At 51.4% G+C, this 70,326-nt stretch overlaps 1 protein-coding gene, 1 long non-coding RNA gene and 1 other non-coding gene across 4 annotated transcripts; 1 reads left to right on the top strand and 2 right to left on the bottom strand.

Moving 5' to 3' along the window:
• Nucleotides 1-7,791: 7,791 nt before the first annotated feature.
• LOC119052207 (uncharacterized) lies at nucleotides 7,792-10,490 on the bottom strand. The gene is made up of 3 exons (XR_005083084.2): nucleotides 10,216-10,490; nucleotides 8,459-8,670; nucleotides 7,792-7,966 (listed from the first exon to the last, which is right to left on the bottom strand). It is a non-coding gene; the product is annotated as an uncharacterized LOC119052207 (long non-coding RNA).
• Nucleotides 10,491-28,872: 18,382 nt separating this feature from the next.
• On the bottom strand, nucleotides 28,873-68,171 carry NKAIN1 (sodium/potassium transporting ATPase interacting 1). Of its 2 annotated transcripts, none has more exons than XM_053660499.1 (7): nucleotides 67,796-68,171; nucleotides 34,468-34,605; nucleotides 32,558-32,638; nucleotides 30,868-31,065; nucleotides 29,933-29,993; nucleotides 29,225-29,333; nucleotides 28,873-29,107 (listed from the first exon to the last, which is right to left on the bottom strand). In XM_053660499.1, exons 1-7 carry the CDS (start codon nucleotides 67,847-67,849, stop codon nucleotides 29,098-29,100), a joined length of 651 nt encoding a protein of 216 aa, XP_053516474.1. In that variant the 5' UTR covers nucleotides 67,850-68,171; the 3' UTR covers nucleotides 28,873-29,097. The 2 variants fall into 2 exon arrangements, with proteins under 2 accessions (XP_053516474.1, XP_037005517.2); XM_037149622.2 differs by having other exon boundaries at nucleotides 28,878-29,107; nucleotides 29,252-29,333.
• On the top strand, nucleotides 37,765-37,897 carry LOC119052560 (small nucleolar RNA SNORA42/SNORA80 family). The gene has a single exon (XR_005083155.2). It is a non-coding gene; the product is annotated as a small nucleolar RNA SNORA42/SNORA80 family (small nucleolar RNA).
• Nucleotides 68,172-70,326: the final 2,155 nt, after the last annotated feature.

Here is a 70,326-nt window from a genome sequence, read left to right as displayed (position 1 = left end):
ATATAGCTCAGTGGACTGAGCGCAGATCTGCAAACCAAAGGGTTGCCAGTTTGAATCCCAGTCAGGGCACATGCCTGGGTTGTGGAACAGGTTCTCAGTTGGGGGCATGTAAGAGGCAACCACACATTGATGTTTCTCTCCTTCTCTTCCTCTTTCCCTTCCCCTCTCTCTAAAAATAAAAAAAATAAAATCTTCCCAAAAAAGAGAAATAGAAATATTGATACATTGAGCGTGTATGGAAAAAAATACTCGACATGAATTACAGTCATAATTAGTAAACAGGAAGAGCAATAAAAAGATTTTACATGGTTCACAGGTTAAAGAGGTCTTGGAAAGTGATTTCATTTGCCGCAGAAGTTGCTTTGCTCCTGGGGAAAGCAGTGGGTGCCGGCTGGCTTTCAGGGCCCACCCACTGGGGGGCTCTTGCGTGTCATCTGAGCAGCCACTGTGTCATCCTTAGGGCACTGGATTCTGAAGTGAGGCACAGGTGTCAGTGTGTGCGCCAGGCACCCGCGGGGTGGCCTGAGGGTCAGCGTGCTGGAGGCGGAGGGCCCCCTTGGATGTGTGTGAAATGGCCCATTTTATCCTTCCTTCCCTTTGGGCCAAATCCGATGAACACTCACCAGCCGAATGTTATTACCTGCCGTTGAAAAATTGTTTCACCTCATAATATTTTACTGGAGGCACTTAAAACATGAATGCTAGCAAATGGTTCTCATAATTTCTTGGTGAAGAACATTTTCCCCCAGTACTTTTAAAAGTTTAATTTACCATCAGTCTTTCAAAATGGATGAAATGTTTAAAAGGATTACAACTACATTTCACTTATAACACTTGTTTCTTTATAAAACCTTCTTTATTACATAATATCATGTACTTTCTAAAATTGTTGTGAAGTATTAGACTATGTGAACTGTCAGTCAGCTTGAAAGCATTCTTCATTGCTCTGCTATGACACAAACGCATTTCACGGGAAAAATAAAACTAATACCGAGAAGTTGACCCAGGAGGGAAAGAGAGGAAGGAGAAGAGAGGCAAATTAAGCGCAGTGGAGGCCAGACTGCAAGCCTCTAACAAGCATTCCAGGAGTTGAGGCAGTACTCGAAGAAATGAGGCCTGGGGATTTTTCCAAAACAGAAGACAGACATGAGCCTTCAGACTGATGGCTGCCATGAGCCAAAGTCTGAGCAGCTTCAGCCAAAATAAGTCACCAACTGATAGGCAGCAGTGGTAACCTCCAAGAGGGCTGGGATCAGCACGAGGTTAGCCTTAGCTACAATGTGCACATTTTTTTCCTAAGGAGACTGGATCTGTGCATTTCATATGCAGCCAGGAACTATTTTTGAAAGAACCTAACCAGACTTCAATGATTAGGTTCTAGGTGGGAAGCCAGTCGGTTGGGAGACAGGGAGAGAAGTCCTGAGTGAGCAGCCGCTTGGATCATCACGTAGGGTATCTGCTCACCAGATGCCAATGCCCGGGGGTAGGCGGGGAGGGAGACAGCTACAGAAAGTACACCGTGGAAACTCTCAAAATAGATGGAGACATCAACTGCTGGCGGCAGCAGCTCCTGTTTGTAGTGTGCTAATGATAATGCCAGGTGTTTGACAAGTGGTAGCTGATCGGAATCTCATGACAACTCTGTGAGGCTGGGCTGTTGTCATTTCTACCTTTCTAAAGAATCTAAGGTTTGCCCTGGCTGGTGTGGCTCAGTGGATTGGGCACTGGCCTGTGACCCAGAAGGTCACCAGTTCGATTCCCAGTCAGGGCATATGCCTGGGTTGCAGGCCAGGTTCCAGATTTGGGGTGTGTGAGATGCAGCTAATGGATGTTTCTCTCCCTCTCTTTCTCCTTCCCTTCCCTCCCCTCTAAAAAAAATAAACAAATAAAATCCTTTTTAAAAGATTTTATTTATTTATTTTTAGAGGGGAGGGAAGGGAAGGAGAGAGGGAGAGAAATACCAATGCATGGTTGCCTCTCATGTGTCCCCCACTGGGAACTGGCCTGCAGGGAACTCGCTTGCAACCCAGGCATGCGCCCTGACTGGGAATCGAACCACGATCCTTTGGTTCTCAGGCCCGCACTCAATCCACTGAGCTACACCAGCCGGGGCTAAAATCTTTTAAAAAAATAAATAAAATATTGTATTTGCCCTGGCTGGTGTAGCTCAGTGGATTGAGCACAGGCCTGCGAACCAGAGGATCGCGGTTCAATTCCCAGTCAGGGCACATGCCTGGGTTGCAAGCGAGTTCCCTGCAGGCCAGTTCCCAGCAGGGGACGCACTAGAGGCAACCATGCATTGATGTTTCTCTCCCTCTCTCCTTCCCCTCTAAAGATAAATAAATAAATAAAAAATTTTTAAATTTTTTATTTATTTATCTTCAGAGGGGAAGGGAAGGAGAGAGGGATAGGAACATCAATGTGTGGTTGCCTCCTGTGTGTCCCCTGCTGGGAACTGGCTTGCAACCCAGGCATGTGCCCTGACTGAGAATCGAACCATGGTTGCTTGGTTCCCAGGCCTGCGCTCAATCCACTGAGCCACACCAGCCAGGGCGAAAGATAAATAAATAAATAAATATTTTAAAATATATATTATATTTATTTTAAAAAGAATATAAGGCTTACAGCGTTACTTGCTTACTGACAAGATCAATGTTAATAATCACAATTGTTAACACTTATTTGATCACTATAAAGCAGATAGTGTTTTCAGAACTTGTCACTTGTACATATTAAATAATATAATCCTCACAAAAATCTTATAAGGCAGTACTAGTTCAACACATCTTACAGGGAAGGAAACTGAAGCCCAGATGTGTTAAGACACTTGTCCAAGCAAGAAAGTGGTAGAGATAACATTTGAACTTCACCAGAACAGAGTCCATGCCCTTAATTTCATAACATTTTGCTTATGCAGTGAGAGCACAGAAGAGGCTAGGAAAGAATCCACCTTTGAGGCTAAAGCGTTCACGATGGGACACGGCAGGGTACATGTGAGTGGATCTCAAAGGGTGAGTAGGATTTTGTCCAGCGGAGCTGGAGAAGGAGCACTTGACAGAAGACAGGGCATGAGCAAGGCGGCCTGGAGGGAGTAGGAAGAGGGGAAGTGTGGGCAGGACTGGAATGTCCCACTGAAGGGAGTGTCTCTGGTGGTCTCTTAGGTGCTTGAATATTAATCCCAGAGTATAAAAAAGTAACTCACGTGCTCTGTCCTCAGCTTCCTCAGTCAAGGGGCTGTTGCAAACATTGAACAAGATACCACACTAAAAGTATCCGCACACTGCTTGGCACACTGGAAGTCTCCGAACGTGTCAGTTATAATGATTAATTATTATACAAGTAAGTACAGCTGCTCTCTTACATTTCTGTATTCAGCACACGTCTTTGTTTCAAATGGCAAATGTTTCCACTTTTGTGTTGGAGACTCATGTCACCATGCAACGTGCAGGGGTCTAGCTTGCACTGGTTTCTGCGAAGCTGGACCCAAGGACTCAGACAGGGCGAAGTCTCTCATCTCTGCCTCCCTGTCTGAACCGCACTGTCTCCGATATATACTGCAGTCATGGTGGCCAGCAGCTGTAGAAGCTCCCATTCTTACCACCTAGCAGGAAGGCAGTCATTCTCTCTGGCTCTGAGTTTAATAAACATCAGGGAAGCTCCGATAGATGTAACATGGACGGAGAGGTGGGGGCCAGTAAGCCTGGGGAGCACGCATTTGAAACACAGGATAGATGAGGTCTGTCTGGAAAAAGTTCAGCCATTGTTAATATAACAAGAATGGTTTGCACAACATCGATGTAACCTGGCAGCCAAGGAGAGTGGACTGGAATGCACGTGTGTGAACAATGACAACTTCACTGTACTAGTCAGTGGGGGCAGTAGATGCCGTTGAGCGAGCATGTGTGCTGTGTGGCTGTCCCATTCAAAATGACTGAGTGAGTAGAGCAATGGATCTGCATCAGATTTTGCATTAAGCCTGAACATCTCTCCACGGAAACTATTCAGATGATTCAGAAGGCCGCAGCCATGGGCAACTGGTGACTGGCAGCTTCATCACAACAACATGCCTACTCATGCATCTCATCTCATGCAGAGTTTTTGGGCAAAACATTAAATCCCCCAGGTGACTCAGTCCCCCTATAGCCCAGATTTGGCGTCCTGCAACTTCTGACTTTTCCCAAAACTAAAATCACCTTTGAAAGGGAAGGGATTTCAGACCATTGATGAGATTCAGGAAAATACAACAGGGCAGCTGATGGCGACTGGGAGAACTGTGTAAGGTCCCAAGGCGCCTGCTTTGAAAGGGACCGAGGCGTCATTGTCCTGTGCACACTGCTTCTTGTATCTTGAATCTTCTTCAATAAATGTCTCTATTTTTCATATGACATGGCTGAATTCCTTCTGGACAGACCTCGTATGAGGGGAAGAGAGGAACAGGACCATTTCCCAGGAGAATGAGGCATAGACCTGAGCAGATAGAACAACAGACAGCACCCAAAAAAGTACATTCTTACACATAGTGCTTTTTGCATAGGGACAGAGGCAGTGTCCTTTGTTTCTTAAGATCTAACGTCACAATTGGACGCCGTGTGTGTGCACGCGCATGCTCATGCCTGCCTGTGGGAAACTTGTTTTTCTCTTTGGAGTTTTGTAAGATCTTCTTTTTGTGCCCATTGTTCTAAAATTTCCTGCCCGTGTACCTTGGCATGGACCAAGTTTCATCTCATTTTCTGGGAACTCAGTGAAGCTTACTATGGTAATGAATGTTCTTCAGAGTTCTTGAATTTTTTTGTTTTGTTTTGTTTTTAGGATTTCCTTCCTTATTTCCTCTGTTCTCTCCGGAACTCCCGAAATGCAGGTCCTAGACTGGCCCTCCAGTTTTCTGGTAACTTCTCTTTTCTTTTCCATCCCTTTGTCGCTCTGCTCCGCCTTCTGTGACAGTCCCATAACTTTATAGCCAACTCTTCTGTTCTAATTTCCATTGCTATGATCATAACCTTAATTCTGAGAGCTGTTTTATATATAAAACATCATTTGACACAGAAAAAAGGTCTGAACTTCTTAGAGCATCCTCATGTGTAAAATAAAGAACAGAGTTCTTTTTATGAGATCGATTTTTACAGTATCAGGTCCGGCTCAAGAAGCTGGTTTTCAACTTCACACAATTAATAGCTAAAACCAAGACGCCTTTGTGCAGTCGCCCAAGCTCTGATTTTACTGGCTTACATGGAGCCAGTCAACGCTGCACCTTGGACCAAAAGAAACGCCACATGTGGAAGCGGTGGAAATGGAACAGGTGCTGCCTTAGACCCACACTGTGCCATTAGTGGGCAGGTGAGTGTGTCAGATGGTTTGGCTTCAGTCTAGAAAACTGTTAGTTCCAATAAAGCTTTTCTTGTTGATTGATGCCCCTACAAGCCTTAGCGATTGTTAGAATTCCCAAAGAGAAATGTCTGAAAGAACATCCGAAGCTCCAAGACAACCTGCTGGGGGCACAATATTCAAAGTGGCAACAGATGCTTTGAAACACAGGAGGTATTTTGGAAACACTGCAAGTCTTAGTACGAGGGTGCAGACAGGAAGGTGTGCAGCTGTACCTCAAGAATTCCTTTTAGGAAACCAAAGAGGCAGGAAATACTTGTCTCATTTGTACCAGAGCTTCCCTATGTAAGCCTGTAGATGTTTGCCTGTGGATCCGAATTCCACATGAAATGAGGTTATCAAAAACAATGGCTCTGAGTAATACGAGCTGCTACGATCTCTTCTGTTTAAGATCAGAATAACACTTCCGATACAGTATCTTACGTTAAAGTACATGTGCTTCCAAGGGACAAGTTTATGGTTTAAATAAATACAGTTTATCAATAATTCTTACTTTTCCAAAGTGTTGAAGATTTTTTCTAAAAGGTTTTATTCATTTGACATATTTTTGAGAACCTAGTTGAACTTAGTCCACAATTTCAAAGGCAGCACGAAAATAATTCGCTGGTATTGGAAATGTCCACAAATCCAAGGCAAAATTCAACTTTGGGACACTGAGGTAGCAAATGGTGTGTTGGCGGTATGTGGAGCAGGAGAGGGATCGGAGGGTCTCCCTCTTCCACAACAGTGTCAACGAGTCCCCAGTTTCTGGGCCCATCCTCATGCATAGACCGGGGCCGCCTGGTTCTCCCGCCTCCTGAACTCTGGGCATTTGCAGCCGTGACATCAGGTGGGTTCTCACTGCGCCCTGGCCAGCTTTAGAGTCCGCCTCAGTCACTTCCTTCTCATTTTAGTGAGAAGTGTATGTGTAGTCTACCATATTTAACTGGAAATAAACTGATTTTTTTCAAACTTTTTTTAAAACCAGAGGACCTTCATTATTTTTTAGTGGGAAATCCCTTGGAAGTCCAGTACATTAAAGAGAAAAAGTGGGGCTGCTTTGGTTGGGGTGGGAGTGAGGTGCTCTCCACGTAGGGTGTTTTCTGAGTCCGTTACTCTCAGCGCCAGGGTGTCCAACCTGGGGCCCACGGGCCACAGGCGGCCCAGGACAGCTATGAATGCAGCCCAACGCAAAATCGTAAGTTTACTTGAAACCTTTTTTTTGCTCATCAGTTTTTGTTGGTGCTAGTGTTTGTGTATTTAATATGTGGCAAGGCAACTCTCTTCTTCCAATGGGGCCCAGAGATGCCACAAGGTCAGACACCCCTGGACCGGCATTTCACTTGACTTGATTTGTCTCAATTGGCAGCAATAACGTACTTTTTCTCCGCCAGGCCCGGTGCTAGTTCCTGAGAAGGCAGATATGGACGACAAAGTCCCTGGCGTTAGGGAGTTCACAGTCCGGTGGTAGAGACAGACATGTATGTAAGGAATTATGAGGTTTCAGACCACCCAAATGAGAAATGGCGGGGAAATGAGCAGGAGGGTGTCTTTCAGTTGCTCCCAATAGACACCCACTCAAACTGGCCTAAGCGGGAAGTGAGAGGGCTTGTGAGAGCACCCCTGCCCAGTTCCCGGAGCAAGCCCTGCAGGCAGGCAGGAGGCTGGACCCAGAAAGCAGCGAAGCCACTCCTCTGTTTGCAGCTGTCCCCTGGCAGGCACATGGCCTGTCTCCTCTGCTGGTCACTGTTGGAGTCATTCTTTTCTCTGGTTTTCTACGCCTCTTTGCAATCTATCAGTAAGTTCCGCTGGCTTTACTTTCAAAATATAGCCAGAATCTGACCCTTTTCACCAAGTGCTGTTTCTCATCGCAGCCACCCTCACCAGGAGCCCGGTGCCTTGCGGCGGGCCTTTCTAACAGGTCTCCCTGCCCCTGCGGCCACCTGACTGATCACGCTTCAGCGGGCAAGTCAGGTCATGTAACTCCTCTGCTCGAAACTTCCCTATAGCTTTCTCACTCTGCAGATCCAGCCCCGGGGGTGGCTTCTCTGACTCTGTCTCACACTCCCCTCCTTCCACTCCGTCCCTGCCACAGTGGTCACCAGACACATCCCCACCTCAGGGCCTCTGCTGTTACTGTTTGTTCCCTATGGCTGGATTGTTCTTCCCTCAGGGGCCACATGACTGGCTTCCTCTCTTTCCTCAGATCTTTTCCCAAATAGGGACTTCTTCCCCCACCCCCACCCCAAATGAGACCGTCTTGGTGGAGACTTCCTGAACCCCGCAGCTAGCATTTCCACCCTTCCCCTCTCCTGTCCCACTTCTCAGCTTTATTTTTTTCTCCTTAGCTCCTATCACCAACTTTATTTCTCTTATTTCTCTTGTTTACTGTCTCTCTCCTACTAAAACGTCCCCTCTAAGAGGGTTTGCTTTTGCGCCTTCCCAGCACCGACAGTCACCCGACATGTTGCTCAACAGACATTTATTGAAGGAATGAATGAAAGTCTGCGTCCCTCTTTCTCTCTGCAGCCTGTGCTCTTGTTCCTTCTTCTCCTTCTTGTTTTCTTCAGCATCTGGTGGTAAATTGCTGGTCAATTCTGGAGCTCTGTGGCAAATTCGAAATTCTCAGCACGAGGACTCTGATTGGCCCAGTTTGAGTCAGGTGTCTCCCCTGGACCACATCAGCTATGATCCCTGGGGTGAGATCATACACACCCTTCTCCGTGATCAGGGTCAGCTCCCAGAGCATGGGGGCTGGACAGGCAGCCCCAAGTGGCTCTGTGAGTGTGAAGAAGCAACTAACAGTTTATCTAGGAAGCAGCAGCTGCCATCTCAGTTTTTTAAACAAGAGGGGGAAACTGTATTTTTAGTTCCTTTTACATTTGTGACAAAATGCCAGTCAAGATTTCCTGCCACTTTCCACTTCTCCCTGACCTGACCTTTCCCAGTTCCCGCCGTCCTTCTTGCTGCTGTGCTGGCCAGAGGCCAGGGAGGAAGGACTAGGATGGGTCCCTGGTGGAGGGTCAGACTGTGCAGAGGCTCAAACTGCCCACAGGCGGAGGTGATGGGGGGCAGTGGGGGGGGGGCAGCTACTAACCGTGAGTGGCTGATGTTGGTCTGGAGACAGGCAAACCCAGGAGGCCCGAGAGCAAAGCAGAGAGGGCAATAGAAGCTGCCTGACCGTGTCTTTCCAGGTCTCCTTGTCCCTTAGGCACCCACCATTTGCTGAGCCTCTCGTCCATGCTTGGAACCGTGCTGGTCCCTAGGGATGTGGAGGAACAAGGCAGACGAGGGCCTCTTCTGGTGGAGCTTGCATTCCAGTTGGAGAGAAAAACATGAAATGATAGTCATATGGATGCTTCATCCATTAATTAGGAGCGTACTTACCAATGGGAATTAATGACAAGACTAATTAGTTATTTATGGGTGCCCCAGAGGTAAAGCACTGCACACTATAAAGAGGTATGACAAGGGATGTTGCTCGGCCTGGGGCCTCAGGGAAGCCTTTTCTGTTGGGACTTCAGACATAAGTAGGAGTTCACTAGGCAAAGTGGGAGGGAGAAGAATATTCTAGAAAAAAGAAGCGGGTTATGTAAAGGTCCTGAGGCAATTAAGAGTTTGGCAAAGTCGAGTGACTAAGGGGCGTCCGGTATAGCTGGAGCGTGCTGTACCTGCGAGAGCAGTGAGCGTGAGACCAGGCAAGTGGTGGGCGGGGCCAACGCCCGCTGCACTGGTAGCGGTGGTAAGCGGTTTGATTTTATTCCAAGTGCAGCGGGAAGCTTTTCTGCAAGGGCCCTAAGCAGGGGAGCAGCATAATGTCTCAGGCAGCTTAGGAAGGTCACCCAGAGGCAGGTCTAGATGTGCTGACAGGGAAAAACGTTCCGGACAGATGCTTAAAGAAAAAAAGGCGGATTGCCAAGTGAAACGCACGGAACTATCTCAGTTATGAAAAAACAAGCAACCAAAACACACATAATCGGAGGATTGTAAGGACACCCATGTAATTAATAGCTCGGTTTGCCTTCTCAGGGAGCAGTGGGCATGCGGTCGGTGAAATAAAACCGCTTTGTGCTCGGTTTTTTGATACACTTGATCTTAGCCAAAAGACTGGGAAGCCATGTGTGCTCAGTATTTTTTTTTTAAATTACAGTCACAATAAAGTGACTGTATTGCTTCTCTAATTAAACAAATGACCAAATAAATAAGTGAAGATGTCCTGTTTTAATAAAAGCAAATAAACAAACAAGTTGGTTTTTCCAGAAGCAGAGGCCAAGATGAAGATTCCTGTCCAGGTGATTTATTAAGGAAGCACTCCCAGGAGACTCTGGTAAGGGAGTGTGGGAAGCAGGACCGGAAAGGGCAAACAAGGATGTGATTTCAGATAAAACCCTGAGGGGGCTGTAACAACTGCCTGATCCTGCCGGCAATTCCGGAGTGGAAATACTGAGTTGTCTGGACTCTAAGGCAAGGGAGCTGGGCTTCCATTCCATTCTGATCAGTCACTGGCTAAAGCATGCCCAGTGGGTGGGGGCGGGGTGGAGGCCAATCTGCAACTTAAACTCCAGGTACTTCCAGCTTTCTGTAGGGCACTGCAGCACCAGCAGCCCAGTCTCCTGAAGGAGACTCTTGGGGGGGGGGGGGGGCCTTTAGAAACTTAATCACCAGCACCAAAACAAGGTGAAGGTCACACAGAAAAGATAAAAGAGGTCCAAGAAAACCTGGATTGAGCAACAACAATGTCCATTACAACATTAAACAATTTAATAGGCACCCCTGGCTGGTGTGGATCAGTGGACTGAGTGCCAGCCTGTGAACCAAAGGGTTGCCTGTTTAATTCTCAGTCAGGGCACATACCTGGGTTGTGGGCCAGGTCTCCAGGAGGTGGCGCTCGAGAAGCAATAGCTTCTCAGAGTAAAATCCAACTTCCTCTCTATGGCCCACCAGGCCCCTCAAAACTGGCCTTTGCTTGACCTGCTGAACTCATCTCTTCTTGCCTCTCCCACTCTATTGCACTTCTTCCCACTTTGGGAGATGAGGAGTTCTTTCGGCAAAGAACTCACCCCTGTGGCTTGCTCCCTAACTTCATGAATAACTCAATTCCCTGTGATCTCATCTCTCTGAGGCTTCCATCCCCACAATTCCAAGTCCAGTAGAAAAAAGAGAGCTCTCTTGCCCAACAGTTTGGACACAAGTCTAGGGCTATCACTGCTCTAAATTGCATTGGGGTGCATCCCTGAACCAATCACTGTTGTCAGGGGCTGAGATGATCTGATTGGTTAGGCTGGAGTCACATGGCCACCTGGAGCTAATGCAAATGAGAGCTCAGTGGAGGAAGTCAGATTTCCCAGAGAAAAATCGAGGTCCTCTTACCAGAAGGTGAAGTAATGCTGGGCAGAAAGATAACAGATGTCTATTTTCTGGGTTTGCCCAGTGCCTGACATAAGAAGTGTTTGGGGGAAAAAAAAGAAAAAAGCCAGCTTGCATTGCCTGCAAGAGTGCCCCTGGGGAATCTCCTTTATCAATATTCATTCATGCAAGAAATTTTTATTAATATCACTCAATTACAGGCTCCATCCATAGGGAACCCCCGCTACTCTTTTGAATCAAAGCGAGATAATGTAATAGGTTATAGGATATATCTAGAACAGTGCCTAGCATTCATTCAACAGTATTTATTGGGCTTTCATTAGCATCAGAGAGGAGCTCAGATCACAGATCTGAATACAGTAGGTGGTTCCTCTCCTTCTGGGGCCTGTGTTCTAGGAGAAAAATGACATAAAAAAAAGAAATTACATGGAGTCACAAGCCACTCATAAAGGCTGACACCTTCTAGCAAGAAAAATTGAGTGGCCTGGACCATTTCTTTTAAAAATATACATTTTATTGATAATGCTATTACAGTTGTCCCATTTTTCCCCCTATCCCCCCTCCTCCCAGTACTCCCCTTCCCTCCAGCAATCCCATCCCTCTGAGTTCATGTTCATGGGTCATGCATATAAGTTCTTTAGCTTCTCCATTTCCTATACTATTCTCAACATCTCCCTGTCTATTTTGTAGCTGCCAATTATGCTTCTTGATCCCTGCACCTTTTCCTCCATTCTCCCCCTTCCCCCTCCGCACTTATAATGCTCCAGATGATCTCCATGTCTGTGATGCTGTTCCTATTCTAGTTGTTTGCTTAGTTTGTTTTTGTTTTTTTAGATTCAGTTGTTGATAGCTGTGAGTTTGATGTCATTTTAATGTTCATAGTTTTCATATTCTTCTTCTTAAATAAGTCCCTTTAACATTACATATAATAATGGCTTAGTGATGATGAATTCCTTTAACTTTAACTTGTCTGGGAAGCACTTCCATTCTAAATGATAGCTTTGCTGGATAGAGAAATCTTGGTTGTAGGTCCTTGCTTTTCATTACTTCATTACTTGGAATACTTCTCGCCCATCCCTCCTTGCCTGCAAAGTTTCTTTTGAGAAATCAGCTGACAGTCTTATGGGAACTCCTTTGTAGGTAACTGTACCCTTTCCTCTTGCTGCTTTTAATATTCTCTCTTTATCTCTGAACTTTGGCATTTTAATTATGATGTGTCTTGGTGTGGTACTCTTTGGGTCCAATTTGTTTGGGACTCTCTGTGCTTCATGGACTTGTATGTCTATTTCCTTTGCCAAATTAGGAAAGTTTTCTTTCATTACTTTTTCAAATAAGTTTTCAAACTTATTTTTTAAGTAAGTTTTCTTGCTCTTCCTTGTCTCCTTCTGGCACCCCTATGATTTGGATGTTGACACTTTTGGAAATGTCCCAGAGCCTTCTTATGCTCGCCTCATTTTCTGAATTCTTGTTTCTGCATTCTGTTCTGGCTGAATGTTTATTTCTTCCTTATGTTCCAAATTGTTGATTTGAATCCCAGCTTCCTTCCCTTCACTGTTGGTTCCCTGTAGATTTTTCTTTATTTCACTTAGTGTAGCCTTTATTTCTTCCCTTACGTTTCTGCCGTACTCAGTGATTTCTCTGAGTATCCTCATCACCATTTTGAGCTCTGCATTTGATTTGGGGTGTTTGTTCTGTTCTTTCATTTGAGCCATATTTCTTTTGTCTCCCCAACTTGGCAGCCTCCCTTTGCTTATTTCTGTGCATTAGATAGAGCTGCTTTGACTCCCTGTCTTAGTCCACCAGTCAAAGCAGAAGGAGCAGAACCTTAGGTATTTGCCAGGGAGAGGCAACACACCTCACTGCTTTGTGGTGCTGTGTGGTGGGGAGGGTCGAAAAGGGGACAGTGCCACTGCCTGGCCCTGGAGGCGTGCCCGGAAGTCACCCTGTTTCCGGTCACTTCACCCACTTCCCGTATGCAACTGGTGCCCTTCTAGTCGCCGCCCTGATGATGATTCCCAGAGTAGGTGGGTTTGCATATATTCTAGGATTGTGCAGGCCCTTTAAACAGATTATCCTAAGAACGTGGCACTTTTTTCTGCTGCCCCAAACCGTAGTGGTTTTTTTTTAAGATTTAAAAATTTTTAAATTTATTTTTAGAGAGAAGTTGGGAAAGGAAAGAGAGGGAGAGAAACATCAGTGTTTGGTTGCCTCTTGCATGCCCCCTACTGAAGACCCAGACAGCAACCCAGGCGTGTACCCTGACTGGGAATCGAATCAGTGACCCTTTGTTTTTCAGGGTGATACTCAATCCACTGAGCTACACTAGCCAGGGCCAAACCCTTCCAGTTTTTATAGCCAGCTGTTTTGAGGCTTTATCTTCCTGGCACTGGAACCCCAGGCTGTGTGGTCTGGCCCAGGGCTAGGATTGCTTGCTCCCAAGGCATCCCTTCTGATTTTCATCCACACGCCTGGATGTGGGACTGCCCATTCCACCACTGCCACCGCCTCCCCATGCAGCACAATCCCTTCTCCACCCCAGCTCCCTGGCTCCGCCCCTCCTGCCCGCCCGGATGAATGTGTCTTCTTTAAATCCTTGATTGTCAGGCTTCCACGCAGTTCGATTTTCTAGCAGTTCTGGGTGTTTTTTGTTTTGAGTTTAATTGCGATTCTTCTTGTGGTTGTGGGACGAGGTAACGTGTATCTCCCTACACCTCCATCTTGACTAGAAGTTGGGCCACTTCTTTACTGAACAGCCTTTTGTATCTTTAGAATTGTGTACTAGTATTAATCATTTTTTAAAATACTGATTCATTATTTTAAAAGTTATGCCATAAGGAGATGCACCACACCCATTAGAATAGCTACAGTAAAAAGATTGCCCAGCCACACGCTCAGGAGGATGCGGAACTACTGAAATCCTCATACATTACTGATGAGAATGTAAAATGGTGCAACCACTTTAGAGACTCTTCAGCAGACTTTTAGAAAATTAAACATACCACTACCCCATGACCTGGCAATTCCACTCCTTTACCCAGGAGAAATAAAAAGTCATGGACGCAGAAAGATTTGTGTGAGAATGTTCATAGCTTAATACTGGCCCCAAAATGAAAATACAACTACCTAACCTCCATCAACAGAAAGCAAATTATGGTAGTGTTATGTAATGAAATGCTACCCATTTTTTTAATTTGCTAATATACACAGTAATATGGATGAATAACAAGGACATTATGCTGAATTAAAGAAGCCAGATTTAAAAATACCATATTGTGTGATTTGCATTATATTAAGTTACAGAACAAACAAAACTTCTCGGGGTGGCAGCAGCAAGAACAGGGGTTGCCTTGCGAGGGGGTGCAGTGCACTGAGAAGGAGCGCAGCGAACTGCATGTGTCGCTGGATATGATCTAAGTCTTCACGGAAGTGTTAGTTGCAGGAGTGTTTTCATTCGTCAAGATTCATAGAGCTGCATGTATAAGTTCTGTGCATTTCGTTGAACGAAATTTATACCTTAACTGTTTTGTTTTTTTAAAAGTATTTGAATAGAGGAAATTACTGCATACTATGGAAATGTGCAACAGGATACCTCCACCAGGGGGTGATGTACCGGAGAGATCAGGAGACCGTGGGGCTTCAGTCTTTGGGAAGAGACAAGTTATCCCTGCAAAGTAGGACGATGGAGGAGAGTGAACAAACGTTCACTTTATACCCACAGCTTCCCTAGTCGTTTTTGCGTTTACTGTCACAGTGACCCTTCGGTATCAGCATTTTGGCTCCCATTTTGCAAGTGAAGAAACTGAGACTCAGGGAGGTCAGAGGACTTGCTCAAGGCCAACTACTAGGACGTGGCAGGAGCCAGGCTTTAGGGCTGCATATTTGGTGTCGGTTTCCCGAAACAGAACCTGAAACCCTAACCGCAGTCTGTCCAGGTTGTGGGGGGCTGGAGCAAAGGAATGCTCCACAGAACAAAAGAAGGGCTGGGCTGCTGAGCTCGCCCCTCCCCCCTCCCCAGGCGCCAGCCTCCGGGTCTCCAGAGGGAGTGGGGTGGGGTGAGGGGCGCCAAAGTCTGGTTCCACTCCGCTGAGTCAGCGGCTCCCCGGCCAGCCGCTCGTCTGCTCTAGAACAAAGAGTCCCTAGGGTTGGGGGTGCGGGGCCCCATTCGAGGGGGTGGAGGCGGGGCTCAAGCCTGGGACCGGGGAGCCGCGGGGTCCCACGCCGGCAGGTGAGAGAGGAAACCGGAGGGGCGCGGGCGAGAGGTGGTGATGGGCGGGGCCCGATCCCGGGGGGCTGGGTGGGGCCGGGAGGGGGCGCCCCGGCGCCTGGGAGTCCGCGGGGAGACGAGAAGGGGTGGAGACGGGGGCGGGGCCCGAGCTCTGGACTAGACGGAAGGAGAGCAGCGGGTCCGGGAGAGTGACGGGGGAAACGGGGCGGCTGGGCGGGCCGAGTCCGGAGCCGGGGTGGGGTGTACGGGGAGGGCGCGGGACCTGGCGCCGCGGGAGGGGCGGGATGCCGAGTGCGAGCGTAGGGTGGCTCCTGGCGGCTGCTGTTCGTTGCTCGCTCCTCGCTCCGTAGCCCCACCTGCAGGCCCTGCCAGCCCGGGAGCGGGTCGTTCTCCTGCCCTGGTCCTGCTTCCTGTTCTGTGATACGGACGATGAGCGGTCTTGTTTCGCACGGTCTTTGGACAGTGGGTTGAGAGAATGGAAATGAAGAGGAAGGCTTGTTGTTATTCCCGTAACTAATGTGTTTTGTACTTGCTAGGGAGAACTGTCTTCATAGCAGTACTAATACTTCATACTCCACACATTTCCTTTCCTTTCCTTTATTCCACAAATGAACCCGCAAAAATAGGTAATAGTATCATCCCTGTTTTACAGCGGAGAGAACTGAGGCTCGGAAGGGCTTTTGTAGCGTGCCCATGTTAACAAGCTAGTAAGTGGCAGAAGCACTTAAACCTGAAGTCTTGAGACCGTTTGGGAAGACGCTGAGATTACATGGAGAGGGTCCAGTTGAGCTCCGTCTTGTCACAGATGTCACCGAGGCACCAGGCATGTGAGTGAAGCCTCATGGATGTCTTGGCCTCTATGACCAGACTAGCCATCGTAGCCATCCCCTGGAAGGGCACTGGCTGGGTAGCCAGTGACCCCCGTTGACAGCATACAGAACAGAATGACCCAGCTAAGCCCTGCCTGAATTCCCAATCCACAGACTTGTGAGATGTATTAAAATGTTTTAAGCTACTGTGTTTGTGGTTGGTTAACCACCACTAGATAACCAGAACGGATGGAACAAATCCCTTGGGGGACCAGACTCAGGATGCCCGCTGGGCAACCACCAAGACTCAGGAGGGCAGGTGAGGGATGCTCTGGTAGGAAAAGGAAAGCAGGGAGAGCCTACTTGCACCTGGCAGAGTTGTGGCTGGAGGGACAGGCAGTGCCCACCTCTCTCTGGCTGGCCGTTGGTGGTCCATGCATGGCCTAGGCCTCACAGCAAAGGTGCTGATTAACCTCACACTGATGACGTGGCGCAGAAAGGGCACAACAAGTTGAACTCAGTAGTGCCTGGCTCTTTACAAACCCTGTGCAACGCACACACACTGGGGTACTGGGTCTGCATTTTACATGGGTGAAATTGAGGCTCAGAGAGACAGTGATTTGTCCCTGGGACAAACAGCTCCAGCTATGAGACTGTGGCTTGGCTGAGTCAGGGAGGTTAGAGGCCCCCGAAGATGTCATGGTGGTGGTCACCATGAGACTGGGTGGGTGGTCCACCAGCACCTGTGCACTAACCCTGGGGGGAGGGGCTTAGGTGCTCCCTGCCCAGAGGTACCAGGGAGGAGAAGGTGGGGGTATGGCGAGCCCAGGCCCCCTAAAACCCAGGGAATTAGGCCAATTCTTGCTATGCCTGTGGAGAGCGTGACATGCTGCAGGGCTCAGACGAAGAGGCAGAATCTCCACAGGTGGGAGAACGAGAACTTTAGAGTCCAGTCTCTGCTGCGTGACCTGGTGAGGGAACAGGCACTTTGCTTTAAGATGCCTCAATTTCCTCAATTGTAAACAGGATCCCAGGATCCCAGGTACCTACCTGCTATTCTTTCCTGCCTTCATTAATTCATTCCCTCATTCACTTACTCAACAAACACCTATTGAGCACCAACAGGACCAAGTTAAATACCTAAGGTGCACCCGGGCAGTAGTGTGCCCGCCCACAAGGTCCAGACCCCTGGTCAGTTTCTGCAGGCCAGAGGGGAGGGAGAGACGATGGACCCCAGACCTGGAACAATTCCTTTTGCTTCCTGGGGCTCTGTTTTCACCTTTAAGCAATGGGAGTGCTTATCTAGCAGAGGCTTGGAGAGATTTTCTGGGGCCTCTGGGCAAAGGCTGCAGGGAGGATGAGCAGATCATAGGGTGAAAGAAGGCAGGAGAGGGTGGCTGGTTCTCAGGGCCAAGTTCTGTGACAGTGAGCAGGGCCCACTCCCCATTGCCAGCCCAGGAGGGCAGGCTGGGGCTGCAGAAGCTAGTGGAAGGGGTGGGGTCTGGCAGGAAGATCTAAGCAGCCTCCAGAGCTGTCCCAGGCCAGGGAAGCCTTCTCAATAAGCCATTTCTGGAGATAGATCTGAGACTCCGGTCCTTCCAGATGGCTCCAGAATGCGGTCTGGGAAGGAGGCCTCAGGCCACCCAAATTATATCATGAGTCCTTCCCCTGCGTACAGCTGTTACAATTTCCAAAGCCCTTATTCTTAACCTCTATGGCCCAAAGATACACATTATTGGGGTCATTTCACAGGTGAGAATATTGAGGCTCAGAGCAGGAGGATAACCTGCCTAAAGCAACTCATTACACTGAAACAAGAACCCACCTTCTGGTCACTCCTGTGTTCCATCTCAACCCCAAGTCCCCACCTACCCTCTTCTTAGGACCCTGAAACTCCCCATCTCCATCCATGGTGATCTCTGAGCTGTCATCTTTCAGGAGGGGTGAGCAGCTGGGGAAGAGCAGGGAGTCCAGGGCTCAGAGACTGGAGTCGAATCCTATGGTACTACACTCTGGCTCTAGTCAAACGGGGAGGACACAGTTCTACGCCCAAACATGCCTCTCTCCTCCTCCAGCTCCCTCCACTCCCCTGGAAGCTAGGGGAAGGGAACTCACACTTCATATTTTACCTTTACTACCACCCATGATTCTCACAGGAGCATGCCTGGTAAGACATTTTACAAATGAAGCTACTGAGAAATGAAGCTTCTGAAAAATTGTAGCACTTGGCCGAGTGGTAGAGCCAGGACACAGGCCCTAGTCTGTCGAACTCCAGAGCCCAGGACCTCCCTGAGACTGAGACCGAGAAAGGAGAGGGAGAGGACAGGCACTGGCTGGGTAGCAGGTTGGCCAGGCATTCAGGAGGACACCCTGGGTGGGAAGTCTGCTGGTCCCTGAGTCTAGATGTCTGGAGCCTGCAGATGCAACACCAGCCAGCAGGTGTCGCTGTGACAACCCCGTTCCCCCGTGTTCTGATGGGAGGCGTTCCAGTGAGATGCTCAAGAATGAGATGAAGATTGTGACAACAAAGGCAGACAGTAATGGGGAAGCAGGGACTGTGCCTCTGCTGGGTACGGTGGGGAGGACAAACTGTGTCACTGCCAGCCAGGTGCTCAGCAGTCAGGCATCCTCTTCCCACTTCACCGCCTACGGAATCCTCATTTCTCTATGCCTCAGTTTCCTCATCTATAAAACGGGAACACAGCAGTTGCTTTACAGGTCGCTGTGAGGATTGAGAGAGTCACATCATTCTGGCACATTGTAAGGACTCACGAGTGTTCAATGTCGATTGTTTTCCTCCTGTCGGGAGCAACCCGCCCTGCTGGGCCCCCAGGCTTCACTTCCCATCACCCTCACAGACCCGAGTCACACTCAGGACCGTCCCTGGACACAAGGCTGGGATACCAAGAGGGTGGACACAGACACACACAAGGTGTGTTCACCTAGAGGGTGTCCTCAGGAACTCAGTGTCCTCAGTAGGTGACATCATTTTGAACCTCAGTTTCCTTGTCTGTGAAACTGTGACAATATCTGTGACTGAGCCAGTGGCCTGTGTGAAACCCCTAGCCCAGCGCCTGGTACCGCGGCCGTGGGACTTTCGGTGCTGGCCTTGTGGGCTCTGGCGTCCCTACTCTCTCAGAAGTAACCCACAGATCTGTGGTTCTTTTTTTTTTTTAAGGGTAGTTTTTTTTTTAAGGGTAGTTTCTTTTAAGGGTAATTTTTTAAATTTATTTTTAGAGAGGGGGGAAGGGAAGGAGAAAGCATGGGAGAGAAACATCACTGTGTGGTTGCCTCTTGTGTGCCCCCGACTCGGGACCTGGCCTGCAACCCCGGCATGAGTCCTGACTGGGAATTGAACCAGTGACCCTTTGCTTCACAGGCCCATGCTTAATCCACTGAGCTACACCAGCCAGGGCAGATCTGTGATTCTTCATCCGGTGTTTGGGAGTCTCCGATGGCAGCAGATGGACCCCTTGTGCCGCCGCGCTGTTTCTGAAGGCCAGAGGACCATCCCGTGTGTCAGTGAGAAGCAGTTGCTCAAGCCGACAGAAGAGTCTCTATTCCGGGCTGCGATCGCCACCTTTCCAGAAGGTCACATGGCCAGTCCTGCCCCACGGAGCTGGGGCAGCTGCTTCAGCAAGTGGGAAACAAATTAATAATTAATCAGTGTTCTGTTTTCTAAAATGGGACTTGGATGGGAATGGTGAATTTAAAAGTTGGGAGCCACGGATCTAGTTTCCTTCCTCTCTCTACCCAATGCCATTTTATGGGCAGGGGACACAGAGGCCCAAGTTTGGAGTCTCAAGATCACAGTCTTGGGAGTGGCTCGTGGTTTGGTGAGACTGGGGTGGGGGGTGGAGGCTGTCATTCTTGTACTACGTGGTAAAGGAACTAACATTTATTGGGGTCTCCTATGGGCCAGGTGCTTTACAGGAGTTCTCACTGATTACCACAGTAAGACTTTGAAGTGTTGTGTCATTTTACAGATGCGAAGGAGGAGGCCTGAGACTTTCCCTGAAGTGCCACTTGCCCCCCTCAATGGCTTGACTTGCTTTATTTCCTCTGCATAGAACAGTGGTTCTTACCAGGGGCTGATGTTGCTCTTCAGGGACATCTGGCAATATCCAGGGACATTTTTGACTGTCACAATGGGGGACAGCGTGCAACTCGTGGGTAGAGCCTAGGGTTGCTGCTAAACATGGTGCAGAGCAAAGGACAGCCACCGTCCCCACCCTCTGCCCCCCTCCCCCGCCAGGAATGATCCAACCCAAAATGGGAATAATGCTGTTTGAGAAACTCGGATTGAGAGTTCCATGTCCTGCCCTCTGGGTCACTCCAGGAGGCCCACCCTGAGTGCCCCCCGGGAAAGTTGCTACCCCTGGGAGCCCCTACAGCCACCATCTGCCCTGACAGGGCTTCGATCATGCTGCCTCCAACCAGAGCCCTTCGGGCAAGCGGTGTTGGGTTGATGGTTGCTAAATGCTCGTTGGCTTGAAACACAAGGTAGTGCCTATATTTCTATCGATCGCTCACTTTAACTAGACTGGTGGCCCTTGCAGGACTGGAGTATGTGTGAAAGACACCACAGCCCCCATGTGAGCACTTTTTGCACAGCCAGGGAGGTGGTGTGCTTCTTGTCACTCCAAGTGTGCAAGTGAAGGTTGCAGGACCACTTACCAGTGCAGATGTAGAACAATGTGGAGATTAAAAACACAGGCTTGTATGTCAGAAAGAGCCTGATTCAAGTCCCGCCCTGCAACTCACTCAGTGTGCAAACCTGGGCGTGGTACTAGGCTGAGTCTTGGTTTCCTCGCTTATGAGATAATAATAGGAATTACCTGAAAGAATCACTCTGAGGATAAGATCTGATGTCCATCTCTACTGTTTAGCGTCGTGCATGGCAGATGGCAGGCATCCTGAGAGTGTTGGCTGTTACTATTATTAGAGATGCGAGCAGCAATATGGTTTCCCTGACAGAATATCAAGGTTCCTTCTAAATATGAAATTCCCCAAACATGTTAGGCTCTCTTACACTTCTATGGCTTTGAACAAGCTGGGGGTTTTGTTGTTTGTTTGTTTGTTTGTTTGTTTGTTTGTTTTGGCCTGGAATGCTGTTCTCTCTGCACTTGGCTTCCAAATACATGTCTCCTTTTTATTTCTCAAGTCTCAGTTCAAGTGCCACCTCTTCTGTGAAGCCTCCTTTGATTGTCCTCTTCTCCTCTGCTTCTGCCACGATTCTTCACCTCCACCTCAGATCATATTGCCATTACTGCATCTGTTCTGCCATGACACTTTTGTGGTATTAAATATTTTGTATTAAATGCCCCCCCTAGCCAGCCTGAGGGCTCCCCCCAGGAACAGGGACTGCTCAGATCAATCTTGGCACCCCAGCACCAGAACACGGACATGTGGGAGCAGCAGTAAACATCCGTGGCACGAACCCATTGGGTCTGGGTATACGAGGTCCTCCAGCGGGGGCTTCCATAAATATTTAGCCGTGTCCGCCGTGTCCCAGGCACCGCACTCCCCACCAGCAGGCCGATCAGACCTGCTTTTCCCCGGTGTGCCAGGTTTTGAGCTTTTGAATGCAGACGCTCACAAGGAAAAGTGGAAGGAAGGAAACTGACCATCTGTTTCTTCTAAGCACCTGTTTAGTTTCTTAAAAAGAACATGAGTCTATAACAATAATCAGAGCCCCTGTAGGGGTTTTACAGTATGTCTGTAAATTCTGGACAGTCCTCCCCTCAATAGGTGGGGGTGAAATGCTAACCCCTTCAGTGTGGACTGGACAGTGACTCACTCCTGACGAACAGAATGTGGCGGAAGTGACGGTGTGTGACTTTTGAGACTCGGTCTTCCCAGTCTTCCTCTCTCTCGTTCCCTCTCATCACTTGAGCTGGGGCAGGCTGGTTCAGCACAGCCGAGCACCCCAATGGAGAGGAGAGGTCCATGTAAAAGGGATCCCAGGCTCCCTGTCACCAGCCATGTGATTTCACAATCTTGGAGGTGGAATCTCCAGTCCAGCCAAGCCCTCGTACATCTGCAGCCTTGGCCTAGTCTTCCGCACAAGCTCACGAGAGACCCCAGCCAGCACCACCCAGCTAGGCTGCTTCCAAATTTCTGACCTATGGGCACTGAGACCATGTTTATTTAAGCCACTAGGTTTTCTGGCCAAGTCCTAGGGCAGTGGTTCTCAGCCCTGGCTGGGCGTCAGAATTCCCATGAGGCGGTGTGTTCCGGGGGGAGAGAACGAGCCCGGGGTCAGAGGGGCTGGGTTTAAGCACCTGCTGCTGCTTGCTGGCTGTGTGACTTGGGACACGTGACTTAGCCTCTCCCAGCTTGATTGGCTCCATCTGTATAAGATGGTGGTAACAGAATTTACTTTTTTTGGATTGTTAGGAAGACTAAAAAAGAAAATACATAAAAAGAAAATACATGAAATACCACCCTGGCTGGTATAGCTCAGTGGAGTGAGTGTTGACCTGCGAACCAAAGGGTGGCCTGTTCAATTCCCAGTCGGGACACATGCCTGGGGACCTTGTAAGGTCCCCAGTGGGGGGCTTACAAGAGGCAACCATACACTGATGTTTCTTTCCCTCTTTTTCTCCTTCCTTTCCATTCTCTCCAAAAATAAAATCTTAAAAACAATAAAAGAAAATACACGCCAATTCTGCCTAGAAGATAAGCTGTAAGAGAGAAAGCCAGGGTCTTGTCTGTCTCGCTCGTTGCTGTATTTTCAGTGTCTAGAACAGTGTCTGGAACATAGTAGGTGCTCAGCGAGTATTTCGTGACATAGAATGAAATCAGTAAACTGACAACAACTCAGGAATGCTAGTTCTTATCAGCAGCTCGGTTCTCCTGCCTCAGCCTTCTCTGCTGGTTCCCCCTGATGTTCTCCAGCTCTAAATGTGGAAATACCTGGCGCTGTCTTCCGCCCTCCTGCCTGTCTGCATTCCCTGTTGGATGACTTCATCCACTGCGAAGACCTGAAAGCCCCTCCCAACGCCAGTGATTTCATACTCATTATCTTCAGCCCACACCTCTCAGCTGTCTCTTGATATCTCCACTTGAATGTCTAGCAGGCATCTCCAAAGTGACATGTCCAAAACCCAAATGTCGAGATCGGCCCCCGACCTTCTCCTGCTGCTGTCATCCACGTCCTACTTGATCAGGACAGAAAGCGTGGGGTCCTCTTTGGTTCTTCTCTTTCACTCACATCTCACATCCAGCCCACAGCAGATCCTGTGCATCTCACCCACAGACTGATTGGAATCCAGCCACTTCTCACATCCCCCACTGCTGCCACCTGATGGAACCTCTAGCCCGTCACCTGGATGATCTTGGTGGCACTGGACCTGGTGTCCCTCTGTCAGCCCCGACTTCCTCCGGCCTATGCTCCATGCAGTGTCCAAAGGGACTTCCCCAGCACTGTGTTCTCTTCTTCCCGGGGTGTCCCATCTCACTCAGATTAAAAGCTGACCCTTAAGAGGCCCTTTAAGGCCAACGGTGTCTGACATGCCTCCCCCTCCCCACCTCTCCTACTTTATCTTCTACCAGCCCCCCTCTTCCATGGTTTAAACCACACTGGCTCCCTTGCTTCTCTATAATATCCAGGTGTGCTCCCACCTCAGGGCCTTTGCACTTGCTGTTCCCTTTGCTTTCTACCTAACCTTCTTCAGGTCTTTTATCAAAAATCCTTCTTAGTGAGACCTTCCCTAAGTGACCTGAAGTTCAATTTATAACTAGAATCACTTTCTACCCGGCACTCCCTTCCCTGCCTTGTTTTGCTGACACTCACAATACCGTGTTTCCTCCCAATAGATACCCTCTTGTTCCCTGTTGTATCCCTACTTCTGGGCACATAGTAGATGCTTAATAAAGTCAAAGAATTAATTCAGGTGCTTGGGTCGCAATGAATTAGAACCTGGTATGCAAGTGGAGCCCAGAAATCTATATTTTAAAAAGGCATCCCAAGTACATTAGGGTTGAGAAGCCCTTTCTCAGAATGTCAGCGGGAAAGGCGTCATCACGCCAAGCTCGGCCCTCTCCTCTCACCAAGGCCAGAGGCGGGAGGAGTTACCCAGGTCCCCAGCGGGTGGGGCAGAGGAAGAGATAGAATTCAGGTACCTGACGGCCTGCGGGGGCGCTCTCTCTGCAGCTCGGGTCTGTCTGGACCTGCCCAATCTGATTCCAGAGCCTTCTGAGCAGGGAAATGCTGAGTCACTGGAACCCAGGCTTAGGGCAGGCCCACAGCGCGGGCCCACAGCGCGCGGGGGGGGTGTTTGCCTGTGGGGGCAAATTGGAGGTGCATGCACCTCCCCCTGGTGCCAGAGGCTGGGAAGGAAAGGCAAAGCGTGGTCCTGCCTTTGCCCAAACTAACTTCTAACTTAGTGGTGAAATTATATCAATGTTTAAGAGTTGATCACAGCCTTTCAAATGCACAACCCATTAAAAACATCTGTTTACAGCCCTGGATGGTGTGGCTCAGTGGACTGAGTGCCAGCCTGCAATCCAAAGGGTGGCTGGTTCCATTCCCAGTCAGGGCACATGCCTGGGTTGCGGACCAGGTTCTCCGTGGGGGCCACACAAGATGATTTTCTCAAACACTGATGATTCTCTTTTCTCCCTCCTTTCCCCTCTCTCTAAAAATAAAAATCTTCAACTTGGGAAAGTTTAAAAAGACAACCACAACATCTGTTAACAAAATAGAACTTTGAGGAGAGTACTAAGATCTAGCTCTGATATGAAAGAGCTGACAGGCTTAGTTTGGTGTGGCCGCCATGACCCTGGGGCGAAGCAAGATTCAAGATGTTGGCAGCCTCTTTTCCTGGGCCTAGGACTTCCCCACATTGGATCGCCTGGGGGCATGTGTGAAAAAAACAAAACGCAGATTCCAGTCATTGCCCAGGTGTTAAGAAATTGGTATGTGAAGGGATTCTCACGCCTGCAAGTCTGAGAAACACTGTCTAGCCCAGTAGCCTGTGGATTAATGACTCATACAAGGCAAGGAGGCCTTGGCATCAGGCCCTCCCCCACTGCTAATCTGTTTAGACACCGCAAGACCTGATTCCAACGAGTTAAAGAAAACTCTTAAGTATGTCTATAAATCCCAGTAGACGGTTGTGCTCGTCAAATGCACCTTGGAGAATTAATAATACTCTGTTGCTTCAAAGACTGCCTTGGGCACCTTTAGGACTGAGCAGTTGCTGAAGCAGGCCCGCCCTATCTGGACGTTTCTAATGTGCAGAGGTTGCTGGGAGATGGCCCCCGGGGTGGCAGGAGCCTGGGGGAGCTTCACTGGGCCTGGAGGAAAGACCAGCTCAACCGATTCAGGAGTGATAAATTTGGACCCGGGGATGCCGGACTTCTGCATTTCACATCCTTCATTACTGTACCAGCCCTCCTGAGTTCAGACTGAGTTCATGGTCACACGTGTCCCGAATAACACACATTTACACAACAAAGTGAGAAACCCTAGGCCTCTTCCAAAAAAAACACGGCGTCCTGCTTTCCTCCTCCCTACCTCTCCACTACCTCTGTAGCCCTCCCAGTTCTCTCTGAAGGAAAGCTGTACCTGCGCGGCTTCTATTCAAAATCTTCCGAGTCACCACATCAAGCTGATGCACCCTGGTTTGACATTCAGGGCTGCTATAACCCGGGCGCAACTTCCCTGTGGAAAGCAGATTAATATGGTAGCTCCCAAAGTTGTCCAGAGTCTAGTATTTGGAGCGTGTGAATGTGTTATGTGGCAAAAGGGACATTGCAGATGTGACTAAGGATTTGGAGACTTTCCTGGACTGTGCGGGTGGGGCCTGATCCAATGCTCTAAGACCTCAAAAATGGGAAACCTCTCCCGGCTGTGCTGAGAGAGACACGATGATGGCAGGAGGGTCAGACACTTGCAACATTGCTGGCTTTGAAGATGGAGGAAGGTTGGCCAGTCGAGAAATGAGGGCGGCCTCCGGACGCTGGAAAGGGCGAGGAAAGGCATTCTCTCTGGAGCCGCGAGAAAGAACTGCGGCCCTCCAGGTGTCTTGATTTTAGCCCGGTGACACCATTTGAACTTCTGTAAGGTAATGCGTTCGTATTTTTTTTTTTTGAAAGACACTAAAACTGTGGTCCTCTATGACAGCAATAGAAAACAAAAACATTCCTCATGGAAGCTTCCTCCCCCCACTCAGTCTCTGGCTGGTCTTGCCCCAGATCCCGTGTGTCCTCGGTCCGCAGCTGCCCTGTCCCGGACGCTGGGGCCATCTCTCCCCCAGGCTCCTGTGCACAACTGCCTTCCCTCTGCACTGTCCTCGGTACCGGCCACCTGCTGGCAGCACTCAGTCCTCCGCCCGCCCATCCCGCGGGCTCCCCTCTAGACCGCAAGCTCCTTACACGCGGTGTCTGTGATTTATTTTCCTCTGGGCTCCACAGAAGTCTGCACAATGGGCCCGGGGCTGCCTTCTGGAGAAGCCCTGGTTCTCAGTCTCTGGCTGCATAAGGGTCACCTGCAGATCTCTACAAACCCCGAATCTACCAAATCACTGTGGAAGAAGGGGAGACAGGTGTGTATGTATTACTGGGGGAAGATTTCCAAGGTTCAGAAAGTCAAAAAAGCAGGGAGTTGAAAAATGAGTAGAATATGTTGTCATTTGTGTGAAAAAAGGGGGAAAAACAAGTATTTATTATAATTAAAAAAATTGACTATCACCCTGGCTGATAGCTCAGTTGGTTAGAGCATCGTCCCAATTTGCCAAGGTTGCAGGTTCAATCCCTGGTCAGGGTACATACAAGAAGCAACCAATGATGTATAAATAAGTGGAACAACAAATTGATGTTTCTCTTTCTAAGATCAATAAATAAAAATTTTAAAAAATTGACTATCTTTGGAAAGCTATAAAAATAAGAGAATATAACCCCTTGCAACTTTCTGAATTCTGTACCATATATACATATTACCTGTTCACAAAAGTAAAATTAAAAAAATTCAAAATACTGACTCTAGTGTGTCTCCAGAAAGGATCCAGGAAGCTCCAGGTCTGGCACAGGAGCTCCTTCTAAAGCACTGTCTGCCAGCTCGTTTCCAGTCAGGAGCTGACTGTCAGGAAGAGGGCGGGGCCAAGAAGCAAAGGATATTTGGAAACATAAACTGAAAATGTACTTAACCAGAAAAAAAAAAAAGAACACTCCAAGAGATTGGAAAGCCCTGGGAATCCACTGATTCAGTCCTGCCTCTGCATTTGATGGACCAGGAAAGAGGAAAGTAACTTGCCCAAAGCTGCACAGCCAATCAGAGGAACAGGTCGGGGCCCCAGGAATGTTTGATGGTGACGATGACATTGACTGTCAATGACATTGACATTGACCCTGCTCACTCACAGGGCAGGAGGACAGGAAGACAGAGAAGAAAACACCATCTTTAATCAACCCACCTGCACAGAAACCAGGGGAATGTTCCCTGCCGTGCAAGGCCCCAGTGAGAACTTGGCCGCCTTGCAAAAACTGTCCTATAAAAACAAAAGGCTTTCAAAGCACCAGTGGCTAAACCCCTTGAGTAGAAGGGGGTTTGGGGAGTGGGTGTGAGATGACAGCTGGCTGTGGGTAGGGGAAGGGAGGGCTGGAGGCAGGAGTTGTCTGGGTGGTAGGGCAGCAGCCAGGCCCGAAGGGAATTTTCCGCGCCTTGAGCTGCAGCCTTTGGTTAACTAGGCTGACCGCCTGGGACCACGGTGCCTTGGTGACCGGAGGAGTTCATGGGGGTGGCTCCCCGGCACAGAACTGCGTTGGGATGGTGGGGTGCGGTCTGAGCTCAGGATGTCTTGGCCTTAAACAGCAGGGAATACTAGACTGGAGGGCAGAGAGCACGAACAAAGTAGTCACCACAGTCGGGCTCAGCTGTGCACTATGTCTGCACTTCCCCCAGTTCCCTGATGCCTCCCACCCTCCCTTACCCAGGGTCCTCCTATTTCACAGACTGGGAAGCTGAGGCCTGATCCTCCTGCCCTTGGTCTCACCAGCCAGGGCACAGGATGCAGAGTGCTAAGGGATGTCTGTGGAAACAGGTGGGGAGAATGAGCTCTCATTTCTACTTGCTCTCAAGGAAGGGTGCTGACCCTCCTGACCCCTCACCATGCCCCACACCTCCTTTCTGCATCTTCAGAACTCCTGGACATTGGAGTGGTCATAAATACTAGCAGTCTATGAGTACTGGTTCTGACCAGCCCTTTTCCACTCTTAAACCATAGGTCTTCCAAATGACCAGGTAGATGGAGCTGTCAGGGGTTGGTGGAGTTGCTGAGGGGGTACGAGATCGTGGGGGTAGCAGCTTCAGGGACCTGGAAGCGGGTGTGGAGACTGAGTTGCAGACCCCCTTTCCTGGACCTAGAAATGTCTGCCAAGGGTGGACAGAAGCCTAGTCCAGGAAGGCTTCCCTGTGGGTAAGGCTGGGTTCAGGGCTTTGGGCTCTGTATGTCTGGTTCCCAACAAGAGAACGGGTGTATTGCTTTAAGAGAGACGTTGGCAAGTGGTGGCAGTGACGTGGAAATGTGGTGTCCATCGCATGGGTTCTAGAGGGCCCAAACTAGAAAGGGGCTTGAAAATGGAACTCAGAGACCAGACACTGGGTTCTGGAGGCTGAAATTACAGAAAGTCCACTGTATTCAAGGCCTGCCTCCACCAAAAGCCTAGTTGTGTGGCCTCAAAGCAAATCACATCTCTGGGCCTCAGTTTCCTTATCTGCAAAATGGGGATTATAAGGATTATAATTCTAGCCTAACCCAGGGAACTGAGAGTCAAATGAGAGAAGGCTAGAAAGAGCTCCATCTGCTAAGGGATAATTTTAATCGTTTGAGGTGGGGAAACTGAGGACCAAAGAGGGCAAGGGCCTTGCCAGTTGTCACATAGAGTCAGTGGTGAAGCTGCGACCGGAACCCAGGACTCCTGCTCCTATTGCCCGGTAACCTCGCTCAGAGCTGGTGAGTGGGCGTGATGAGGTGGGATGAGTCTGTCCACCCTGCCTTTACTCTCGGACAGTGGACAGATGCTGCGTGAAGGTTGAAAGGGAGAGGCTGGAGAAGGGAGGGAGGCCCCAGCCCACGCCAAGGCTGAGATAAAAAAAATACAAACCTCCAGAGTCCCCTCCCTTGTCCCACCCCGCCCCACCCCTGAAGTCCATGCTGTAAAGGGCCAAGTCCAATTCCGCAGCAGACCTAGATCAAGCCGCGCAAACTGCAGTCGGCCCGCGAGCCGCCAGGGGGCGCGCCTGCCATCTTGGCCCGAGTTCGAGTTTGTGGCCACAGCTGTCAGTCTTGCCACAAAGCACGTGACGCCAGGATGGGCGCCGGGCAGAAGCTACCCCGACCTGCACGAAACAAAGGCAGATTAGGAAAGTGGACCCCTAGAATAAGGGAGCAGATTGTCCCGGCTGCTCTTCCTCCCTCCCTCCCCTTTTTCCGACACTAACGCCCAGGTCCCCCACCCCGTTCTGCTCAGCGCCTGGACCCACGTGTACAGAGGCTGCAGTTGTAAATGCGACGTCTTCTGGGGCGCCTGGTATCCGTAGGAATCAAAACCACCGATGAAGTCAACTGCAGAAGGGGAGGCGGCACACGGTTAGGAATGGGCCTGTTGCAGGTGAGTTATAGGCTTTGTTTTTTTAAGGGAAGAATCTGGGGGTACACCAAGTTAAGGTCCTTAGGGGTGGGCCTTAACTTGCTGCCTGAGGGATGGGCCTAGGCGGGCGGGGACACAGAGGAGCTCAGCCAGTTCCCAGACTAGACCTTAGGAGGATAGAGAGAATGGGGGGCGGGGCAGCCTTAAAAGAGAAGTCTCTTGGGGGGAGGGCTCGAGCATTTAAGAGAAGGGGATGGAGGAGTGGGAACCCTGGGATTGGCCAGTGCCTCACAGGAACCAGTCCAGTGGAAGCCCTGCAAGAGGCAGGGCCTAAGGAGGCGGGTAGGGGGCGGTGCTGGGGTCTTGAACTGGACTCCTGGACATCTGGGCCTCCGCCCGGAATAGGCTGGCTATGCAAACCCTTACCCACCCCTGCTGCCTCTTCTTCCCTCCCTGAATGGCCGTCCAAGGGCTCCCTCCCATGAGGCCGCTCAAGGCCCTGTCCAGGGTGCTGAAGGCGCGGGGAGGCCCACGGCCAAGTTTTACCGCCTCCCTAGGGGCGCCGCCCACTCACAGCTGTCCTCCTCCTCCAGGAACACTTTGCTCACGTAGCAGGCGAACACAAACCCGAACAGCTGAGGGAGAAAGAGGGCGGGGAGAGGGAAGCTCTTCCTGCACCCTGTGCCGGGCCCTGCCTATCCGGACTGGGGGAGCAGGGTGCACTGAGATGAAGGCAAACCTGTAACTTCAAGTTAACGACTGGGTCTTAAAGTCAAACATACTTGGTCCCAATGTCCCTTCTGGAAGTGTGAACTTTGGACAACTAATTCTTTGACCTCTTGGAGCCTCAGTTTCCCCAGCTGGATCTGGGCACCTTACTGGCTTGTCAAGAGGAAAGAGAATCATGTGACTTTGTATATGTAAAGGGCTGGCCCTTCTAGAAATGAGAACTGTTATCTTAGAGACATTCTTATTGTATTTTTACAACCTGTTTGGTTGATATTGTCGTCCTCTCTTTTTGTAATACACAGGAAGCATATTTTATTTTTGAACTGATTTAAAAAAGAGAAACATCAGTTTGTTGTACCACTTATGTATGCCTTCAGTAGTTGATTCTTGTATGTGGCCTGACTGGGGATTGAACCCACAACCTCGGCATACTGAGACAGTGCTTTAACCAACTGAGGTACCAGGCCAGGGCCTATCATTCCTTTTTTTGACTGAGGAAAGAAGCTTGGAGATGGCAAGGCCCGCAGTGGGTATACTGGAGATTTAAACCCAGTGTTGACTCATGGTTTCATGCCTCATCCTATTCATTACGTCTGCTCATTCCCTGAAGGGGGCTGGGGCAGGGGTGAAGGGAGGAGCTACAGGGTACAGAAACACTCAGGCAGAAGCACAGGCAGGCTGGAAGACCTAGGTTTGGCCCTTCTTAACTAGGGCTAAGCAAAGGGGTTTGCAGATTCTACTTTTGGGGGTGTCGTGAGGTGGGGGGACAGGATGACTCACAGCCAGGAAGATCTGCAGGGCGCTGCTGAGGGCTTCAATGTAGGGATAGTCAAGCAGGCAGCCAGTGACAGAGATAACATGGTGGTCCTCCAGGGCCAGGCGAGAGTTCAGGACAGGTGTCACCAGGCAGCCTGGCCCATTCTCCATCCACCAGGAGCGGTGTAGGGATGTGTTGAAGGTCATGATGAAGTCCCGGTCCTGGGGGCAGAGGCCTAGAATGCTGAGCTGGGGTGGGGGGATCCTCCCCAGGTCACAGGATGCTGTACATAAAGCCTACTTAACATCTGGACTCCCCTGGCTTGATTTGTGGAGGGCATGGGAGGTGGGGGGCGGATGGGGAGTCTGTCTCTGCAGATCCACATGTAGCCAGTAGGTGGCGCCCGATGACCACGCAGGCCTCACTCTTTCATCAACGGCAGAAAGTGCTGGAGGTAGTCAAAGGAACCCCAGAATTTCGGGGCTGGAAAGGATGTTAACAGTGACCAGATGCAATTTTCCAGCCATTGCTGAAATATTCAATACAGGTCCTTTCACAGCCCATTCAGCCTCTCCGATGCTCTCTCCATATGTGACCCTGAGCAAACTTCTTCCCTCTTTGGTCCTCAGTCTCCCCATTTGAAATGCAGAAATAGCTGGCCTCCATCGGAAGTCACTATCCATGGTGTGCTCACATGGGTTCATCAGTCCGTTTGCTCACACAGGCCACTAACAAATGTCCACTGTGTGCTGACAGGTGTCAAGCGCTGAGATGTGTAATCTCGTTTATGCCCTCAGCAATCAAAGGAAGCCTGAGTGGTTCTTATCTGCACTTACTAGATGAGGAACTGAAGCTCAGAGAGGGCAAAGCACTTGCCCAAGGCCACACAGCTAGAAATAGTAGAGCTGGGATTTGAAACTACAAACCCAATGCTCTCATTCATATCTGCTGCCTTCCTTACATCTAAAAATGGAAGTTGTGCTCTCTGGGCTCGCTCATCTCAAAGCCAAATACTCCTTTCTTCGGTATTTCTCCACCTGACATGGTCTGTTCAATTTTTCCTGAACAAACTCTACCTACTCTCTTTCTCTTCTGAAAAATATCGATTGGCACCGGACTCAAATCTCCGTGGTCTAGACAGTAGAAAGTGCGTGGGATTTTCCCTGAACATGCACGGGGCCCCACGGTAGCTTTCTGGGCCACCACAGAGTGTTGGTTTCTACTGAGCTTGTTGTTTTTAAAGATTTTATTTATTTATTTTTAGAGAAGGGAAGGGAGGGAGAGAGGGAAAGAAACATCAATGGGTGGCTGCCTCTCCTGCGCATCCCCACTGGGGACCTGGGCCGCAACCCAGGCATGTGCCCTGACTGGGAATTGAACTGGTGACCCTTTGGTTCGCAGGCCAGCACTCAATCCACTGAGCCACACCAGCCAGGACTCTACTGAGCCTGTTATCAAGTGGGACCCCAGCCCATCTTCACACAGACTGATTTTCACCCTCATCCGCTCCATCATCATTTGTGTCTGAAAAGTGCAGAGGGGGCCAGAAACAAAACTGTGGGGTGGGGGATGGAACACAGGTTATTTGGACGTGTAGAAGGAGATTTTTCCAAGAGATGACACCCCCAGACCCACACCACCCTGGGAGCCCTTAGGGTGGGGGATGGGAAAGGTCAGGCTCTGCCCTCTGGTGCTGCCAGGCCTGAGGCTTACCTGGGACAGCTGTCCAACCTCCAGGTAGAAGCAGATGATGAACGCATTCCAGCCAACCCAAAGCACTAGCCAGGCTGCATACTGGGGAAAACAGAGGTGCCGTCAGGGTGGGGTCTGGGGGAGCGGGTTTGGGGTATGTGCACGGAAACACAACAGATGGACTGAGAAGACATTCACAGGGGAATTTATGACCAGACGTCACTCACAGAGCACCGAGAACAGTCTACAGATGATTTTTGTACCCATCCGGCCTTCACAACAGCCCTGCAGGGAAGGCAACGTCCCCTCCACAGAGATGACTACTTTAAGGCCTAGAAAGGGTCTCTTTTCCAAGATCACACAGCGAGAGATAGGGCTGGCACGTGAACCAAGTCCTTGGGTAGTTAATACCACCTGTTCCGCAGAGAACAGTGGCCCCTAGACATGGAAAAGAACTGGAGAAAAACTGGCTATTTCCACGCAAGCCCAGTGCCTGCGATTCCAGCAGCTGACACCTGACAGGCAGGACTGTCCACACAGGTGCCTGGGGCTTCCGGAGACCTGGAGAGAAGAGTTCTGGAATCTTGCTCAGGCAAGAGAAAACTCTAGAAGGTCCCTGTTCACCTGGCTGCTGGAAGCTGAACCATGGCAGGTGGGCAGAAGCCCTAACGGGGTGCTAGTGGTTTCTGGTGGTAGGGACACTGCATCTTTGTTACTGTAGGGGTCACGCATTTCTGTAGTAAACGTAAAAAGCTTTTTCCCTCAGGAGAGGTGTGTGAATGGGTCACTAAGGAAGAGCAGGGGACAAAGGTGAGCTGAAACTAGGACTATGACAGAGACCATCAAGGACCAGGACTTAGAAAAAGGAAGCAGACAGAGGAGCCAGGGACTTCTTCGACTCTTGGGATGGGTGTGCAGGTACGGACCTCAAAGCCACTGTTGACCACATCTTTTTTAAGTCCTCACCCAAGGATATATTTATTGATTTTAGACAGAGTGGAAGAGAGAGAGAGAAACATCCATGCAAGAGAGAAACTTGGATCGGTTGCCTTCCTTACGCTCCCTGACCAGGGATCAAACCCACAACCTTTTTGGTGTACAGGGTGATACTCCAACCAACTGAGCCACCTGGATAGGGCTAGACCATATCTTTGTTTGTTTGCTTGTAAGATTTTATTGATTTATTTTCAGAGAGAGGGGAAGGGAGGCAGAAAAAGGGAGAGAAACATCAGTGTGTGGTTGCCTCTCACACACCCCCTACTAGAGACCTGGCCTGCAACCCAGGCATATGCCCTGACTGGGAATTGAATCAGTGACTCTTTGGTTCGCAGTCCAGTGCTCAACGCACTGAGCCACACCAGCCATGGCTAGACCATATTCTTGATGAAAACAAGAGACAAAAGCCAAGCTTTCCTGAAACAACCTGAGGAACTAAACGAGACCAGGCCCCTCCCTCCCACGGGCCCCCTGAGGCAGCGTGGCAGTGGGCAGGAGCCTTCACTCTGGACCTGATGCTCTAGTCCTCGCTCTGCCGCCAGTTAGCTGTGTGACCTCAGGAAGCGACGTAGCCTTTCTGAGACTCACTTCCTCATCTAGAAAATGGAGACGGTACCATAAACCTTCCAGAGCTGTTGTAAAGATCCAGGAAAGCACATGAGACTCTGAGCAGAGCGTGTGACCCATAGCAGTCACTCGCTGAATAGCATATCATGTTAATATTTGGATTTTTTTCTCTAGGAAATTCTCTAGGACAAATATCCACCTTGTCTCCTCTGAACAAAGAAGCATTTGGGCATCATACCAAACAGGGTTAGAGGCAAAACAGAGCAGGGTCTGGGTGTCCAGGGTGGGAGGCAGTTGTGGCTGTAGGCAGGGGGAGGTGTGTGGGAGCGAGAGAAGGGGCGTCTGGGGAGGGGCCGCATGCGCCATACCAGAATGAGGTACCGGGAGCGGTAGTGCACCGTGCCGAAGATGCCCAGGATGACGGCCATGATGTGCAGGAAGTTGGCTAGGATAGGAGCCCATTGGTAGCCCAGGAAGTCAAAGATCTGCCGCTCCAGTGCAGCCACCTGTGGGAAAGAGCAGACTGAGGCCACATCACCCCCTAAAAGGGGCGGACGGGGACTCCTCCTTGACCTTGTGGAGAAGGTTGCATCAGTGGCGGCAGTAATGAGGCACCACGGCCTGATTGTGCACAAATCTCAGAGCCATCCCAGCCCCGCAGTACCAAACGGATGCTGGGAGGTGGGGCAAGTCTGTGGGGTGGGGGGGACTAAGCCCTGATCATGACTTCGGGGGGCGCTGAAGGAAGATGGGAGCCAGGGTCCAGAACACCTGCCTCCCTGCCAAGAGGGCCTTCCCTCTGGCACCTTCCTAATGTGAGGCTCTCAGTGGGTGGAGTCAGGATCCAGACTCCTCCCCTCAGCCCTGCCCGAGGGGTGAGCCCTGACCCTACAGGCCCCAGGAAGCTGCTAGGTCTAAGTCACAGCTTCCCTATGGGGTGTGGGGGCCACAGAGAAAGAGATTTTTTACTTCCCTTCCCTGAGGAAGCTGTTAGGGAGATTGCAAAATTGTCCTCAAATTCTTCCTGTTTCTATGCTCTTTGGCGGAGCCCAGCCACGTTAATGATGTTCCTGGTCATGTGACTTGCTTTATCCAACAGGAACTAAGCAAACGCCAAGCAAGTGAAGGCTTGAAAAATGCTTGTGCACTGCAGCTTGCACGCTTGCTACACTTGTAACACAGAGGTGACCTGCTGGATTACGAAAGGCTACACGGAGGGGCTCCAAGGCACCCTAGCTGACCAACAGTCAACCATCACAGCAGGGCCACAGTGGCTCATCCGGGTGCCAGCAAACCCACCAGCGGGGCACAGACACATAGCCCAGACCAGAATAATCTCCCAGCTGACCCACAGAATCATGAGCTGAATAAAATGGTTCTTTTTAATACATTTTGGAGTGATTTGTTATGTAGCAAAAGCTAACTGATATACGATGCAATCAACACTTCCTTTCTAGCAGCCCCTAGTTCAATCTTTCAGCTGATAACACTTAGGAACAAAGGTGCCAAGGGTACTTACTGATCTTAACAGACAGAACCCATGTCTTGTTTTGGAAGCTGCCTCCCTCACAGTCCATGTGGCTTGGGTGGGGCTCAGCCCACTTCCAACCTCCATAGAGGGCTTGTGACCAATGCCCAACCAAATACTCCACACACGCTGATCTGTTCGGAGATGGGCACGCTCTGTGTGCCCCGCTCCTGTGAGTCACCAAAGCTAAGGGACAGAGACAGAGTGAGGAAGGACAATAAACAAGCAGGGAGAGTGCTCCTGGTGACGTCATTAAGGATCCGGCCATGTCTAAAATCATTGTCCCTCTCTGTACTCGTGATTTCTGTCACTTGCCACCAAGAGTCTTGCCTAAATAGGATGGGAGAGAGAGGGTCTGGGTGAGAAGAGGAGGGAGACTCTGACCAAGTGGAAAGACCCCAGAAGCTTGTTTCCTGGCAGGGAGGCAGGGGAGGGTGGAGCTGATGCTGCCACACAGATGGCGGGGCTGGGCAGAGGCCCCGGAAGCCGCAGGCCCAACCCTGGCACCCACCCACGTGGCGCCAGCATGTCTCCTGTTGGTGACTCCCATCCCAGGGCCCTGCAGGTTGTAAAGAGCGTTCCAAGTTCATCCCCCACTGGATACTCCTTGGCAGAAAGGCAGAGCTGAGATCATTATCTCATTTTGGAGAAAGACACCAGGGGGCTCAGAGAAGGGAAGTGACTTGCCCAAGGTCACACAGCAGGTTGGTGGCAGAGCCAGGCAACCATTCTGTCTTTCTCTGCCATCTGTCTCATCTTGGCACCAAAACACAACCTCTCCCAGGTGGCAGTGGCCTGGGAGTTACGAGGTGTATTTCTGGTTAAGATCTGACATTGACCGCAGGTGACCCTGGGTAGGCCACCTTCCTGCTGGGTCTTCTATACATACAGGTCACTGGACATATGACCTCAAATGGCCCTTCTGGTTTTGACTCCAATGGCCTGCCGACCTTGGGGGAGAAACTCCCCAGGCTGCTCCCCCTGCCAAAGCTCCTGCCCTCCTTCCATCTTCTACCCCGACTCTGCCAGACTCTAGGGAGCCTGGTGGTTTGGGGTCCAGCTTGATGCTCTCACCTCAGCTAGCACCTGGTCCTGGTAAGGAGCCACCAGAGGATTAAGGACTGTGACAGAGTTGCCCAGGCTCACAGTGTAGCCGGGGAGACACTCTGCCTGGATACGCCTGCCTATAAACATGACATCACCCCACTTCCCCCCGGGCCCTGCTCAGCACTCCTCTGTGTTTTCAGGGACCTCACTGATGGAGTTGGCAGCACGAAATAGCCACCCCCCACCAAAAAAAGAAGTTACCCCCCACTAAATCTCAGGTTCAAATTGTAGCCCTGCTGTGTGACTAAGGGCAAATTACTTTCCCTCTCTGAACCTGTTTCTTCGCCTATAGATAGGAAAGATAGTCCCTCCCCCAAGAAGTTGTAAGGATATGAAGACATCACATGAACTATCAAACAACTAGACTTAGTAAATAGTGCTAATTAGTAGAAGACAAATAGTAGAAGCTTCTTAGTTTGGTATCGAAGGTTTACTAGGGTCAGGTTCAACCCTCTACTCCAGGTCAGCTCAAGCCCCCAAGTCGTTGAAATAACAGTTGAAGACCTGCTTTCATTCCCCTTTCCCCATCTCCAAACCCCCCTGGTCTTCAGAATGCAGCACCAGTCCCTCCTTCCCTAGGAAGGCCTCTTCACCGGCCCAGTCTCTTTCCACTGAATACGAACCATCAGGTGCTCTCGTCCCTCTCAGCCGACCCCCCTCCACACACCACACCCTCACTTGTTCATCTCCTCCCCAAGAACACTCCTCATCCATCCTCCCGACATCTCCATGCCTCGTCCGTCCAGGGTCCGTCTGTCAAGGGTCCACCCGGCACTCAGTCACAGGACGTCTGGCCGGTGGCAGGCCCTGTGCTGGCACCGGGATGCAGAAGTGACGAAGTCGTGGCCGCTGCCTTTTGGCAACTCAGGGTCCAGCAGAGGAGATGGACGGAAAACTGGACAGTCATGAACCGGGGCAGTCGGCATATAACCCAGGCCCGAGTGGGGGCCATATGTACATATGTACATACATATGCATGGTATATATGTGTGCCTGCATATACTCGGTGTATTTAAAATTGAGATTCAGAGCATGGTAGTGGGTTTCTGGAGGGCCCTTCCCTGCGGGCCTCTCGTAGTGTACCCGTGCAGAGTAAACTGCAGCCTCCAACCATTGCCCAGCCTCATCTGTGGGCTCTGAGCACTGAAGGGGGTTGTGAAAAAAATTGAGATTCATTGTCTCACAAATAATCAAATATTCCAAAACTCCTGCTGTGCTGCAGGATATGCAGCTAATTAACGAAGACCAATAAGAACAACAAAGTGAGGGAATAACCCCCCATCTGGTTGCTCCAGCTGAGAAGTGATACCCGAGGGCTGTGCTGATTGCGGTCACGACGGCCTTGGTGAGCCTCTTTCACTTTGCCGACGGGAACTGTGCGGAGATAACAGAAACCCTTGCAAAAAATGGTAAGCACACACACTGAGAGACAAAACCACCCGGGGACATTTCTGCCTGGTCAGCCCGTAAGCCAAGTCAGCCTCTAGCTGCTCGAGTCTGTCCCCAGAGCGGGCTGGTACAGAAGCTTCTTGGGCAACCCATGCAGCCTCCTCCCCCAGCTTCTGGGAGAGGGAGGCTGGCCGCCATCAGTGTCCAGTACCTTTTTCAAAGTACGAATCCGGTTGGGTCATTCTGCTATAGAGGCAGCCCAGAGAGTGTGGGGTAACCCCTACAGTCTCGGAGTCCGCCAAGTCCCCAGCCATACAAGTATCCCAGACAAGCAGGACAGGTCCCCAGAACACAGTCCCAGAGTGACAGATGAGAACAAGATCCTCTCTGGGTCCTACCCACAGAGTAAGTCCCATACAGCTGCCCCATGGTCCTCTCTACCCTCCGTCCCCACAAGGCTTTGTCCTGCTGTTTTTGACCCTGCCCCTTTTCTGAGAGCCCACCCACCCGAGCAGTGTCCCTGTAGCTTCAGGCCTTTCCCTGAGGGGTGCCCCGCCCCTTGCAGGCTATGCCTAAGAGTTCCGCTTCTTCTGTAGTCTTCTCAAGTGACTCTGTTTCTCTTCTCTCACCCCATGTTCCCCCAGCCCAAAGGTAAATTTGGTATCCTCTGTGGTCACCAAGCTGATCGTGGAACCATACAGCCGTGTGGCCTTGCCACCTTTGTCCACTGCTGGCCTCCTCAGCCGCTGGCCTCAGGTCTTGCCCCTTCTTTGAAAGTGAGTTTCATCCACTCATCATTCTGGTCGACTCTGACATCTGGGGCCACTCCATCTGGCACCCCAGTCTCTCGGTCTCTCAAACGCCTCTCCTACAACCTTCCCCGCCATTCCTTCTCACCTGTCCTCACCCATCAGACTGTGTCATCAACTGTAACTGCCCTGCCTCAACAGCCTCCCTCAGACCACCCTGCTGGCTCCCCAGCAACCTTCACACCAGCCCCCAACCCCACCCCTCTACTCTGTCCCATCCCCCGGTTCTTCACATTCCAACTCTGAACCTGCCGGGACCCCAGGATCCCTCTTTCAACATCAACTTCGCCTGCAGCCCAAACTCCCGTACTCCTCTGCCTCGTCATCCCACGTGTTGGGAACTCCCACATCTCGGTGCACTCAGTGAAGTTTTCTCTGCTTGCAAAGCATCCAAGCACCGTTGGCGGAAGCCGCTGCAAGAAGGCAGGCTGGGTCCACTGCCGATCTGTAATCACCGACCTCAAGAGGCGCCCGGATGCTGTCCCACCACCCTACTGGCCTTCTCTGGGGAACTCACCTCCTCAATGACTATTTTCAGATCTTGCTGTCCTCAACCCTCTTGGGAGGACCTGTCTCCACCTGCCTAACCTGCTCTATTTAAGGCACTGACCCTCCTAAATGAGGCCAGTTCCTTCGCCTGCACTCTGAACCCTACCTTCTGTCTTCTCAGGTGTCCACACCAACCATGGTCCCTTCTCTCCTATAAACTCAACCTCCCCCTGCCCACCGGCTCCTAAACATGCTCAAGCCTTTCCTATCACACACACAAACGGCCAAACAAATGTCCTCTCACCCCTCCCAGCTAGTGCCTTATCTGTCTCAACGCTCTCGTCTAAAGGTCTCCACGGCCGCCCTGCCACCTGCTCCCCCGCCCACTGGCTACTACAGTTTGGTCTAGGGGTTAGGAGCAGAGCCAGGGTTAGAATCTTGGTGCCACTGGTTTTTATACAACTCGGTTAGGGCGAGTCACTTAACCTTCCTGTGCCTCAGTTTACTTACCAACAAAATGGGCATGATCCACAATACAGTTGTGAGGAGAGTGTTATTTAAAATTATACACCCCTGCAGAACTCCCTGCATCCCCACTTCTTTTATTTTTTCCATGGCACTTATCATTGATTAATATCCTACCCACAGCTTCTATGCTGTCTATTTCCTGCATTAGAAGGCAAACTTCATGAGAGCAGGGATTTCTGCCTGCGACGTTCACTGCTGTGTGTCTGGTGGGAGGGCCATGCCTGGCCCACTGCGGGTGCTCAAGTCAAACTCACTCTCCATCCTCCTGTGCACTCCAGCCCCTAAATATCAAATATCCGGCGCTTTCTCACGCTCCCCATGTGCCTCAGCAAACACACACCTGCCCAAGCTCCATGGGCTACCTGCTCATGTTTCAGCCTCCAGCCCTTTTGTAACCAATGAATGACCCATCAGAGGGCTCACCATGAACTCAACATGCCCAAACCCGGTCCATTTCCAGTGTTTTGGGGTCCCATGATGCGTCCAGCTGCATGAGCTAGAGCGCTAAACTTTAGGTCTTGCTTTCCCCGCTGCTCCCTCACTTCCATGCTGGGCCTGCCATCAAGTCCTGGCTCTCCGATCTGCTGAACCTCTCCCACGCCTGGCCACTTTTGTCCCTCCACTGTCTTCTTTCATCTGGCCACTGGCCATTGCAATGCCAGCACCCCCACCCCAACTTCAAGCCTAACCCACCCTTCTCTTTCCAGAGTGAATCCTCCCTGAGGCTCCCCTGCTGCCCCTCCCCCTTCCCTTACCTCCCCACCCCCACCCTGATTATTTATTTATCTGGTAGCTGCCAGCTGAGGGGGATGCAGTTGCCATGGGAACCTTCAGCCCTGAGTCAGGGCTGCCTCTGTTCTCAGTAGGATGCTCTTGTCTGTCTAGACGCCAACCCCAAGAGCCCAACACCAGGTGGGGGGCAAGGAATGAATAATGGAGATGGGCCCACCCCAGCCCCGGGAAGCTGGCTGGGGGAGAGGGCAGGGAGGGGGTGGGACTTGGGGCCACAAAACTCATGAGAACTCTTTTGTGCCCAAGCCCTTGCCCAGCCAATCCTGCAAGTCAACTACTTTCCTGGCCAAAATTCCAGGCCTGTCACCAATGGGACTTAGACACAGAAGTCAGGCTGTCTGGGAAATGATGAGGGAGAGGCCCCTGACACTCGTAGAGGATGGTTCGGTCCAGCCCGGTACTATCTTCTTACCTGACTTTAGTTTACAGAGCGTTGAGCTGGGAAGAGTTCCCCATTTGGGATTAGGCAGACCTGGGTTCCATCCCCAGCCCAGTCCTGGTGTGACTGGGGCAAGTTCTCACCCTCTCTGAGCCGAGAAGTGTCCTAAGGATTCAGACAGCGCACATAAAGCTCTCAGCCCATTGCCTGGCACACGGTCGGTGCGCAGTATACGGCCCAGGCTTTTCTGCATCCCCAAACTGAAGCCCCCCTTTTCCCAATGGATTTTTGAGGCAGCTGACAAAATTAAACTCGACTCAGCCCCTCATCCGTGAAATGAGGGAGTGGGATTGAAGCCATGGACACAGAGCTGGGAGGACCCCTGGAGATCTGCTGGCCCAGCCCCCTCGTTAGGGCGGTGAGCACACTGGCAGCAGAAAGGGGCTTGACTTGTCTAAGGGGAGGGTCTCCTCGCCCTTCCTGAGCTGCGCCCCCACCTCCAGGGCCCATCTGGGGTCAATGTGGTTTGAGCAGGAGCTGAAATAAACACCCAATGAGAGACTGAAAGGGGCGCAGTCATGGCGGCCAGGTAGTCTTCGCCAGGGCCAGGGGAGATGGGCTTCGCAGGGACGCGGTTCACGGAACAAAGAGCACCTGCAATGTGCCAGGCCTTGTGCAGGGTGTGTGGTCAGGAACAAGTTAGTGCGGCTCCTGCCTCAGGGGCTTCAAGCCTGGGGACAGAAGCCACAGTCCTCTCTCTGGGAGTCAATGACGGGGGTCCCTCTGCCGGGTTTCCCACCGAACACACACACACACACACACACACACACACACACACACACACACACACACTCCTTTTGTTCTCCAGCTCCCACAGCCCTGCTGTCTGTCCCAGCCTGGATCTTGCTGGAAAATGGCCAAAGCAATAACTGTTAAGTGAAAAAAAACAAGCTGCAGAACAATACGATTCCATTTGTGTTAAAAAAAAAAAGGCCAAAAAAGAGAGAGAGAGATGCAGTGTGTGCCTGTAAGTGCAGAGTCAAGAGCCAGGGAAATACAACAAATGGTTATGAGCTCTCTCTAGGGAGCGGGAATAGGGAAATGGGGAGACTTTACTTTTAAATACACACGCTTCCCCCTGTATTTTGGAAATGGTTTTTACAACAAAGTTACGTTTTTTTAAAGATTTTTTGTTTATTTATTTTCAAACAGAGGGGAAGGGAAGGACAGAGAGAGGGAGAGAAACATCAATGTGTGGTTGCTTCTCATGCGCCCCCTACTGGGGACATGGCCCATAACCCAGTCATGTGCCCTGACTAGGATTTGAACTGGTGACCCCTTGGTTCACAGGCCGGTGCTCAATCCACTGTGCCAGCACAAAGTAATGGGGTTTTTTTTTTAGTGATTTTATTTATTTCTTTTTAGAGAGAGGGGAAAGGAGAGAGAAAGAGAGGGAGAGAAACCACCTGTAAGAGAAACACTGATCAATTGCTTCTCTCACACCCCCAATCCAGGCATGTGCCCTGGCTGGGAATCAAACCAGTGACCTTTCAGTTTGCACTACAATGCCCAACCAACTGAGCCACACCCGTTAGGGCAAAAGTTATGTTTTTTCAAAAAAAGCTTTTAAATGTTGACTTATCGCTTAGACCATGTAAGAGGTGCTGGAGGGGCTCAGAGGACCTGAGGTCTCCTCCTCTGAGCCTCGGTGTTCCCATCTGTACTGTGGGGGGCATCTGGAGCTCCATACCACTCTCTAGGCCCGGTGGCGCCTGCAGGGGGATGGGCCGTTGGCGGTTTCCGCCGGCCCTGGTACAGCCTGTCCCCAGGTTCTGCCGGAGTCCTCACAGCTCAGCATCCCCTGCCTGACGGTACCCAGACCCATTGCCACCCGCCTCCAGATTGTACCAGCCACGGGTGCCTTCTCCCAACAGCCCCGTGCAGCTGCCTCAGTATGAAGCTTCTCCTTTCACAGAAGGGACTGGCAGTCATTTGAGTCTCCTGGAATCACCCAGACAGGAGGAGGCAGAGCCGAGAGCTGAGTCCTTGTCTCTATACCCAGTGCTCTTCCCACCCGCCAGCCATCTCTCCAGAGTCAGGGGCACAGGAAGGGACAGGAGGGCGGGGCCTGTTCTGGATCCAGCGCCTCCCGTGAGTCACCCAGCCCAGCCTCCCATTGGCAGTGATGTAATTGCTAACATTTATTTATTAATCTCCAGTTAGTGCCAGACACTGTTCTGAGTACTTCACATCTGTTCATTCATTCATTCTACAAATAGCTCTCAAGTGCCTTTCGTAGGCTAAGTGCTGAGAACTCAGTGGTGAATAGTGACAACCAGCTCCTGTCCTCACGGATGGCAGTCCAGCCTGTCCCTCAGTGCATGTACCAGGACAGCTGTCGCAGCCCAGACAGCGGGAGAAGCAGAAGAGGACAAGAAGCGGGGAAACTTTCCCATTAGAAGACCAAAAAAATTCTCCCCAAAGAAGATTAATACCCTCTCTCCATGGGTCTTAGAATTGTAGACTCGTTTATTGAGCACCTACTATATAGGGCCCCTCATACTCAAATCACATCTCCCAATCCTACTCCCATTGATAGACAAGGCCCAGAGAAGAGAAGGGGCCCGCCCAAGGTCACGCAAAACAGCTGAGGCCCCAACAGTTAATTTGGGGCCAAGCTCTGGCTCTTCCTTACCACGTGGCTTCCCGAGACTGCTCTGGGGCCTATTTGCATGCCCCGCCATTTGGGAATCTCACCCCTTACAGTGCTGCTCCCTCCTCCTTGGCACAGCTCACCATTCCCCCAAGCTCCCACACTACCATCTGTCTTTCCTCACACTCTCCTGCTGTGGCCCAGCCCTCTACCTCGGTAGGGCCTGGGGAGCCAGGGAGCAGCTGGTCCCCACCTTCTGGGTAATTAGTCCTCAGAGACCAGCTTGGAGCTGTTAGGGAGGCCCAGGACTGTCTCGGAGGGCTGATCTGGCCAGCCCTGGTCTTGTCAGGAGGCAGCCAGCAGGGCATGGCCTCAGTTTCCATGGCAACCCCATTGCAGTGACTGCTGACCCATCCCCAGCTGGAGGGTTCCTCAGACCCCTTCTGGGCAGATCTATCCCACTGAACCTCTGAACTGGCAGCTCCATTAGAAAGAAGGGATTGGTAGTGGTCTAATTAGCATAATATCTACATTAATTTACATAAACCCTGGGCCTGGCAGCCCAGGGTGATACCAAGGTCAGCCTAAAAAATCAGAGGGTCCCTCCATCTCACAGGGCTTATCTCCTCATGCACCATCTGGTCCCAGGCCGCACAGTGGGAGGTGGCGTGGGCAGTGCAGAGAGGGACCTGCAGGCCAAAGACTCTGTGACTCAGTCTCCTCCTCTTCGGGACGGAACGGGACGCTTACTTCTCATAGGTGTTCAGAAGACTGAGGGGTCTTCTCCATTATTCCCAAGCCCAGGATGCAGAGATAATCTGGGCGAGGAGACCCAGCAAAAACCAGGCTCTCCCAGGAGATGCTGGCTACAGACGAATGGACATTTGGAAAAATAGAAAGGTGATGAATCAGATCTCCCCATGAAGTAGCATTGATGACACCATATAATTAAGCCAAAAACTCATGGTAGAAAGCATCTTTTTTTGTTGTTTAAGATTTTATCTATCTTTAGAGAGAGGGGAAGGGAGGGAGAAAGAGAGGGAGATGAACATCAGTGTGCAAAAGAAACATTGACTGGTTGCCCCTTGCATGCCCCAAACCAGGGACCGGCCAGCAATGTGCCCTGACCGGGAATCGAACCCACGGCCTTTCAGTTCACAGGATGATGCCCAACCTACTGAGCCACATCAGTTAGGGCAGCAGAAAGCATCTTAATGGAGCAGGCATGTAGGCACGAAGGAGGCACTGAGAGTTTCAGGGGTGGCTATAAGGATGGAGTTGGGGTAGAAAAACCCAGAAGGTAGAGAAAAACATCTGTCCAGTATGGGACTGAGGTCTGAGCCCAGTAGTTAGCAGCTTGGGCTCTGGGAGTCAGGCAGACCAGGGCTGGAGTCCCAGCTCTCACTCGCCCACTTTGGATCTGGGGAAGTCATTTCCTGAAGCCTCAGTTTCCTAATTTGTAAAATGGGAATATTACTAATCATAATACCTATGTGAGGATTCAATAAGGTAATGTGAGTAAAGGGCTTTCCATATAGTAAGTGTTCAGTAAAGTATCCTTAATCAGATAAAGCCAGCTTCCCTCTCTGCATCTTGAGTTCTCACTGGCAAAAACAGGATAATAATGTCCTGTCTTCTTCACAGAGAAATTAGAGATCAAAGAAAATCCCAACCATGAAAGCAATGTATATACTCTGATGTGCTTTTAAAACTGTAAAGTACCATGCTCACATTACTAGGATAATTATTAAGTCCTTGGTTTCATACTAAGGTCAGATTCTACTGTTTTTTTGAGAAGCTATACTGTGTAGTGGTTAGAAGTGTGGCCTCAGAGCCAGGCTATTGAGGTGTGAATGCTACCTTTTATACTTACTAGCTGTGTGACCTTCAGCAAGTCATTTAACCTCTCTGTGCTTTAATGCCCCCATATACAAATGGGGATAATAAAAACGGTACCTATCTCGTGGGGTTGTTCTGAGGCCTAAATGAGAGGATATGTGTAAAGTGCTCAGGACTCTGCCCGGAGCCACGGGTGGAAGCCACGCCAGCTTTGGTGATATGAAGATTCTGGGCCTGCGTCTCCATGGAGGACCCATGTTCTGAAGGAGAAGGGACACAGCTGTCCTGGTGTGCAGGCCCCTTTAGGGGGTGTGGGACTCCCCCCGCCCCCACAGCTGACCCCTTGCTCTGCCCTTTCTCTGCTTATTCATCCACAAGCATTCACGGCACACCCCTCCGCTGAGGGCACAGACGATGGACTTCAATGTCAGCACTGCACAGGCCAGACAGCAAGGGCCTCCCTTCGGGCGCTGGCGGTGAGCCTGCCCTGGGTGGGCTATGTCCACTGCACGTCCTCCTCTCCACTCTTGAGCGGTGTTATTTCCACATGTGGAAACAGAGGCCCAGGGAACAGAGCATCAGAGCCTAGGTCACACAGCAGGTATGTGGCAGCGGCAGGATTCGAACACAGACCCGTGGGCTCTGACGCCTGCCCACCACCACCCTCCATTTCCCCATTAGCTCCTCTGGTCCACCATTGGCTGCTGGGCCGGCACAGCATCCCCACTGTGGCCTGACCTGCTTGCTGCTGAAACCAGCAACCCTCCCCAGGAATCTCCTAGTGCCATCGGTGACACTGAGACGTGTTCGGTTCAGATCCACCCTTTACCAGCCATGTGACCACCAGCCACTTTCTAAACCATCCCTAAGCCTCAGTTTCCTCATTTATAACGAGGAAAAGATGAAAACCTACCTTTCGGAGCTGACACTAAAGTATGCAAAATGTGGCACTTGGCACAGAAGGGGCACCTGACAAATGCTTCTCTCATCAGCTGAGTCCAATTGCGCCCCCACCCTACAAGCCATACCCCACTCGGTGCTCCTGGACACCTGTGTTCTGACCCAGCTCAGCCGCTGCTGAAGCTTTCTTACTCCCGGCTTCCTCCTTTGGGGTAGGTTTCTTTATCTGAAGCCCTTTCTTCCTCGCTCATGAAACACCACAGACAGGGTCCTCCCTGCAGCCTTTTTGCTCTCTCCCCAAGCAGGGAGGCCTGCCTGCTTCCCAACACCCGTGGAAACCTCTGACATTGGGACACAGTTTGCTGGGCCTCAGGGCTCCCTCCCTAAGCTCCCTGGAAGCTGACCGGGGCTCCCTCACGCCTGCCAGTCTTTGGCCGCGGTCAGCCCAGGCCTGTAGCGGAGGTGCTCCAGCAGATACCGGACCAGGTGCTGCCCTACCAAACTCCCCCGACTTTCCATGGCTCTTCCTTACTGGGCTCTGGTGTGGGCCTGGGACAGCCTGTCGGACTCAGAATTATGTTGCTGAGACCTTAGGCAAATCGTGTGGCCTTTTAGGGCTTCCGTTTCCTCACCTGTAAAATGAGAATTGTAATCCCTGCCCTTCCTGCCTCCTGGGTTAAGGGTGGATCCAATAGGATAACTGAGATGGAGAAACCACCAAGCTCTCCCCTCATAGGGGAGACCCCCAGGGCTCCCACTTTCTGTCCCACCTGGGCCCAAAGTAGCAGCACAGCAGTGTTCAGGCCCCACCTCCTTCCCACCTGAGCATCTCCAACAGGTAGCTGCGAGAGAGGACTCTTCTGTGAGTCTGTTTTATCTGAAATGAATATGCATCCGGCATTCTACTCTGAAATACAGCCTCCTCTTCAGTTAATTTCCCTGGAAATCAGGATAGAATCGATGCTCTGCACAGATGCACAGCATCTGTATCCTATGGCTTAATGTCTTCTTCCCCCAACCTGGCAGTTTCAGGATGGGCAATCTGAGATGCTATCAGACAGTTTGAATCCTGTCTCCACCACTTACAGGCCACACGGGTACAAAGATGCTTAGCTTATTCCAGAACTGAAGTCTAAGCCAGCATAAGGCTGAGGGGAGTGAAAAGAAAGGATCCAAGCCTGAGGTCAAGGACATGACCAGCAGGAGTCACTGTAGGGAAAGGTCTTGAGAAGACTGGCTTTACTGGCCATTAGTAGCCACAATACTAGATATTGGAGCTACAGTGGTGACCAAAAGCAAAAACAGATCCAGCCCCTTTCATGATAAAATGGGAACAGAAGGGAACTTTTTCAAACTGGTTAAGGGCATGTATGAAATACCCACAGCCAATGTCACATTCCATGGTGAAACATCTGAATGTTTCCCCTAAATTCAAGAACGGGCAAGAACGCCCACTCTCCTCACTTCTATTCAACATTGTATTGAAGACTAATTGTATTGACCATTAGGCAAATAATTGTTTTCTTGTCTAACTGTATTGATAATTGGGCAAGAAAGAGAAATCAACCAAAGGCATCTGGGTTGGAAAGGAAGAGGTAAGACTAGGTCTACATGCAGATGACATGATCTCGTACATAGAAAACCCTAAACAATCTATAAAAAAACTTAAAGCTACTAAGTTAAATCAGCAATGTTGCAAGATCTAAGATCAACACTCAAAAATCAGTTGTATTTCTATATGTATTAGCAATAAACAATCCAAAATTGAATTAAGAAAATTCCCTTCACAATAGCATCAAAAAGAATGAAGTGCTTAGAAAAAATTTAACCAAGGAGGTGAAAGATTCATACACCGAAAACTATAAATATTGTTGAAAGAAATTAAATAAATAGAAAGGCAGTCAGTGTTCACAGATTGGAACACTTAATATTGTTAAGTTGGCAATATTCCCAAATTGATCTTATAGATTCAATACAATCTCTGTTAAAATGCCAACTACATTTTTTTTCCTTTTGCAGAAATGGTTAAGCTGGTCCTAAAATTTGTATAGAAACACAAGAGGCCTAGAATAGCCCAAATAATCCTGAAAAAGAACAAAGTTGGAGGCCTTATATTTCTTGATTTCCAAACATAGATGGCACTGCAGTAATCATGAGAGTATGGTATGGACATATAAGGTTAGGTATATAGATGCACGGAACAGAGCTGAGAGTCCAACAGTAAACCTGCATAGTTAGAGTTCATTGATTGTCAACAAGGGTGCCGAGACGGCTCAATGCAGGAAGCAGTCTTTCCTACAAACCATGCTGTGACATCTGTGGACCCACATGCAAGAGAATTAGGGTGGACCCCTACCTCACACCACATGGAAAAGCTAACTCAAAATGGATCGCACACCTCCTGTAAGAGCTACAACTGTAAAAGTCTTCAAAGAGCCCACAGGCATAAATCTGAGGGACCCTGCAATGGTATACTGTGTTCTGCCATGTAAAATGTGAAGTTTTTTGCCCAAATTTTTTAGGGAGAAGTAAGGATATGCATTATACATGGGTAGTACTAATTTTATAACCAGATAAATGTTTTTAATTATTTTTAAAATTTCTTATACCTTGTATCTCTTCATGTGTTTCAATGGTTACATAAAATTTCTTGTACCAGTCCTGGCTGGTGTAGCTCAGCGGACTGAGCATGGGCCTGTGAACCAAAGGATCGTGGTTCCATTCCCAGTCAGGGCACATGCCTGGGTTGCAGGCCAGTTCCCAGCAAGAAATGCATGAGAGGCAGCCATACATTGATGTTTCTCTCCCTCTCTCCTTCCCTTCTCCTCTAAAGATAAATAAATAAAATCTTTAAAATTTTTTAAAAAAAAATTAAGTTTGGGTGCTATAAGAAGCAAGAGACACAAGAAAGAAATATTTTTAAAAAGTTTCTTGTACCATATGTTTAACAATAAATTCCTTTATAACACAAAAAAACAAGTATCTAAATATAAATAAATGAATAAATAAATAATTGAATTTAAAAATTAAAACGAAAGATTTTTGCCCTGGCTGGTGTAGCTCAGTGGATTGGCGGTGGGGTCTCCCTGCGGGGATGATGCATATTGATGTTTCTCTCCTCTCTCCTTTCCCTTTAAGATAATAAATAAAACGAAGTTTTTTCCTTGAAAGTCTGGGCAAAAAAAAATGTGAGTATGCAATTACACACAGCAAAACGTGTTATGTCTTAGATGTGATGCCAAAAACACAAGCAGCCAAAGAAAAACTGGATAAACTGGACATCGTCAAAATGAAAACTTGAACATCTAAGAATACTATGGAGACAGTGAAAAGTCAACCTGCAGAACAGGAGAAAACAATTGCAAGTCATAGATGTGATAAGGGCCTAGAATCCAGAACATCTATGAACTCTTACTCCTCAACAATAAACTGATGAACAACCCAAGTAAAAAATGGGCAAAAGATTCGAGTAGAAACGTCTCCAAAGAAGATACACAAATGGCTGATAAGAGTGTGAAGAAGTACTCAACACCGTTAGTCAACAGGGAAATAAAAATCAAAGCCACAGATACTATTTCACAGCTAAATAGCGAGAAGAGAAAAGGCGGATAACGACAAATTGGGGAGAACGTACAGAAAGCGGAACCCTCATGCATTGCTGGTGGGAATATGCAATGGTGCAGCCACTGCGGAACACAGGCCGGTTCCTTGAAAAATTAAACACAGTGATCGTAGGGCCCAGCGGTTTCATTTCCAGCAGATACCTGAGAACTGAAAAGGGTTCACACAGAACTGCCCCGGGGGTGTTCCCAGCGGCATTATTCACAGTGGCCAAAAGGTGGAAACGAGGGGCTAATGGAAAGACACACTGTGGCCTGTTCACACACAGACTGTTAACCGTAAAAAGGAACCAAGCACATCCACACGCTGCAACACGAACGAATCTTAAAAACACCATGCTATGTGAAAGAGGTCGGTCGGTCGGTCGGAGAGGACCACGTGCTGCGTGCTCACACCTCCGCACAAGGTCCGGCCAGGCAGACCCAGGGACACGGCGAGTAGACTCGCGGTGGCCGTGGGCTGGCAGGAGGGAAATGGGCAGTGACTGCGGGTGGGTTTGAGGGTTTTTTGGAGGATGAAGATGTTCTGGAGTTAGATAGCGGTGATGGCTGCACATATTCTGGGAGCGTACTAGAAACCATTGACTCTTATACTTTTAAATGGTGAACTTTATGGTATATAAACCATGCCTCGATAAAGAATAAGGATGAGCCCTGGCTGGTATAGCTCAGTGGATTGAGAGCGGGCCTGGGAACCAGAGGATCTCGGTTCCATTCTCATTCAGGGCACATGCCTGGGTTGCAAGCCAGTTCCCACAGGGGACCCATGAGAGGCAACCATACACTGATATTTCTCTCCCTCTCTCCTTCCCTTCCCCTCTAAAGATAAAGAAATAAAATCTTTAAAAAAAATGAGGATGAACAACAATAAAGTAATTTTTTAAAAAAAATAAGGAGGAGGAGGAGGAGAAAAATCCCAGACACAGCTCTTGTCCTCATGGGCCTTTCATTCACTGGGGGTCCGGGGAGAGAAAACCAAACACACACACAGAGCAAAATACCGTTGTACTAACTGCTCGGAAGGAGAGGTGCCAAGAAAGAGAGCCATGATGAAACTGGTCAAGGAAGACGCTCTAGAGGAAGCGATCTGAAGGAAGAGCGTTACCTGGGGGAAAAGGTTGGGGAGGAGGCAAGAGGAAGAGCCAAGTTCCTGTGATGGGAGGGAGCTTGGCCAGTAGAAGGATCCAGAAAAGATCCCGGTGGCTAGGGCAGGAGAAACGGGAGGGAGAGGGGCCAGAGAAGGAAGGGTGGGAAGGACATTTGTGTCCCATGGCCAGATGCCAGTGTGGTGGGGTGGGAGGCTGAGCAGGAAGACAGCTGGCAGCTGGAGAGGGGGCACCAGGCCCTCCAGGTGCCTCCTTCCGTCAAGCATCAAACCAGAGGTGTCAGGTCAGTGCCTCCAGTCAACATCTGGAAATGAGCTGGGAGGTCACTTCTCTGGGCCGAGCCACTCTTGCTATGACCTGATAGAGAGAGAGGAAAAAATCCAATTCCCTGACTTATTTAGTGGCACCTCCTGTACTGAAGCTCCCAAGAAGGAAATACTGCTGAAAACCATCCTTTTTGCTATGGCAACAGCAAACACTTCTGACTTCCCTGATGAAAGGCCAGATGGGGAAGTCTGCCTAGCAACAGTGGTGGGCATCAGGAGCTCCTCCCTGGGGCTTCCGGATTCCCCTTCCATTATCGCCCCAGCCTTGGCTCCCATCCCAGCTTCCCCGCTTCTCCTTCCAGTGGAGAATCACACAACTATTGGCATCTAAGCAGGCCCTCACAGCACAGGTGTGATTTATGCGGCCACTGCAGGTGGGATTATTAGCCCCATTGGACAGATAAAGACACTGAGGTTCAGAGAGGTGAAGCAGGGGCCTGCCAGCCTGGTACCCATCTCTTCACATTGCCCTTACTCTCAGTATGGTAAAGGTCTGCTCACGTGTGCAGGTCTCCTGCTCCGCTTCACCAGGGGCACAAAGGAATAAATGAATGGAAGGAATGTCATCCCTCCGTCTTGTCTTCCTCTTTCTTTCCTGGTCATTTACCAGTTCGGGTGCATAGGCCTGCTCTGTTCTGGTCCAGCCCAAAGGAAGACCAGGGGAGGGCTCATTGGGGCCAGGAAGAGCCAGGGCGGTAAGAAGGGGTGAAGGAGAGGCCCTGCTCGGGGTCCAGCCCTGGCCCCTGAGCGGGTACCCCATGGCCCCAGGGACTGGGCTGGAGTATTTCCCTTCAAAACGCCTGCCTCTGAACTGTAATGCTGGTATTAATAACGATGGCTAATATTTTGTGCGCACTTACTGTTTCAGGCTCCGTGCCAAGCGCTCCGTGTGCGTCATCTCATTTAGTCCTCAACCATGAGGGAGGGAGGAGTCGCCGCCCCAGTTCTAGAGAGAGGAGCGCAGCCTAGGTAGGATCTCAGAGCTGGAGGTGGGGCAGAGCCGTGGCAAACCCAGGGGGGTGCGACCCCAGAGCCCAGGCTGTTATCAGATACTGGCAGCCTCACCTCCCCACGCCTCTGCCCCCGGGCTGGCTGGAGATTACAGGGAGGGCAGAGGAGCTGAGAGGAGGGAGCGGAGCTGACTCCTGCAATCCCTTCCTGGCCCTGGGCCAGAGCCTGCTGGGGGGAGAGGTGTGCGGTGGAAGCGAGGGTGGAGGGAGGGCCCCACCTGAGCATGGGGTCCCTGACTGATCACTAGGCCTGTGGTTCACAGAAGGAAGGAAAAGGGAGAAACAGTTCATAAGTGCCTACTATGTGTATGTACTGAGCAGGGCTCTTTACAGGTGGCCTTTCATTTTATCACCAGAGATAACAGCTAACACATTACGTACAGAGTATCTCTTGACTGCTTAGCAGGCTTTGATTCATTTAATCCTCCCAGAAAACAAGCCAGGTAGAGGCTGAGGTCATCCTGGCTTCCCTCCTGGGAAACCGAAGCCTACGGAAGAGAACTGCCAAGGTCACACAGCTGCCAAGCGTCTCAACCCCGTCTTCTGGCCCCAGTGTCCTTGAGGAACGGACTTATTACCCTGCTGGGGGAGTGGTGACCCCATTTTCCAGAGGGGGAGAGTGACGCCTTTTCTTGACGTTACCAGGTGTCGGAGTGGGGTCCGAGCCCCGTCTCCTGGGAGTGCATGGGGCATCATGTTAGTGGCACTCCCTGGATTGACAGGTCCCTTTGCCGCTGCCCCCTCACCATCTGCCTGGAAACCTCGAGACCAGGCTCTAGCTGCAGACCTGCCCATGGCTGCCGAGAATGGAGCAGGGGAGTGGACCCGGGGGTGTTTATTTTTGCTCAGGGTATTTTTGTCTGAAATCACACACCCAACTGCCGTCCTTTCCAGAAATGGCATCAGTCCACTTCCTAGAACAGTCCATGAAGGGCCCTGATGCCGGGCATAGAGGTTGGATCCAACAGGCTCCATGGCCCCCTGGGCCTCTGTGGACCTGTCTGTTCAAACAAAGGGTTGGAGGGATGTTCTCTGGGGATCCTCCTGGCTTCCGAAGCCCAGGATCCTCTGCCTGGGAGCTTCCCACTCGGCAAACAGTACTGTGTGTCTTCGACACGCACCACCTTCCGAGGGCTGGCTCGTGGCTCCTGTTAGCCGTAATTACAGCGGGTACGCCGTCCTAACTTTGGCTAAGGGCCAGGGGCTATGCTGAGTGCTTTGCATGGGTTCTCTCACTGAGTTTGCTCAGTAGCCCCAAGCGGCCCTTTACAGAGGAAAAACCTCGGCTCAGAGAGGCTGAGCAACTTGACTGAGCTCAGGCTTCTCAGGAGCAGCAGAAACAAGGTGTCTCGTCATCGCCTGGGGCAGGCCTCGATAAACCTCGACCCCTCCCTCCCACTCCAATCCTGTCCCATCAGGCCCAGGGTGGGGGCGACAGCCCAGCCTGTCACAGCTGACGGCCACAGTGTGATGGCCAGGATGGGCCCCAGACAGCCTCTCACTTCAGTGGGGGGTCCCTGAGTCCCTGATGGCCTATCTTGGAGATGACAGCTTGTGGCAGCTTGGGGACAGCAGCCTACTCAGATGGCACACGGGGCTGCTGACAGCAGACAAGCAGTGACAGGCCGGAGCAGCCAGAACCACCAGAGGCTGCTCAGGCACCCGGAAGGCTCTGCCTGCACCGCACACCACGGCCAGACCCTCCTAACATGGGGGGGCTTCAGGGCCGAAACAAGCATGTCTAAATATTTAAGTTACAAACTAAGCTAACAAACTCTTAAATAAAATATGCTCTATCTTCTCCCCAGATGTAATGGTGTGGAAGGCCAGGCCGTGAATTTAAATTTCTCTGCCTCCTTCGAGTTCTGTGCTAGAGGACAGTGTAGCCTCTTCCAGCTCCAGCCAGCATTGCCACTTCCAGCTTCCTTCTGGGTGGGGGGTCTCACACACAGGTTTGGACACACACGTGGCCAGCATCCATGGCCGCTTTTCATTCCTGGGCCTGGGGGTGCACACACCAGCCACCCAGGCCGTCCTCTGGAGGAGCCCTGGCAGGTCCTGAAAGCGGGCTTGGGGCTGACTGGACAGGGGACTGTGGGATCTGCCGTGAGTAAACTGGTCAGTCCTCACTGAAGACAGGTTCCCAAACCAATGTCTCAGGCCACACAGGTGCCTGGGCCTTGTGGGCCGCACAGGGGAACAGAGCGAGCTTGGGATTTGGCGTTGGAATCCAGCAAACCACAGCTCTGCCACGTGGCCCCGTGAATTGCCCTCTCGGGTCCCATTGGCTCATCTGTAAAACAGGGATGACAGCTCTGCCTGGCAGGGCCGCGGAAAGGAGCCAGTGCAGCAAGGTCTGCGCACGGGGCGTCCGTGCTCTGCTTGCTGACTGCTTTGCTCTGCACGGACCACCGTCTCTGAGAAGCCCTCCCCGTAACACCCAGATCCTGCAGCACCTCTTCTCCTGTGCAGCACTGGCCACGTTGCAACGGGATCGCTGATAGCACCCGAGCCCACAGGGGCAGCACCCGTGCCCCCCACACCACCGAATGCACCATGCCTGGCCCGGAGTAAGCACCAACGAATGCCTGACCGGCCGGGTAAATGAAGCTTTGTGACCCCCCACCTGCGTTTTCCATCTGCTCGTGGGGTTCATTCAAGCTCCACACATTCACTGAGGGCGCTCTGAGGGCCAGGTGGCTCGGACACCTCTCCAGGCCTCAGAGAACTCAGTCCAGGGAGAGAGAGTCCATGTGAGAACAAGAATGAACTCCAAGCGTGAGGCACCTGTCATCACGGAGGCGGTGGAGGCAGGGTGTAGCCAGAGCCCACAGGGAGACCAAGGTGTGGCAGAGCTGCAGAACACAGAGAAGCTCCAGAGAGGAGATAATGGGCCAGCGGGCCTTAAAGAGATGCACAGGGGGAAGGACTTCCAGAGGCCAGAGTGGCAGATGCAAAGGCACTGAGGTGTGAAGCGCAGCTGGTGGCCGGAGCTCAGGGACTGGAGGTGGTTAGCAGGCCAGCTGGGCAGCCCGGCGCCCCACTGGCTAGACCACTAATTCTCAATGTGTGGTCCCCAGACCAGAGCATCAGCAGCACCTTGGACTTGTAAGAAAAGCAGATCCTCAGACCCCGTCTCAAACTGACTAAATCAGAAACGTGGGGCAAGGCCCAAATGCGTGTTTTAATAAGCCCTCTGGCTGATTCTGATGCAGGCTCAGTGTGAGACCCCACCCCCACCCCAGTTAGACCTCCCCCTGAAGGCAAGGAGGAGCCATAGACAGGCTATAAACCTGGCGGGGGTTAGGCCAGAAGGTCAGAACCCCACGGTATCTTGATCACTGGGCCATCTTGGAGGGCCTGGCAAAGGCCCGCAGCTGAAAGTTGGCCTCTCTTGGACAGAGCTGCTGCCTGCGGCACTAAGGGAAGGGGCTACTGGGAAGTCAGAGACCCCTGCTGGGCACAGGGCCTGTTGCCAGGGTAACCACCTGTCACTGGGAGAAAGGGGACAGCTCCTTACAGAGGGTCAGTGAAGGGGAACTGGTTTTCATGGCAACATCCCCTCAGGTTGGGCAGGGTAAGGGAAGAAGGAAGCCTCGTTGTTCCCGGGTACCTGTCCCCACTCCCGGGACGGAGCCCCACGGGCCCCACCGTCTCCCTGTGACTGCATTTGCCCTTCATCCTCTCCTCTGTCCATTTGGGCCCCACGGGGTGGGGGGGTGTAGGCAGTTTCCCAGCACGAAGCCACACCTTCCTTGTCACAGCCGAAGGGCTGGGGCTGTCTCCTTGGTTACAGTAGGGGCTCCTGTATCCATGGTGATCTTCTCTCAAGGGGCCCCAGACCCTCAGCTGCCAGGCCTTCCCTTTCCTTTGCCAGGCTGGTTCTGGGGGCACCGACTCCAGTCTGGGGGCCGTGACCCAGATCGGTGGCGGGCCTCTCCACTCTCTTTAGCTGACACAGTGAGAAAAAGAGGAACAAGAGGATTCGATGTGTTACCTGCCACCAGGAGACGGATGCATGGGGCATGTTCAACAGCCCAACAAGGAAGCTCAGAACAACTCAGGCCCAAACGGAAGCTCAAAAGAGAGCAAAGTGCCCTCTCAAACCTGGAAGAGCACAAAGCATGAGGCTCCTTGAGTCCAGGAGGCCTGGGTGTGAGTCCCCTACCAACACTGCGCAACCTCAGGCGGGCTCTGCCACCCCCGAGCCGGATTCCTCACCTGTGCACGGGGGGAAACACTGGTATCTGCCACCCAGGGGTCTTGCCCGATCGAGGAAGTTCATCTGAAGTGAGAGACACGGTGCCTGACACCTCCCTGTGTCTTTTGTCCTCCTCTTTCTCAGGGAGAAGGGACCGGCAGGGCTCCTGGGTGACCTCTCTCTGCTGGTGGGACATGCGGTGGGGAAGGGCAGTGGCTATGGGGCCAGAAACACTCCCTAAACAGACTGCTGGTCCTGTTATTATTACACTAATCACCTGGCCATGAATGGAGTCCTGTCTGGTAAATTGCTTCCTCCTGATAATTTACATTTCCTATTGTCATCGCAGGCGTCACTCACTGCAATCCCACCCAGGGATGTTTTCGAGAAAGCAGGAGCCGTGAGCTTCTTAGTTTTCCTGCAGTGCCCAGCCCAGGCCCTGGCAGGAAGCACCCAAGCTCAGCATGGAAGGGACTTAGAAATCATCTACTCTAACGTAGTATGTAAGCAGAAAGCCCTCCTCCCTAACCTTATCAAGCGCTTGGATACCTCTGGGGATGAGATCCTCATTTCCTGCTGAAGGTGGACTGGTGCCCAGGACTTCAGGGAGGCTGAGCGCCAGGGGGTGAGCAGAAGCTAAATGGGCAGCTGCTGGAGTTGGGGCTGAAGGGAGCTCCAGGGGGCCACCCCCACGCTCCAGCAGCCCCCCTTGCCCTCCTGCTGAGAGTTGATAATAGAAGTGATTCTAATTATGCTCTAATTGCTTTCTTCCAGGCAGTTTCTCTGGAGCCAAGGAGTTCAGAGTTCATGAATAAATGAAGAGGGAGGAAGTGGGAAGGGATGTTTATTGATCCACAAATCTCAACGTGCTGGTGTCTGCCCCACAAATGCTTAGGCACGGAGCTGTGTGCAGTTTCGAATACATACACAGAAAGACAAACATGAACACCCGAGCCCCCCCAAACCCCTCTCTCCAAAGGACGGGCGGGGTGTAAAAGGAAGCTAACGAGTGCCCTAAATTGGCTCTGGATCCCAGTCCCAACTCTGCCACTGACTTGCACTGTGGCCTTGGGCATTTCCTAGTTTTCCCAGCTGCACAGAGCAGGGGCGATGGTAGTATCTCACAGCCCCCCTCAGAAATCCAAGACCTCAGGCTGCTATCAGGGAATCATCCAGCTAGACAGAACCCTGGGTGGGGCCAGGTGGGCACTGTCCCCCTCGCCTTCTGATCGCCCTTTCATCCAGATGCCTCATTCTCTAAGAACCAGCCAAGCAACTGGGGGCTCCAGGGAAGTGGCAGGGGGCACACCCACATCTCCATGCTGATGGACACCTGGAAGGAGAGAGCAGGACCTCTGGGTGAGGATGCCTGCTCAGCCACTCGCCAGCTGTGAGGCCCTGGGCAATGCACTTGAGCTTCTTGAGCCTCAGTTGCTTCATCTGTTAAGTGGGAACAACAGACTACATGTTACGAAGGTTCACACAGGGCAGTTAGAATGAGGCCAAAGTTTTTTCAAGGTCAAAGCAAAGTGCTGGGTCTGAGGGACCTCAGGATTCTCTGCTTCCTCAGGAGCTGTGGCCGGGCCAGGTGGGATAATGGTTATCCTCGGTGTGTGCTTCTAGAAGGAAATCTGTTTACCCCTTCCTGACTTCCATTAAGAAGCCAAAGTTAGGAATCTTGGCTCTGGCATTAGGCAGAACCCGTTCTGCCCCTGCACTGCTGTGACTTTCAGCAAATGACTTCAGTTCTCCGAGCCCCAGAGCCCTCACCTGGGAAATGGGTATAACAACAGCCACCTCGGGGGCAGCTGCAAGGCGAACACGAGATGACAGGTGTGAGGCCCTATGTTAGACGGTACGAGTGACGGCCCCGAGTCAGACTGCCAGCAGCATCAGGCTCTGCCCCTGCAAAAGCAGGGCGTGGTGAGGGGGGGTGAGCCATTACAGGTGAGGCCGTTACTGCGGCAGGCAGTGTGCGGCAAGCGCTCGATGAATCTCCTCTGTTGGCCGCACCACGTGCAGAGACCCTGCGGTGCATCTCACATACAGGGAAACAGAGCCCCAAAGAGGTGTGAGGACTTGCCCAAGGTCCCAGAGCCAGTTCATGGCAGACCCCGCCTATGTGGCAACCAGCTGTATGCATGGCCCCTGTCCGGACCTCAGCTGGCATGATGACCGCAAGATCTTTCACAGCACCTGGGCCATCCTACTCAAGGCTTGAGGACTCCAGGAGGTGGGGGGAGGCTGACGCTGCCCTCTCCTGTCCTCCCAGGTGGCTCAGAGGCTGGCTCAAACCAGCGGGGTGTGTCAGAAAGAAGGGAGGACTGACCCACCTTCCTGGCCCACCTGGCTGGCTGCAGAGGCCTCAGAAACAACCCAGAGACCCGGACCGGAACACCATTTGTCAGCCCGGCATGGTGGTGGCGGGCTCATCTCCATGGCAACAGTGCACTGTGAAGGCATCCTGGCATCATTAGGGAGCGCACTGAGTAGTATAAACAGAGGCTGCAGTAGATTACACGCCTATTATAAGCAGTCTTGGGCTCTGAGCACTGGTAATTATGTCTAATTGTGCATTTAATTGTGTAATTGAAAACCCACATCTTTGGTTCAGGCTGGGGCTGCAGAATTTACCACCCCCCCCAAAAAAAAAGAGGCTTAGGAACTATCCCTATTCTGAAATGCCCAGGGCTGCCTTCCCTTCTAGGTCAAAGGGCAGCCAGAGCAGTCACTGGGAAAAGTGCCTATAGATTCCCGTTTCCCCCACTTCCTGGGCTGGGTTTTGTGATTTGTGGGTGGGGGTGGTGGTAGGAGCATGCTTAAGGCAAAGGCACATGGTTACAGCAGGAAAAGGCTCACAATTTTAATCATTCATACTAAATGCCATTTTACACTACTGTCACTGTCCTCTCAGAAACACATCTGAGGGCTCGAAGGACCCATGAGACCCATTACGTGTCCGAGTGGTCATCCAACCCATATGCAAGTTCTTCACCACTGCCGGGGGCAGGGGCTCACCACCTGATCGTCAGCCCTCTACGGCAGAGCCGCTGTGGACAGTGTGAAAACTGCTGTAACACTGTCTCCTCCATCCCCGGGCATCACGGACAGGAGAAAAGGAGGCTCAGAGAGAGGCAGAGCCAGCTCAAAGCTGCACAGCAAGTGGGTACGAGAACCGTGGGATTTTTGACTTGCAGCACATCCTGCACCCCTTAGGGGACTGTGTCCCGGACTCTGTGGGTTCTTCACCAATATTTGCTGAATGCAACTCCTGGCAGGGAGAGCTGGTGGCAATTCTTACTCTCTGACCCAAAAGTACATAGTTTTCCTGGAGTTCGGGAAGCTCACCTGTGGTGACCAGGGGACAGTGATAGGTCAGAACCTCCTGTTCTGAACCTCTGTGGCCTGAGACTTTATTTTACTACCAAACATACCATGTGGGCGTTCGGGATGGGGACAGTGTGAACACTCATTTATACAGAAAGAGGAAAGATGTCACCTGAGTCCCTGACAACCTGACACGCAGATGCAAAGCCTGGACCAAGGCGGATTCTCCTCCTTTCCCCAGAGCCTGGTGCTCCCACCAGCCGCTGCCGCCCGCAGCAGGGTGGGCCAGTGTGGCGGCGGCTCTGATCTCCACGGGGAAGGCCAGGTCTCACCGATGATGCAGAGTCGGAGGCCAGCCTTCTCCCTTTACAGAGGGGGACACAGGGGTCAAGCCTGTCTCTCTGATTCCCTCTGAGTCAGCGCCAGGTTCTGAGCCTTGGCCCTCCCTGCATTATCTCAAATCGTTCTCACTACAGTCCCCATGTTATGGAAGAGAAAACCAAGGGGCGGTCATGGCCAAGGCCACTAGGCCACCATGTCCCATTTCCTACCTCTGCAGTATTCAGATTCACAGAGCCTGCTTTCTCATTTCCAGGATATTCAAGAGTATAAACCTTTTGTGAGCTCCTACTCAGCATATATATTTTTTTAATGAGAGAGAAATATTGATTTGTTGCTCCACTTATTTATGCATTCATTGGTTGATTCTTATATGCATCCTGATCAGGGATGGAACCCGCAACTTGTATTGGCCAGGCAACACTCAGCATATCTTACCACAAAGGAGCCTCCTACAACTCTTTGAGGCAGATGATTATGATCCTGATTTAGAGAAACGCAGGTGGAAGCTCAGAGAGGTTAAGTGTCTTGCCTAAGGTCACCCAGTTACAAAGAGGCAGAGATGGAACTCAACCCCCAGCCTGATGCCAAAGCCCATGTTCTTCCCGGGGAACCTCCCTGCCCCAGGACTCGCCAGCTGCTTTGAGAGGCGGGGGTCAGGAGGCCATGGCAACCCATTAAAACCTGCAACTACCGAACATACCTTCTGAAACCTCGGTGTTTGCTGGCAGAAGCGTGTGTCTCGGGGAGACTTGCTTGCTGCCTGAGACTCTCTGTCAGTCTCCGAATCACTGTCCCTCTGCCTTTCCAGATGGAGGAGGGAGGCCAACGGCAGTGAGACTGGGATTCCCAGGACAAAAGACAGCTCCACTCCCTGTGGCCCGGAACTAGCACTGAAACAGACACATCTCTGGTCTCACCCTGCTCTCCCTCCCAGCACTCACCCCTCCCTGAAACTAGAGGAAAGAAGAGACTTCAACGATTGCAGCTTGGTGCAGATTGTACAACGGCTCAAATCCTTACCCCTTGGTCACTCATCTGAGGCCTAGACTGTATCTTGTTTCCTTCGTAACAAGTTACTTCATTCTTCTGAGCCTCAGTATGCCCATCAAGTGAATGGGTATAAAAACCATATGCATGAAGGCTGAGAAGTCTTCAATACAGGTTAATTTCTTCCCTGGGTAGCTTTTTCTCTTTCTTTTTTCTTTTTTTAAAGAGTTTATTTATTTAGACAGAGGGGACGGGTGGGAGAAAGAGAGGGAGAGAAGTATCAATGTGTAGTTGCCTCTCCAACACCCTTACTAGGGACCTGGCCCGCAACCCAGGCATGTGCCCTAGACTGGGAATCAAACTGGTGACCCTTTGATTTGCAGGCTGGCGCTCAATCCACTGAGCCACAGCAGCCAGGGCCCTGGGTAGCTTTTTCTCCACCTGCATCATAGTTTCCTTAAACCCAACACAGGCCTTGGGATGAGTAGAAATGGGTAGAAATGGCCCTGGTTCTTCTTTGCAGGGGTGGGTGGGTGATTTTGAGATAAGCTCCCCTAATGGAGTTACGGAGGGGTAGGGTCGGTGGTGGAGCATTGGAACAAGCGACTCAGAATATCTGGCATCTAGTAACACCCCCAGGGGCTGAGGAAGGATTTTGATTTCTCCATTGGCTCCCACATCCAGCATCCCCACAACCTTGCAGGGGAGCAATGGGCCACGCCAGGTCGAAGCTAGGAGCCCTGGACCTGGGTTTGAATCCTCGTTCTGTCCTTACTAGATATGTGGCCAGGAATAGGCTGGACAGTAACAAGGGACAGGTATGCAAAGTGCTTAGCACAGTGCCTGGCTCCTAGCAGACACCAAACAAAACAAGTTGTTTAATGTTACTATCATTTTTGTTGTTATTATTTCCACTGAAACATACATTTTTCCATATAAAGAAGCTAAGACTTGCCCAGACTGCTGTGGCTGAGTGGGTTGGGCGTCATTTGGCAAACTGAAAGGTCACTGGTTCGATTCCTGGTCAGGGCACGTGCCTAGGTTGCAGGCCTGGTCCCTGGTTGGGGGTGTGCAGGAGGCAACTGATCAGTGTTTCTCTCCCTCCCTTTCTCCCTCCCTTCCTCTCTCTCTAAAAATAAATAAATAAATAACATATTAAAAAAAAAGAAATGAACACTTGAAGAGTTTATGGGCATGACTGATTACTACTAAATCCCTAATCCACGCAGAGATGGGGACAGAAGTGACTTGTCTGAACATCAAGGCAAATAAGAACTAGCCACCAGCAGTGTATCCCCTCGGCCAGGCACTGTGCTCTTCGGGCAGTGTCTCATGGAACCCCCCAAACCGCTGCTGTTCTGACGACTTTATAGGAGAGAGGCAGAGGCTCAGAGAGGGTGAGAGACTTTCCGGAAGTCACAAAGCAAGGCAGCAATGGCGGTCTGACCAGAGAGGTATTGCTCCTAACCCCTGTGCCGATTTTTATAGCAGCTGCCATTTATGGGGAGCTTATCTCAAAATCACCCACCCACCCCTGCAAAGAAGAACCAGGGCCATTGCCCTGTCCCCCGGGGGGGCCCCTTCTCCATTCCTCCCTGCTCTGCCGACATCCCAAGGGTCTTGAGAGCTGTTTGGCCTCAGTCTGTTCATCTGCAAAAGGGAGTTGACCACCCCAACCCCCACCTGTCTAAAGCGGTCAGTGGCCTGGACAATCTCACGCTCCTGACTCTGAAGCCTGAGCACCCACAGCAGAGCCAGCCGCTCCCCAGAACGCCGCGAGCTTGCAGGCGCAGCTGCTCCAGAGCGCGGCCCCCCACAGGAGCTGCCTCCCTCGGGTCTTCGCCATCACTGTGGCTAATAACGACATCAATCAGGTTGACCACGTTTCACACCATTACTCGCAGCTCAGCAGGAAGCTACATATTTTCCCCCTCACCCACCACCTTCCAGAAAGCAAAGAGCATTCCAGAAAGGAAGAGAATGAAAACTGATGTTTTTCTGAGTATTTACTATGGATATGGCACCTGGCTAGGCCCTTTTTACAGCTGAGAGGTAGGGACGACTCTCATTGACAGAGGAAGACACTGGGGTTCAGAGGAGTGAATGCACGTGGCCAAGGTCACAGACGGCTGGGACAAGAACAACCATGGCAGTGATGTATTGCTGAGCGCTCACTGGCTCCTGGTGCCCGGCATGTGCATGATCCTGTTGAAAATGTATCATTTCCATTTTCAGATGAGGAAACTGAGGCTCGTAGAAACAGACAGACTCGTCTGGGGTCACACACTGCTTGAATGAGAGCCACAGAGTGGCCCAGGGCGGAGAGGGCGGCTCTGTTCCAACAGCAGGGTGCCCGCCTCCTAGTTCTGTCCCTGACTAGCTTGGAGGTCCTGGGCAAAGCTCATCGCCCCTCTGAGCCTCCATTTCCTCCTCTGAAAAAGGGGAAAAGAACATCTCTCCCATTGTGTGGAGTAACAATAAGAAGGACAAAAACAGTAAGACAGCTCCCACCGAGTGAGTGTTGAACACGTCCCAGGCGCTCTGCCAAGCACTTTATATATGTAAGCTCATTTGGTTAAATGAGGTAATGCATATAAAGTGCTTAGCACAGGACTCCAGAAATAGGAGTAATAATGGCAATGATGAAGAAATTGATGATGACTCCCTCGGGTAAATCTCCTCGGTGCATCCTCTTACGGGAAGAATAGAGCGGCCTGTGAAGTTTCAGGAAGGAGGTGGACTAGGAAAGAAGGGCAGGAGAAGGCAAAGGGAAACACATAAAAATTAGGGCGTGAATTGCATTAATAATGTCCAGCTGATACATCACGTAGAAGCCAGGACAGCAAGGGACCCAAGACAGTCTGTAGAACGGAACCCCCAGGCCAGCCCAGATCTCATCCCAGAGTCCCAGGTGGGCACAGGTGGCAGGACCCTGGCGACACAGATGAATGGTTCTTCCCGTTTTACAAATGGGAAAACTGAGGCTTGCAGTGGGGAAAAGAATTGCTGGAGTTTACAGGATGTCAGTGGCAGAACCAGGCTTGAACCCCAGGCCTCCTGCTCTCAGCTCAGGGCCCAGCACTTGCTGTGCAGGAGGAAGCAAGAGTGTGAGGGGCCCCTGGGCGTGTGGGCCGCAACTCCAGGAAAGCGTTCCCTGGTATAACCCGATTAAGATGCTACTGTTGCCCTGGCTGGTGTAGCTCAGTGGATTGAGCGCGGGCCCGTGAACCAGAGGATTGTGGTTTGATTCCCATTCAGGGCACATGCCTGGGTTGCAGGCCAGTTCCCAGCAGAGACACACGAGAGGCAAACATACATTGATATTTCTCTCCCTCTCTCCTTCCCTTCGTCTCTAAAGATAAATAAAATAAAAAAAAAAGATGCTACTGTCCACTGAATCTCATTCTGTGCCTGGCGCACTGCTAAGTTCATGAGAAGCATTTAATCCTCACAACCCTAAGAGCTGGGAGCATTATCTCTCTTTAACAGATGACATAACTGTGGCTCAGTGAGGGTAAGCAACTTGCCCAGGATCACAGGGCTAGAAAGTGACAGTCAGGGACTAGCCAGACTCCGGAGCCTTGTCCCGATACTAGTTCACCTGACTGGGACACCTGCTTTTCACCCTATTCCCTCCCCCAGAACAAGTCTACCCCAACAGCAGAAGAATGTTTAGAACTAGCCGGTTTTATTGCAATGATTAAACACCATTGGAAACAGGAAAATGACACAATTCCTTTTATAAAGTTGTCAGCCAAGAAACCAACAGCCTCTTCCTTCTCAGTCCCTTTCCATTGGATGACAAAATAGGCTCCCTTCTCCCCGGGATGATGTCAGGCCGGTGAATTCCAGCATCCAGCACATTACGGAAGCTGCCTGGTAGCAGAGGCTCCTGGGGCTGACAACTGAAGGGACCCACTCTGCAATCAGCCCACACAGAGCAACAGAGCCAAGAGGCCAATTTTCAAGTCCCTCTTCCAAGCCCCTCCCCAAGGCATCTCATGTAACCCTCGAAAGCTGTCCAAAGCCACCCAGCCAAGACGTAGGAGATTCGGAGTCCCAGCCAGGTCACATCTAACTCCAGAACCCCTTGTGCTGGCGAACCCTCAACATGGAAGGGAGGGTTTTACTTAGCTGGTGAAAGCTATGGAGGCAGGGAGATCGCCTCTACCCGCCACCTCCATCTCTCTGCAGAGTAGCAAGCCCATCCCATGGGACCCCTGACCTATTCAGGGCCAAAGCTACTTATTTTATAATCAGGAAGGCAACAGGGGATGCTGGTCAGCTGCCTGGCTGCAAAGCCTGGCTCCTAACGATGGAACTTTGGGCAAGTTACTTTATAGGGTCACTATGAGGATTTACACGGAAAAGTGCTTACAAGGGTGCCCGGCACCTAGTCAGTGCTCCCTAAAGCTAACTCTCGTTATTATCAGTAACAATGAGCACAGGACAAGCTATTAAAAGTGCTTACCTTTGGGGCATGGAACTGGGCATAGAGGGAAACTTACCCTTATTTTCTGCTCCATTTGATTATTTATTGATTTATTCACTTTTACAACATGTGTATATTACTTTTCTAACAATAAAAAGTCCTAGTTGAAAATTTCAAAATGAACAGAGAAAAGGATCCTGTTTCAGCACTTCTTGGCATTTTATGTTCCTCAAAGTACATAAAGAAAGGTGTTTCTGCTGTGAGCCAGGAGTTGCCAAAATAACTGATTCATTCATTTATTTTACAAATATTAATGGAGTGCCAGGCACTGTTCCAGCTGCTGGGGATTTAGCAAGGAACAAAACAGATCATTTCTACCCTTCTGGAGTTTCCATTCTACATGATCTTAATTCATCTCCTCTGTAACCCTCAAGGATGAGCAGTCTACAGAGAGGCGGACCAAGGCAGCCCGGGGACGGGGAGTCACTTGCCTGTGTCCCACAGCTGGGAGCAGGGGCTACAATGATCTAGGCTGGGCTGTTTCTGCCGCTGCCCAAGAGGGCAGGTCTGTGGATGGCGGGTTTGGGGCTGGTGTCCCCCGGAGGTGAAAGGCAAGATGAATGGGGAGGTCTGCACCCCCAGGCTCAAAGCTTCACTCTGTATCACTATACGCACCTATGGTGGAGGAGGGGCAATGGTGCAGGGAAAAGTGGAGACTCAGATCACGGAGGCAAGCACAACTCACACTCAGACTCGAGAGTTCTGCCCAAGGAGGTCCCCATGCATCTCTACCTAGAGGAGCACACAGCTTCAAAAACCTCTTGTTGTTGAGCCACAGCTGTAGGGAAGGCAGGTGACCCTGGCCTCTCCTTAACCACCTTCCCAAATCCACCTGCCAGAGACTGAGTTGAAGGGCAGATGGTCCCCTTCAGCTTCTGAATTCACTCCCCTGGCCTCCCCGAGACAAGAGCCCAAGTTCCGTCGGCTGGGGTTAGGCACAGTGTCCTCAGATGCGCCCATCCTCCCTAGAGCACCCCAGTATCCCCACCGCCATCAGCGCCAGCCCAGGCGGAGGAGCTGCTCTGCCTGTCCTCACCGGGGGTGCTTTGGGGGAACTGACGACTGACGGGTGGAACACCCACGGCCACAGTGGCCTCAACCAGAGCAGGGAGGACAGCTCAGCACCCAGGTTGGTCAGACTGGCTCAGTGCCCGGCAGCTCCCTGTGACCCTCTCCAGGGAGGTGGCTCTCCGTTCCCGGGGCCTGCCCAATCAGGAGGGTGAAGGGAGGCAGAAACAGCACAAAGGAGTGAACGGTTCTTGGAGTCTAGTATCCCAACAAGATCCCAACACACACTGATGAACGCGGACCAGAAATGGCCAGAGATCTAGAGACATATCAAAGAGAACACCGGAGAGAGAGACACACACAGGCGCAGAGACTTTTGTGAGAAACACTCACAGGGGCGGAGACCAAGAGGCAGAAACCCAGAGGAAGGGAGACCCATGCAAACGAGTGATCTAGAGGAAAACAAACGGCAGGGACCTCAACGGATCCATAAACCAGCCCCGAGCACACCCCCCGCCGCAACCAGCCACAGCCCCACAGCGCCTGGTCCCACCTCCCAACGGGAGGGCCCCTGGTACAGTGTGGGCCGGACGCGTGGAGCCCCAGGCGCGAGGCGGGCCCGGGACTCGCGCACAGGGCGCACTCCGGGACTGGGGAGCGCTGGGCGAGAAGCGCACACAAAGAGACTGCACGGCCAGCAGCAGCAGGCTCCACCCGTCCATTCCTTGACTCCAGACCCCCCCGCCCCACCCTGGCCCTCTCACCAGACACACACACAGGGACACAGCACCCAACCCGCACGCCCTGGGACCCCGCCCCACCGCGCCCCACCCTGCTCCGGCCGCCCGAGAGCGCGGCGCTCACCAGCTGCAGGCAGCAGAAGGCGACTAGCGTGCAGCGCCCGCTGCACTTGCCCATGGCTCCAGGGGCCGCGCAGGCCGTCCGCCGCGGCGCCCCTCAAGCTCGTCCTCCGCACCGCACGGGCTCCGCGTTCTTCTCTCCGGGCGCCCCGGGCGGCGGGGCCGAGCGCCTAGGGCCGGGCCCGGGAGCGCCGGGTCCTCAGGGCTGAGGCGGGCCGCCTGCGCTCTGAGTCCATGGTCCTTCCACCCGCGCGCTGGCTCTGCCGAGCCGCGCCTTCTTTGTCTGACCGGCCGACAGCCAGGCGCGCCTCCTGCCCCGGGGCGGCTGGCGGGGTGCGCGGAGCGGGGAGCGAAGGCAGCGAGCGCAGCGCGGCGCAGAGCAGCACTGCCCAGCTGGGGCAGCCGCCCGGGCGCTCCGCGGCCGCGGCTTCCCGGCCCCACCACGTGGCTCCGCCGCTGCCGCCGCCACCACCAAGAGGAAGGGAGGGAGGGAGGGAGGGAGGGGAGAGGTGGGGCGGGGCGGCCTCGGGAGTGGAAGGGTGGTAGGGAGAGGTAGGGAAGTGGAGAGTTGGGGGGATGCGGCCGAGAGTGAAGTGGGAAGAGTACAGGCTTGGAGGCTGATAGCCTTCGGTCAACCCCGAACTTCACTGCTGGCTCACTCTGTGTGACCTTGGGCAAATCGCGTCACCTCTCTGGGCTTCAGTGTTCTTAAACAAGGCAGGAATAATCATGTCTGCTTCAGTGTTGCCACGAAGATGAAATGCATTTACGTGAACAAAGCACTCAGCCCCGTGCGTGTGCTCGCTCCGGCACCAATCCATCCACCCTGTCTTTCGGGACTTCGTGCTCAAACCCTGGCCCTCTCTCTCCTTCCACTCCAGTTCCCAGGCCCGCTGCTCGGCGTCCCGGCTTCCCTTCTGGTGACATTCGCTTCCTTCCCTCTTTTCCTCTGCCAGCACGTATTGAGCCCGGACTACATGCACATCCCTGGGAGTTCTGGGATCCAGAGGTGAGCCCTGCTGTTCCAGAACCCACGGAGGGAGCTTCCCTCAGGCTCCTGGGGGCAGGTCTGCCCGGGCGTGGGGGTGGGGGTGGGGGTTGTGGCCAGCCCCTAACCCACACTGCAGTGGAGAAGGGAGTCGGGAAGGGCTTGCCAGCAGAAAACGGCGCTCTCCAAGACGCCCTGGGGAAGCACTCAACGCTTAAACACACCTCAAATCCATCTATCTAATCACCATCCCTGCCCCACGCCTGACTTCCCATAGTCTCTTGGTGATGAGTATTACTCAGGTGGGAATCCCTCATCCTCCCTCCCGGCTTCTCTCTCCCATCTGACCTGTGAACTGTACCTTCCAGCTAGTACTTACGAAATACCTACTATGTGCCAGGTTCTCCACTGGGGAGAAGGGGACACGCCAGTCTCTACATTCATTGAAAGAAGTCTAGTGAGGAATTGTCCTTAAAACAAGAAAACACACAAATAAATACATAATGAGAAATTCTGATGGGTGCTTTAAGGGTAGGAAGGAGTAGAACAGAGACTGAAGGGGCATAATTCAGGTTTGGAGACCAGGAAAGACCTCCCCAAGGAAATGACATTGATACCTGAGAAGGTAAGAGGAGAGAAGGAGAAGCAGAAGAGTGGAGAACAGTGTTCTGGCAGAAGAAACAGAACCAGAACGGCCCTTATTCTTGCCGTTCCTCTCCACTCTCACTACCCCTCTTGTCTCGGAAGGCAGTATAATAATATTAAGACCACGGTTTGGACCCAAACAGCCCGGAAGCCAGATCCAGCACTACACTTGTAAGCTGCTTACACAGTAAGCATTCAAATGCATTATTATCTGCTTCCTAGAACTGGCTGCATGATTTGTGGGGTCCAGAGCAAAATAAAAATGCAAGGCTCCTGGTTACAAAATTCAGAATGGCGGCAGGGCAGAGCATTACACCAAGCACAGGGAGGGCTTTGCGGGGCTAAAGCCCCATCTTCTCCCCGGACTATTAAAGTGGTCTCTTCACTGGTCTCCCTCCTCCACCCATCCCTTTGCGTGCCACCTGGTGTTTTCTTTTTTTAAAGATTTTATTTATTTATATTTAGACATAGGGAAAGGAGGGAGAAAAGGAGGAAGAGAGGAACATCAATGTGTGGTTGCCTCTCACATGCCCCCTCCTACGGGCCTGGCCCGCAACCCAGGCATGTGCCCTGACTGGGAATTGAACCAGAGACCCTTTGGCTTGCAGGCCTGTGCTCAATCCACTGAGCTATACCAGCCAGGGCCCACCTGGTGTTTTAAAGCACACAAGGTACTCGCAGAATTGCAACAACATGTGCTGAGGCTTTCACTTGGAATAAAGGTGAGATAATAGTGGGAACTTTTCTCCACCAGGTTTGGTCGAGAAACAGCTGTGTCCAACCAGGTTCCATGACTAGTAGGCTCCCAGGAGTCTGTGAAGTCCCCTAAATAATATGCAAAGCTTCCTGTGAGCAGATGTGCCTTTTTCTGGGGAGAGGGTTCACAGCTTTCATCAGATTCT

Source organism: Artibeus jamaicensis, unplaced genomic scaffold (assembly GCF_021234435.1).
Source record: "Artibeus jamaicensis isolate MK-2021 breed Jamaican fruit bat unplaced genomic scaffold, CSHL_Jam_final scaffold_847, whole genome shotgun sequence".
Lineage (NCBI taxonomy): Eukaryota > Metazoa > Chordata > Mammalia > Chiroptera > Phyllostomidae > Artibeus > Artibeus jamaicensis.
This window is presented reverse-complemented; position numbering and strand designations above follow the sequence as displayed.

Bases quoted from the DNA above. Each gene is read 5' to 3' on its own strand.
- NKAIN1 (XM_053660499.1), bottom strand. From the start codon at position 67,849: ATGGGCAAGTGCAGCGGGCGCTGCACGCTAGTCGCCTTCTGCTGCCTG. The intron at 32,639-34,467 runs GTATGGCGCATG...TGTTTTCCCCAG, and splicing joins GCTCCCGGTACCTCATTCTG to TATGCAGCCTGGCTAGTGCT. The intron at 31,066-32,557 runs GTAAGCCTCAGG...CTCTGCCCCCAG, and splicing joins AGGTTGGACAGCTGTCCCAG to GACCGGGACTTCATCATGAC.